The sequence below is a fragment of the Setaria italica genome, chromosome V, assembly GCF_000263155.2.
Source record: "Setaria italica strain Yugu1 chromosome V, Setaria_italica_v2.0, whole genome shotgun sequence".
NCBI lineage: Eukaryota > Viridiplantae > Streptophyta > Magnoliopsida > Poales > Poaceae > Setaria > Setaria italica.
Genome location: NC_028454.1, coordinates 7853532 through 7922565, shown reverse-complemented (window position 1 = coordinate 7922565; position 69034 = coordinate 7853532). Strand labels below are relative to the sequence as shown.

At 45.1% G+C, this 69034-nt stretch overlaps 10 protein-coding genes and 1 pseudogene across 12 annotated transcripts in view; 6 read left to right on the top strand and 5 right to left on the bottom strand.

Annotated features, from left to right (window-relative positions):
* LOC101776097 (16.9 kDa class I heat shock protein 1) overlaps positions 1 to 115 on the top strand; it is a 744-nt gene extending 629 nt beyond the window's left edge. The window contains exon 1 of the mRNA XM_004967968.2: positions 1 to 115. This exon is cut by the window's left edge and continues 629 nt beyond it. The gene's annotated coding sequence lies outside the window, so the exon portion shown is untranslated.
* A 9764-nt stretch (positions 116 to 9879) lies between these two features.
* Positions 9880 to 10611, top strand: LOC101776503 (16.9 kDa class I heat shock protein 3). Its single transcript, XM_004967969.2, has one exon. The coding sequence runs from the start codon at positions 9968 to 9970 to the stop codon at positions 10418 to 10420; it is 453 nt and encodes a 150-aa protein (XP_004968026.1). The 5' UTR covers positions 9880 to 9967; the 3' UTR covers positions 10421 to 10611.
* Positions 10612 to 12737: 2126 nt separating this feature from the next.
* Positions 12738 to 13538, top strand: LOC101776908 (16.9 kDa class I heat shock protein 3). Its single transcript, XM_004967970.2, has one exon. The coding sequence runs from the start codon at positions 12864 to 12866 to the stop codon at positions 13311 to 13313; it is 450 nt and encodes a 149-aa protein (XP_004968027.1). The 5' UTR covers positions 12738 to 12863; the 3' UTR covers positions 13314 to 13538.
* A 1004-nt stretch (positions 13539 to 14542) lies between these two features.
* LOC101777313 (17.9 kDa heat shock protein 2) lies at positions 14543 to 15418 on the bottom strand. The gene has a single exon (XM_004967971.3). The coding sequence runs from the start codon at positions 15298 to 15300 to the stop codon at positions 14809 to 14811; it is 492 nt and encodes a 163-aa protein (XP_004968028.1). The 5' UTR covers positions 15301 to 15418; the 3' UTR covers positions 14543 to 14808.
* Positions 15419 to 21273: 5855 nt separating this feature from the next.
* LOC101775978 (rust resistance kinase Lr10) lies at positions 21274 to 24279 on the bottom strand. The gene is made up of 3 exons (XM_004971579.3): positions 23535 to 24279; positions 23089 to 23133; positions 21274 to 22872 (listed from the first exon to the last, which is right to left on the bottom strand). The coding sequence occupies exons 1-3, from the start codon at positions 24172 to 24174 to the stop codon at positions 21737 to 21739; spliced, it is 1821 nt and encodes a 606-aa protein (XP_004971636.1). The 5' UTR covers positions 24175 to 24279; the 3' UTR covers positions 21274 to 21736.
* A 336-nt stretch (positions 24280 to 24615) lies between these two features.
* On the bottom strand, positions 24616 to 25460 carry LOC101777729 (16.6 kDa heat shock protein). Its single transcript, XM_004967972.2, has one exon. It carries the CDS (start codon positions 25286 to 25288, stop codon positions 24842 to 24844), a length of 447 nt encoding a protein of 148 aa, XP_004968029.1. The 5' UTR covers positions 25289 to 25460; the 3' UTR covers positions 24616 to 24841.
* Positions 25461 to 25600: 140 nt separating this feature from the next.
* LOC101778141 (probable calcium-binding protein CML16) lies at positions 25601 to 27090 on the top strand. Its single transcript, XM_004967973.4, has 2 exons — positions 25601 to 25689; positions 26096 to 27090. Exons 1-2 carry the CDS (start codon positions 25601 to 25603, stop codon positions 26883 to 26885), a joined length of 879 nt encoding a protein of 292 aa, XP_004968030.2. The 3' UTR covers positions 26886 to 27090.
* Positions 27091 to 33545: 6455 nt separating this feature from the next.
* LOC101778541 (anti-sigma-I factor RsgI6) lies at positions 33546 to 36090 on the top strand. Its single transcript, XM_004967974.2, has 4 exons — positions 33546 to 33674; positions 33783 to 34346; positions 34583 to 35511; positions 35640 to 36090. The coding sequence occupies exons 1-4, from the start codon at positions 33660 to 33662 to the stop codon at positions 35824 to 35826; spliced, it is 1695 nt and encodes a 564-aa protein (XP_004968031.1). The 5' UTR covers positions 33546 to 33659; the 3' UTR covers positions 35827 to 36090.
* A 6749-nt stretch (positions 36091 to 42839) lies between these two features.
* On the bottom strand, positions 42840 to 44206 carry LOC101778952 (annotated as a pseudogene).
* Positions 44207 to 49300: 5094 nt separating this feature from the next.
* LOC101779359 (anti-sigma-I factor RsgI6) lies at positions 49301 to 52109 on the top strand. Of its 2 annotated transcripts, XM_004967976.3 has the most exons (3): positions 49301 to 49431; positions 50038 to 50640; positions 50722 to 52109. In XM_004967976.3, the coding sequence occupies exons 1-3, from the start codon at positions 49414 to 49416 to the stop codon at positions 51847 to 51849; spliced, it is 1749 nt and encodes a 582-aa protein (XP_004968033.1). In that variant the 5' UTR covers positions 49301 to 49413; the 3' UTR covers positions 51850 to 52109. The 2 variants fall into 2 exon arrangements, with proteins under 2 accessions (XP_004968033.1, XP_004968032.1); XM_004967975.2 differs by lacking the exon at positions 49301 to 49431 and having other exon boundaries at positions 49791 to 50640.
* A 9878-nt stretch (positions 52110 to 61987) lies between these two features.
* LOC101780010 (calmodulin-binding protein 60 B) lies at positions 61988 to 64553 on the bottom strand. Of its 2 annotated transcripts, none has more exons than XM_004967977.2 (6): positions 64308 to 64553; positions 64135 to 64210; positions 63320 to 64021; positions 63036 to 63230; positions 62810 to 62930; positions 61988 to 62715 (listed from the first exon to the last, which is right to left on the bottom strand). In XM_004967977.2, exons 1-6 carry the CDS (start codon positions 64391 to 64393, stop codon positions 62555 to 62557), a joined length of 1341 nt encoding a protein of 446 aa, XP_004968034.1. In that variant the 5' UTR covers positions 64394 to 64553; the 3' UTR covers positions 61988 to 62554. The 2 variants fall into 2 exon arrangements, with proteins under 2 accessions (XP_004968034.1, XP_004968035.1); XM_004967978.2 differs by having other exon boundaries at positions 62810 to 62927.
* Positions 64554 to 69034: the final 4481 nt, after the last annotated feature.

Here is a 69034-nt window from a genome sequence, read left to right as displayed (position 1 = left end):
TGTTTGCTCTGTTCATGAGCTTGTGTTGTGGACGATGTGTACTTCCCTTGCCGTGTATCAGTCTTGTGTTTCCTTGAGGAAGAAATAAAAGCTGCTTTCATATGGCTTTGTTACAGTGGTACTTTCAGCTATCTTTCCTTATGATTTTTGCCGGATATGAGAAAAAAAATTAGGTCCCTTTGGTAGGGACTCCGACTTAAAATGAGGAGGAGTTGGGCTCCGACGAGGAGTCGGAGGAGCTATTGTTTTCTTCTGGCTGTGGCTATATAAAACTGCTCTCCGGCTCCAAGGGTGGACCTTTTTGATCAAACTGCATGAGAAGTCGCTCTAGCAAAGGGAGGGATCTTAAAATGAGTTTTAAGTAAACTAAACTTCTTTAAATGAGTTTCATTTTAATGTAACTCATTTTAGTGAGTTTCTTAAAATGAGTTTCGTTAAGTATTTTAAGTAAACTAAACTTTGTCATGAGTTTTAAGTAAACTAAACTTCTTAAAATGAGTTTCGTTAAGTATTTTAAGTAAACTAAACTTGTTATGGTTTGCTTCTAATTTTTACCAATTAAAATGAGGGCAAGCCAAAAGTTAAGAATTTTAGGTATTCACTTGGTGTCAAAATATATTTTCTTAAATTTGCTTCCAGTTTTTACCAATTAAAATGAGGGCGAGCTAAAACTAAGTTAAGAAATTTAGGCATTCACTTGATTTAGTATCAAAATATTAGTATCAAAATATAATAAATTTTTAGTACTATGGATTTGGTTACAAATATTGGCATACCAAATTCTTGGCAATGAACCAACTGACAGCCAGACTTTTTGGCATAATTTTGTTGGTCTCAAATAAATTGATACTGACAAGTAATGGATACACTTAAGCAATGGATACACTCAAGAAAGAACACACTACTTTTCCATTCAAAAAGTGATCCCCTTTACAGTAGGGGAGGGGAGACTATTGACGCTCTTTTAGTGCTATTTAAGTCTACGTTTAATACTCCTAATTAGTATCTAAACATTGATGTGACACTTGCTTAAAAATAAGCAAATGGAACCAAACCAGGCCTAAACTAACTCGCCACTTGACACTTGAAATAACCCATTATTGTATACGTGTTGTATTTTGGAGGACATTATATTTTCGTAGGAAATTGAATTAAATTGGAGCATAATTGGATAAGGCTCAGGACAAGCGACAACATAGAGAAAGACGAAGGCTAGAGGCTCCAAAAAGATCATGGGACAATCGGCCTAGGGTCACATGGAGCCCATTCATGCTCATCTTCGGCGAGGACTCCTCCAAGAATACTTAGGGGTTAAGTTTCACAAGATATGGTAAGTTCACTTCAGGATCAAAGATGGAAGCAAGCACGACTTTGGAAAAGATATCAAGATCCATTCTTATCCCGAGGCTATCGACGTGGAAGTCCCATATGCAAGTAAAAATAAGTTTCCATGACATCATAGAAGACTTGGTGATGAAGTTGGGTGTGAGACGACGAAAGGACTGGACCCCCTAGGCTGATCGGCCTAGGTGTTTCCTCACCGCCTCGCCTTCCAATTTAAGCTATGGCACCTCTGAATATAAATACCTTAAAAATTCATCGAGCCCTGGGATCCATCAACGAAAACTTGATGAAACCAAGGGCAGAGGGAGCTAAGGGCTGCTGCAAGTCTTCGAAGTTGTCTAGGAGATGTCTTAGACCGATCCTAGCTACCATGGCCTCCCTGCGGGGTTTGTGCCATGGTGGAGTTCAGGAGCTAGTTGTGATCATCAATGGTATGTACTCGGAGGTGATGATCTAAATACATCTATTATATGAGCAATGTTCTTCATATCATCTGATCTGTTAGTGACTCAATGCCTCCTTTTATGCTCTTCTATCTATCACGAATATGCTTATTCCTTAGTCTAATTCATGATTAGACTACATAGCATGCTTTATGTAATCATGGAGATTAGATCTAATATGTTGATCCTTCTTGATACTAGACATGTTCACCTGTATTCGTGCCCTTAAACTGCCTGTGTTGATAGAGAGGATCGTGATATGATCTGGCTTGTGTAAGGTGGGGATTTTTAGGAGATTAACTGGAGGTAGTAGTTTAAAGATTGCTTTGGATGATATGTATGTTGTGCTCGCTTATTAGCTAGAACTACAACTAGAAGATGATAGGTTCTTGCTATCCTTGGTGGTGTTATATCATATATATCTGTGGATGCAATCTACATTTATTCATGATTCATCTTTACATCAAGATTACCCTCCATATGCAATCTATGCTTCATGTTAGGATTAGATCCGTTGAGCTAGATAGAAAACTCTAGTTCGTCGATGATCCACGGATTGATAAACTTTGGATGGAATACTCTAAGGGAAAAGCTACGATGATCCGTTCGCTTGTGGTTTACAAATTGGCGCGCTAATTGCCATCAACAGAGGCTCCCCTTTTATGGTAGGAGCTAGCCTATCTTACATTTCAAAAATACCCTTACTCAACTACTATATTTTAGGAATATACCATACATAAAAGTCATTGGTATACACGTGTTCAAATTGGATTTCTCCACATAATCACGTTTCTCTCGTCACCACCATCTACCATTGGTCCTTCACTCACGATCCTTCCGCCACGTGATGATCCGGAACGCCAAGACCTCCAGCAAGTTTAAGCATATGAGGATACGCCATTCCTTTATTTTGACAAGCTAATCCTTATAATCAACCTCGAAGGATTTCCTGTTGTTTCCTTTCCTACAAAATGGACAAATGGAACTGTACCAACGTTTGGTAATGAAATCCAAAGCTTCGAGGGTTAGTACACTAGAAACCTTCCAATACCGATGACACATATAATCTTCCAAACCTTCATATCATCGGGAACATGCGAGGGTGATTGACTTCCACACTTCTGCAGATCGCCTCAAACATGCGATGCTTACATTTATTTCCCACGATCGACGTTTCGAGGGTAAAGATTAATTTGGCCATACCCAACAAACTTGAATTTAGTTGGACAAATATTGTAAACCAACCAATCAGGCTCTTAGATCATTCAAAACAAAGTCTAAAATCTCATTTTGGTAACAAAATAAAAAAATTCCTACTCCAATAGTGACCCAATACCGTTGCCAATTTTTTCGCATGCCCCCAAAAATTCGCTTCCTATCTCCTAGTCGTCCGACCGACGTGCCATTTTTCTAGTTTGGCTTGTGTCTCCTACTTCCTCCACCACATCCTCCCTCATCCCTCCTCAGGGGCAACGTTGTATGTCATGCACACCTGCCACCTGCCAGCCACTCCACGTTTCCGCCCTCCCATTCTTCCTGACATCGAGCCTGCCCCCTCCGCAGGTGATGCCGGGGCATGACCCGATGGGTGACGACGGCGGGTGGTCGGAAGACTAGCTCGGCATCCGTCTCAACCTCTTCCACTGCAGCCCCATCCAGATGGCGCAACTGCAGACTTCCCACACTGCGAGCTCATTGTAGCCCTCCGCAAGGCCCCAATCTGAATGCTCTGTAAGACACCAATCCAAATCAATCTTGGATGGAGATTCTTCCATGGTGTTCAATTGAGTTTGGATTTCTTCATAGCCTCTGAATCGTGGTGGTGTTAGTTCAGTACGTATGCTTGCTTTGTCTATTGTTACGTGGCAAAATATTGAATGCTTGAGGTTGTTAATTGCTCTTTTTTGATTAATTTCACCCAGGGCAGTGGAGTGTTTGTCTTGATCATCTGCAATTTCAATTGCCAGAATCAGTACTGCACCAATGGTGCTGAATATGAAATTGATCTCCCCGTGTAAAAAAAATATATTTGTTTGGCCGATTGTTGGGAGATCTTAGAATAATATCTCACCTGAATGCTCTACTGATAAAATTTCATTTGACTTGCTTGCTAGGCTCTTGTCCATTGTCCTATTTATTTCTTGCTAGTGGTGATTGAGAGAGAGAGGGGATGCGGCAAGAGAAAGAAAACACACACAGAAGGAGAAACATTAGGTACTTTTCAGTGACATAAAGAGTTGGGTCTGACTGATTAATGATGTGGCATCATTGGAATTTTTTTGGATTTAATCTTTTAGGAACGGGAGGGGTTCTTTCTTAATTCCAATATTTTTAGCAAGGTTACGAAATCAGATTTTTTTAGCCTCTATTTTTTTGGAACTCTTGGTGATGCTCTTAGAGCCCCTCCTACTGTTGCCGGAAGTATGGAGACCCTACTAAGCCGCTTTTATAAATTTACATACATTGAAGCTTGAACGGGGACTAGAGATGAAAGATGAAGAGAACAAGAGTACAAGACCCTCCTGATGTTTTTTCTTTTTCCCTAGATCCACTATTGCGTCTACGAGATAGTTGATTTTCTTAGCTCGTTGTTGCTTTCCTAAAAACAATTAAACCTTATTTTAGCTTGTTGCAACAGCAAATACTTCAAAACACGATTATTAGTTCAAACTTTTCAACGGTCAATAGATTCATAATTTCATAACAACATTGGTTCTTTCCATATGGATAACAGATCAATACAACCACTGATAAATGAATAAAATTTTAATCTTTAATTATATTTAGTAACAAGAAAACTATAGCTCATTCAAATACTATATTTATGAATGATTTTTTAACCCTTGTCATCAGCTTCTTTCTAACATTTTATTTTCTGCTTTACTAGCCTGTTTCAACACTCATGGACTGTTTCAACACTCATGGACTGATCCAGGTGGCCAACCTATTTACTAGACATTTATGCCTTACAAAAGTTTTGCCATTGTAAGAATGAGCATGAAAACACTACAAATCCCTATTCTATCCTCACGCGATTAATGCGGATGGAAAAAACTAGTCCGATCTAAATGAGTGCGACAATGCCACTCTAGCATTTCTACTAATCACTAATATGCAATATGCACAAATTTACATGTAAATACTCAGCGATACAACTTCTTGACACCTGTTTGGTACTTTAAAATGAGTTTACTTAGTTAATTTCTATTTTTCAACACTATTTGTCTCTAAGGACAACCCGTATTTCTTCCAACCATTGTAAAACTTGTTATTTATATTAACTAAATTACTGTTGTACAAGCACATGACTTTATTATATGTTATGAATCCTAGGCAATACCCAAAAAATGAGAAAAAACTTTGAAATCTTTAAATGGAAACTTCTAAAACAAAGTGTGTCTATGAGAGTGTTGCCAATTCATTTTTTTATTCTCCTCTTGAGAGTAACAAGTTATTTCTTAGACCAATAATCTTTTAATTGGAATATATGGACAAACATCTCCCTCTATGGTGGTGTTGGTAAGATTGGTGCATGCATGACTTCTTTAATGAATTATTTGTGTATGCCTTTGCATCATAAAAAAAATCCTTTGTGAAATACGATTTCCTTATATGAAGATAATTTTTTTTCCGATTCTGGTCTCCATACAATCACAATCTTAGCCCAAACATACAAAGAGACAGCTAACAAATAGCCAAATACCACTAAATAGCAAACATTCTTGCGACTTAAGCAAGCATGAATAATAAATATCCACTATGCCTTGAAAAAATATATATGACCATTGACTCCAAGATTTATTATGCCTATTTTATCATGGTTTGTGCTTCCTGCAGCCAAGATGAGTGTCTAATGTGTCACCCCCTCCCCCTGATAAACCACCTGGGAAATGTCTTTTGTGAAGTATTTGTATTAATGTGACTTAGCTTGTTATAAATCTCGATATATTGGGAGGTTTACATGCAATTTCTAGATTCAAACATAACCCAAGAGTTAGTTTTTAATTCCAGTTTCGTGCAACCCATGTGTACGTACCAAGCTAGTGTTAAAAAGCATCCAGTAGGCCATATCATTTTCGAGTGTTTCTTCCGATGTATCCAGACAAAAGTGGGCCATTGTTTTTTAGGATAATTCTAGGTGTTACCAACCTACCGCACAAAAAATGCAACACCAAAATTGTGTGACAATGTTACTAATAACCTATCTATTCCTATTTTGGTTGGAATTTATTACATACTATTAGGGGTGCTACCGTGCATTGGTATAGTACCATAACAATTTGGAGAGCATCTCTGGTACTAATCACGGTAGAACCGTCAAAGTGAATGAAAAAATCAAACAAAAAAATGTATGGATAGAGAATGTGATCTGGTATGTGCAAGAAAAATCTAAGTACGAAGAAAAACTTATGCAAGGAGGAATGAAAAAGAGAAATCAATTCATATGTTTCGGTTCAAGCTCCAATCTGAATTTTTACATGTGCATAGTTGATACAAACTTTATCCATCTACATTTTTGTTGAAATTTCTGTGTATGTTTTTTTTATGAAACAGGAGGTGTTGCCCCCTACTGGTTATATATTAAATTATAAAGGATGGGTAATACAAAAATGAATTTATGTGCATGTTTAGATTTGCTACAGTGAAGTCATTTTTTACAAATATCAACCAAAAACTTTTTTTTGCAGGTTCTATTTAGGAACGTATTGGCTTCGTCACTCGACGCACTTTGCAGCATGGTGAAAATCAAAAGGTGCTAGTATTCCATGTGTGCCGAACGTTGGAGTCATCAGCAATGCATTTCTTCGGTTCCCATGAATAGCTTTTTTGTTTGTGGATTGATTTGTAAGCTTCTATTAATGTCGTTAAACACTTGGTCGAGGTCATGTAGCATTTAGCTACACGCATAATACTTGTAAAATTACATCTTTCGGAGGTGGTTGAAGCTGAAATTTTCTTTTCATTATCTAAAAAAACACGTGAGTTGATATGGGGCAATTTTTTTTTCAAGTTGAGGACATCATCCCTTCACCTATTAATTCATGTGAGAATACAACATTTTTCTTGAAAAAAAAAGAGAGAACTTTGTGGAAGGGAGAAATGTTCTGCAAAACTCCATGAACATGTAGAAGAGAATACGCTATCTCTGCCGGGAGCTCATAACATTCGTTCCTAGGGAGAAAGAAGGTGTGCTTTTGGACCATAGTTCCCTTAGAGCAACTCCAAAAATCCCCTAAAAAATTCTTTCCCAAAACTATCTATTAGGGGCTCTACTAATTCCCCCCCCCCAAAATCATGTAACCCCACAGCAGATCCTCAATAATAAACTCCCCAATACTTTAAAACTGACCATGTCATCACGCTAGACCCCTCTGGCAAGTCACGTTGTAACTTATCTGTCCATCTCCTCTCCCCATTCTCCATCCTACGGCTCACAAAAATTCAAAGCATCTGACTCACAAGTCCCACGCACGCATACATGCAAGTGAGCCGTCGTCTTCCTCAATTTTCCCTTGCTTCTCTCTGCTTTGCTTAGGAAACCAGAGCAACAGCCGAATTCGTCACCGGCGGTCTAGATGGGCAACAAGAACTAAGTAAAATTGATTGTCCGAGGCCTATCCATCTCTTATGCGTTCTCATTTTTGTTGAAGATGGCTTAATTTCCTGTTGGTTGCTGCTCCTCTGCTTACCTTCCCGAGCCGTTGATCGGAGAAATTGCTGCTGTCCAAGCTATTGGAGCCGGTCTGCTTTGGTGGGTTGCTTCAGCCAGGCTGCAGCACTGGCCCGCCTGCGCTCGCCTACCTGGGTTGCAGCATCCTAGTGCTGGACCTAGTACTGCTGGCAAACGCAGCGGGACGACGACGTGGCAGAATAACGATGCGGCCGGACGGCGCTGCAGGACAACGATGCAATGGCGCGGCGGCCGGCGTGGTGGCGTGGCCGGACGGCTTGGTAGTGGTGAGGAAGGGGCAGCCGTTGTTGTAGGGTCCTGCAGCAGGGAAGGCTAGGCTAGCGGTGGCCTGTCGACATCGGCAACAGAGCACCATGGGAAGGGAGAAAGAGAGAAGGAAGAGGATGCACAAGGCTAGGAATCGGTCGCACGCGGGATGCTAGACCGATTCCGGCCAGCGGCCACCATCCCGCTAGTTCCCGGCAAGCAGCCCCGGCGATGGATGTCCCAGCGGCGGCGGCAGTGTGGAGCGAAGCAGACAGGGAAAGAAAAGAACGGGAAAGTCTGCGATCGGGGAGGAGAGAACTCACGCAAATATGCGGGATGATGGGATCTCGATTCCGCTCCGCCAATATTTGCAGCAGGTTTGGAGGAGCTGTTGGAGAGCTCTTTTCCAATCTTTTCCCCTAATTAGGGTAATTTAAAGGAGCTTCAGCTCCAGTGCTGCGTCGAATTGATCTGAATTGGTGGGCCCGTTAAAGTCAACGTTCTGCACGGTTCGACGGCCACTGCGTCGAATTCAATCGGTGGGACCCACGTCGTACTTAAAAAAAAAGCAGTTTTCCTCCTCCGTTCTCCTTCTTCCTCGTTCCCCTTTCTCTCTTTTTGCAAGCAGATGAGTCCTGCTACCGCCGGATTCGGCAGCCCCAATCCCGGCTGAACACGAATGCGAGCTCCTCTCGTGCCCCTCTACCGATTCTTCAGCCTCAGAACAGAATTTCTTGGTTGCTGCAGCTCCCATGGATTAGGGGCATTTGACAGATGAAGAAGAAACCTCCGATTCAGATGCTGGGGAGGTCAATCCAGTTGGGAAATTTCTAATTCGATTGATGGCGAGCTCTATTCGCCGGCCGAGCTTCTGTCCCTATGTGCTAGTTGGATTGATTTGTGAGATCGATTGATTTCTTCGGTCCCTCACCCGCGGCCGGCGCCTGTCCGCACGGCACCTCCATGGCCACGCGGATGAGCGCAAGGAGCGCCGTCAAGGGACTTCTACGCCTGCATGAACTTCATTCAGGCAGCATCGGCCTCGACTCCGTCAGGCGGCATCAGTCTCGACTCCGGGCAGGATCACCCTTACGACCCGGTCCCCAACTCTTTAATCGCTTGAGTTCGACTAGGGTCATGTTTAGTTACCCCAAATTCCCAATTTTGGCACTATGCAAAAAGAAGATTCCCCATCACATCAAACTTGTGGTACATGCATGGAGTACTAAATGTGGACGAAATCAAAAACTAATTGTACAGTTTTGTTGTACTTTGCGAGATGAATCTTTTAAGTCTAATTAGTCAATGTTTGGACAATAATTCATAAATACAAACGAAATGCTACAGTTGCGCATTTATGACAAAATCCCAACTTTAGCACTTCCAAATTGGGAACTAAACAAGACATTTGGAGGTCGATTTCCAGTCTGACACCGAAACGCCGTTGTTGACTATGTGCACGATTCGCTCTCCTCGTCTCATAAATCGATTTTGAGATACCCCTTGTTTACTTCACCCCCAACTCCCAACTTTGACACCATGCAAAAAGAAGATTCCCCATCACATCAAACTTGCGGTACATGCATGGAGTACTAAATGTAGACGAAATTAAAAACTAATTGCACAGTTTTGTTGTACTTTGTGAGACGAATCTTTTGAGCCTAATTAGTCAATATTTAAATAATAATTCACAAATACAAACGAAACGCTACAGTGTTAACAGTAATTTGGCACCTCCCAATTTTGCCAACTAAACAAGGCCATACACTGGAGCCGGCCTTATTACAACTTTACATGCCACACTGCTGAGCAGAATGGATTTGTCATTGGCTCATTGCCGTCAACAAGATCAAATCAAGCTGATCTGGCTCGCAGTTTTCTAAAAGCAAGTAATCCAACAAGGAACTGAACCGAAGCAAGTGGGAGATGGAATTAGGGACGAGCTAAAAAGAGAGCATAAACGGGAGTCGTCTAGAAGAAAATAGAAAAGCAGAGAAAGAAGGAAGGATAATAATGCTGAGAAGTTCGTTTTTAAAAAAAAGATAATAATGCTGAGAAGCAGGAGGAAGGTGAAGAGAATTCCAGATGGTTCACGAGATACGTTCCCTCACCAACCTATAAGTACCCTGCCTCGGCTCCAACCCCCAACCATCGAGAAGAGCTGAAGAGCACACAGACAGAGCAACGCGTGCAAACGACTTGATCCATCCACGCGCGCTCACAAACCCAACCGACAACAACGATGTCGCTCGTGAGGCGCAGCAACGTGTTCGACCCCTTCGCCGACTTCTGGGACCCCTTCGACGTCTTCCGCTCCCTGGTCCCGTCCGTCGCGTCGTCGGACCGTGACACCGCCGCCTTCGCCAACGCGCGCGTCGACTGGAAGGAGACCCCCGAGGCGCACGTCTTCAAGGCCGACCTCCCCGGCGTCAAGAAGGAGGAGGTCAAGGTCGAGGTGGAGGACGGCAATATCCTGGTGATCAGCGGCGAGCGCAGCAAGGAGAAGGAGGACAAGAACGACAAGTGGCACCGCGTCGAGCGCAGCAGCGGCAAGTTCCTCCGCCGCTTCCGCCTGCCGGAGGACGCCAAGACGGACCAGGTGAAGGCCGGCATGGAGAACGGCGTGCTCACGGTCACCGTGCCCAAGGCAGAGGTGAAGAAGCCTGAGGTGAAGGCCATCGAGATCTCCGGGTAGGCAACCATGCATGGACATGGGACGACGATGATGCTCCGGTTCTGGTCGTGATTGGTTGATGTGTGTGACATGCATGGTCTACTGCGTATTTCTCTTGGTTGTGTCTGTGTAATCGTCTGCAATCCATGTTCTCCCTGTGCGTCTTGAGCATATATAAAAGTGAATAAAGTATCGTCTGCATCATTTAAAAGAGAACGAGTGCCGACTGTTAAGTTTTTCACAAGTGTTTTCCTGCTCTGTTTCAGTGCAGGGGATAATGCAGTATGAATTGTATGGGTCGCTCGTTTGGGAAGCTAACGGAGTGCAGTTCGAAGTTGCAAGGCATGCAGATCAGCAAGCTCCCCGAAAATGAAGACGGCGGTAATGTAATACTGCAAAAATTGAGCCAGAAACAAGATGGCCCAGCTATATTCAAACCTCTTTGAGGATGAACAGTTTCCTTAATAAGAAGGGTTGTACTCTGAACGTGACAACCTGAAACTGCAACCGGAAAAATGTGCCGATCCAGATTACAAATGTCATATAGTTCAGAATTCTGACTTAGTAGCTATTCCCTTCGAATGTTTCAGAAAAATAAAATGTCTACTCCTCACAGTAAACAACATGTGATCACATATGATTTTTACAATTAACCAAAATCAAGGTTTTTTAGAAAATAAATTAAAAGGAATGGATATGTGTTTTAGTTCCTCCCTAAATTGTGGACCACTTCATCCTGCTTAAAGAAAGAACATATTTGCTAGACCTATGGTTAATGGTCTGTTTGGATTCACCATAAACCGTAAACCAGGAGAGGAAGTTGTCGTAAATGTAAGACAATACTAATTTTTGTCACGAAGCTGTTGGAGGTAAACTACAACAAAAAAAATTGTTAGGTGGTCATTTAAATTCTTTTCTTTAATTTACATAGTAGAAATTAGTGTACACTAATAAGTGTCCTTAGCATAATGGGGGCCAGAGCCCCCTCAGCTCCCTTCATCCACCCCTTAGCATACCGATGCCAAAGTAGTGGAACCCTCTAACCTAAAGTGTAGGAATCATGTGTCATGGACCTCGATTTGGGGGTAAAGTCTCTCAGGCCTTGTTAATAAGTCTCCTTTTTTCCAACTTTATCACTGTGCAAAAAGAAGATTTCCCATCACATCAAACTTGCGGTACATGCATGGAGTACTAAATGTAGACAAAATCGAAAACTAATTGCACAGTTTTGTTATACTTTGTGAGGTGAATCTTTTGAGCCTAATTAGTCAATGTTTGGACAATAATTCATAAATACAAACGAAATGCTACAGTTGCGCATTTATGGCAAAATGCAAATTTTGCCACTCCCAATTTAGAAATTAAACGAGGCCTTAGTTGTTACTATAGTAGATGCAAAAAACTTGTGATCTTGACGTACGATACGTTCAAAATCTCTTTAAAATGAAGCAAATTTCAATTGATAAATAGTTATCGTAGGATCAGACTTGATTGTTTTTTCTTCTCTCTATGAAAATATTTATCTCGTTCCCATAGCAATAGAGCTAGTAGAGGGACTAATAGGGGCAATGGCCCCCCTCGACCTCCACGTACACTTTTATAAACACATTTTTTCATACCATCAACAAAATAACAAAATACATGATCTCATCGACATTTGTTGTTTCGTTGTTTAGGAATGACCAACACATTCTTCTAGAATATAGAGGCGGTATCTGAAATAAATGTAAGAATATTATGAAATACTTTTTCAAGATAGACCTACATGTATAATTTTTTTAGTTCCCACAAGGCTAACGTTGAGAAATTTTTGACATTTGGAACCGTACAAAGTTGTCCTGTAACTGTATTTTTCACTATCCTTTACTCCTTTTTTTTTAAAAAAAATCTGTCTGACTTGGCAAGGTTGCTGAGGAACTGTCAATTCAATGTAGCCCTGCAACAGTTTTCCTTAAAATCCATCCGTGAAAAGAACATCACTGGAATGCTCTAGTAGCACTGTAGTACCATGCAAAAGAGGGCTGCACACCGACACAGCGCTCGATCGGCTTCCGCAATCATTCACGATTATTCTCCTTGCCAACCAAATCCATCAAGCTTTGGTCTAGAAACCGACAAAGTGGACTGCGGATGGGAAATAAAGATGAAGCAGAATGGAGAAGAGCACCAGACTGCTCTAGAGCAGCGTGTTCCTTTCTGGAGCAGACCGGAACAACGAAAAGAAAAACTAAATTATTGATGACCTAAAACAAAATAGTAATCAACTACCAGAAAAAACAAGGGAACTCCGGAGGCTTCTCGAGCCGCTCTTGGCGAACCTATAAATACTCTGCCTCCCTCCCCTGGCCACCACACCACAGATCAAAGCTTACTACAGCAGAACAGCGAGCTCTAGCTGCGAACAAAACACTTCAGCAAATCCACCCGTAGTCTCCGAGCTCATAAACCCAACCAACCGACGAAAATGTCGCTGGTTAGGCGCAGCAACGTGTTCGACCCCTTCGCCGACTTCTGGGACCCCTTCGACGTCTTCCGCTCCGTAGTGCCCGCGGCATCACCTGACCGCGACGCCGCCGCCTTCGCCGCCGCGCGCATCGACTGGAAGGAGACGCCGGAGGCGCACGTCTTCAAGGCCGACCTCCCCGGCGTCAAGAAGGAGGAGGTCAAGGTCGAGGTGGAGGACGGCAACGTCCTGGTGATCAGCGGCGAGCGCAGCAAGGAGAAGGAGGACAAGAACGACAAGTGGCACCGCGTCGAGCGCAGCAGCGGCAAGTTCCTCCGCCGCTTCCGCCTGCCGGAGAACGCCAAGACGGACCAGGTGAAGGCCGGGCTGGAGAACGGCGTGCTCACGGTCACCGTGCCCAAAGCCGAGGTGAAGAAGCCTGAGGTGAAGGCCATTGAAATCTCTGGCTGAGGAAAGCTCGTCAAGGTCGCGATTGCTGCTGTGTCGTGCTCGGGTCAAAGTTTGGTCGTCGTGTTTCTGAATCTTTTGTGATGATGTCGTACCCCTCGGTCATGGTGTGGTCAATGTTGTGTTTGCCGGGTCGACCCAGGCGCGCTATGGGTTATGTGTGTGTGTGTCTGTGCAGTTGTTTGGTGTCATGGTGAATAAATGAAAATATAAAAAGTTTTTCTTATATGTTTGATTGATGACTTCCATTTACGTATTTTGCTCTCTTTTTTTTCTCAATCCTCTTTGCCAAAAAAATCCGTCGCGTCGAGGGCAATTTCAGTGCAATGTTTCTTGGGACAAAATTCAGCCCAATATAGACCAACGCATAAGCCCACACAAAAAAGCAGGCATGCCACATTAAAGCCTGTTTCGGCCCATACAAGGCCATCCCCACGAAGGCCCAACTTTTCCAACCCATTGAATGTCTCCCATGCGATCGCGTTAGTAGGTGGCGACTGACTGACTAGGCACCATGCCGAACAATTCGCCCCCCCCCCCCCAAAAAAAGAGCACCATGTCCATGCTGAATAGCTTGTATCGTAGGCTGAGTCAGGGAGCCAGTGCTCAGTGCTCAAATGGCCTACCTGCTGCTGTTGCTGCGAGCACCCGCCGGTCCAGTTCCTCACTGGCTCTGTCCTTGTCGTCACCCTGTTTCTTCTGCAACCCAGTTATCGGGTTGCAGATCGATGCCACAATCCCCCAACTCTTTTCCAGTGCTGCGCCGTGCTGTCTCGCAACTTGCGATAGCTCAAGCTCGCTGCTAGCTGTTGCGATTTGGGCTCCGACAAGGCAACCGCGCACAACGCAAATATCCCCATCCGCGTGCTGGTGGTGCCGTACGAGCTGGTTGGTGTGATGGCGCGCATTATCTCTTACCCTTTCGTCAACAGCGAAAGTGCCGGAAGTCGAAAGCAGAAATGATGGCCGTACAGGAACAACTAGCCTCTCTCACACACACACCCGATATTTGCTTCCATCACTTTCGTCTGCGAAGGTTTTGCAGTTGGCAGCGTCGACATTCGATCGAGCACTTCATCTGTATCTTAATGATGATTTCGTTGAGGAAATATGGTGAAATTCTCCAGTTGGGCTAAAGTCAAACTGGCTGGTTGCAGTAATTTGTCGCAGCTTAATTACCACACGAAGAAATTAGTAGGGCGCAATAGCTAGAATAAAGAAAGGAGAAGATATTAGTAGAGACAGAATTCCTTGCAGCTTATATGTTGCTCTTCATTTACCGAGCACTGAAGAAGGATGAAATTACTACATGGTGGTGCAGCCGTGCAGGCACTTTCTTTTTCCTTGTTACATGCGTGCAGGCAGCCCCGTCACACTCACACACACCGAAAAGTATGCAAGACCAAACCAGAGGAGGAAGCTTCAGACGGTACGACGTGGCGCGCTACTCTTCATTCAGCAACAGAGCGGCGCCGTGATCGAGCCCGTCGGCGTCGGATCAGCAGGGCCCGGCCTCGATGGCCATCGCCGGCGCCTCGGCCGCCTTCTCGGCGTCGGCGTCGGCAGCGGCGGCGATGGCCCCGACCTTGGGCACGGTGACCGTGAGCACGCCGGCGTCCATCGCGGCCCTGACGCCGTCCACGGCGGCGTCCCCGGGCAGGTGGAACCTGCCGAGGAACGTGGCGGAGCTGCGCTCGATGTGGTGCCACCCGTCGGTGCGCTCCTCCCGGCGGAGGCTGCGCTCCCCGGTGATGACGAGCACGTTGCCCTCGTCCACCTCCACCCGCACCTCCTCCTTCTTCACACCGGGCGGCAGCGCCGCGCTGAACACGTACGCGCCCGCCGTGTCCCGGCTCTCGATGTAGGTGTTGGCGAACGCCGAGGTGTCGCTCGCCTGCCACGCATCGGCGGCCACCGCCGTGCCGAAGATGCTGAAGGGGTTCCTCCACGAGTCCAGGGCCAGCGTGTCCAGGAGCCTCACTAGCGACATCCTCGATCGCAGGCTCTTGGTTGGCAGCCTCAAGCCAATGTTATGTTGCTAGAGCTAGTAGCTTTATCAAGTGTACGTGTATGCTTGGAGAGGTGCTGCTCGGCTAATGGCCCGGCACGGCTATTTATGCTTGGCGTCCGGCGTCGTCACCGTCGAGTGTCCTGCTGTACTATAGTGGTTTGAACGGTAGAACGGGTCATTTTGGTAAATTTGCAGCTGAACTGACTGATTCCTGATCTGGAGAGCTCCATGGAAGGAGGAGAAAAAAGAAAGGAAAAAGATGCTGCCGGCGGCCGGTTACCTGCCCGCCTGACCGGCGTCCCATCCGATCGGCGGTCGACGGGCGCGATCCGCCGGCGGCTCGCCATCCGCCGCTTAATGGCACGTTGGCGTCAGCGTGTGAACGATGGCTACGTGGCTCCATACGTGCGGTCGCTGTACGGTTGCCTCTACGCTTTGGGACCCCTACGGGACGGCGACACCGCCAAATTTGTTCACACCTCGTCGTCGAGGTGGCCTGGCCGTACACCAGAGACGTCACGCTGCGGCCTGTGGGTTCCTTAGCGTTGTTGGTGTCCCCGCCGCCGTACCGGCAAGCCGGAAAGTCCAGCGAGAGTGCTGCGGGGTCCTTGTCCGGCAGTTAGGGCTCGACGGACGGGTTCACACTTCACACTCTCCCCAATCTTATCTTAAGCGAAGGGACACGTGCGCCTTTGTTCAAGTTGAAGTAACAGTGACGAATCACGGGCTCTAATCTTTGTTTCCTGGTTGATTATTTATTGTAAGATTATCGAGCTACTATGGATTCTCGGAGAATTAGATCGTTCCTGAAGTTGAAATGACTTTTGGATTCGGAAAACAAAGCTTGTGATATGTATATATGCGCAAAGCTTTTGAGGTGTATGAGTTTATGAATAAGTTTTGCGGGGAGCTAACAAAGTGTCATTCTTAAATATGGATTGCAACATTAAGATTAATGTCAAGAACTACCATTGATGCACAAACATTGCAGGAATACTTGAAAGATGGACAGTTAATTCATATATAAGGAAGATGGTTGGATAGCTAATATCTTTTAGGCAGATAGTCCATCTTTCATGTATTACACATCCTTTGGCCTACCTTTTAAGCTAATAAGTTGAAATGCATTTTTCCACTCCTTCGAATCGTTTGTTTGGCTCTTTTGAAAACCTTTCTAAAAATGCAAGATCAGACAAGCATCCAAGAAAATTTCTCACCGATCAATGTGCATGTGCAACCATTGTGGCAGAAGTTGCTTTTGTATTCCCAACTACAAGCTATCATCTTTGCTTGTGAAACATTTATTATCTACATGGTGATAAGTATCTCAGTAGCATAATTCATAAGCATCCTCATAAGGTTCTAGCTGATTTTGAGAGGTGCCAACAAATCAAACTATTACTTCAACAAAAAGTGATATGAATTAATTATTGAGTCAATACAACCTTGAAGAGAACGCATGGATGGTAAACCTATACGATTTAAAGAAAAAGTGGATTGATGTCTGCCTTGACTCTTTTTTAGATGATATGACATCGACTCAAATGAGTGAATGTACGAATAATGTCTTCAAGAAAAGATTTCATAGAGGGAAGGTTTCCACTAGTCTTCGTGAAAATGATTTGGACAAGATTTTTAAGTCACATCAAAAGAAACTGGTTCTCACATCATGAATTTACCTATACAAGGTGGATGTATTTAAAGTTTGAGAAAGAATTTAATAGAAAACTTTCATTGTCTTCTGAATTGTTACATATTGAGGGGTCAATCCTGACATTCATAGATATGCCTATATACACAATTGTATTCAACAATGCAGATATGACCATTAGGATGTATACATATTTTAAACTGCAACATCATTTTAATACAAATTGCTATTTAATGGCACACGTTTAGTTTACTGTGTAAGATAGACAACATATATGAAAAGAGTATACTGTGCAAGATAGACAACATATATGAAAAGAGAGGATTTTATATTGAGAAACAAGATAGTGAGAAGAAAATTTTAAAAACACATACCGCACATATCTCTCGGAAGGCGACATTCCGTGCGTTGAAGTGTTTGGTGCCAAAAGAACTGGTCATGATTTGGATGTAGCAATAAATAATTTGAACTTGGAAGTAGATAATTCTCTAAGTAAGATGTAAATAAAAATCAAATAAAAGGTTCCTGTAAATTCGAATGGCTGCGTCATGGACATATTAAGTGGTACAATATTATCCAGATTTTCATGGGTGGTAAAAGGTGCAAAGAGTAAACAATCAGGAAACATATTCAAAAGGTAGGAAGGGAAGAAGAAGAAGATAAGTGCTCGGAAGAAAAGTAGTGATCGGACACATCATAACATGTTTTCTCTCATTCTATGCTGCTATAGTTAATTTTATTGTTTAATCTTCTTTTATTTCATATGTCTGGTTACATGAGAAGATCATTATCAATGCAGCAGAGAATAGAGATGACGCTGCTGATCCAAAGCAAACTTCCACTTATTTTACCACGGGCTCGTGCGCCTCTGTCAAAGTCTTGAGAAGTACAGTAGTGTATGACTCACAGGGTGCAATCTTGTTTGTTTTCTCTGATTGATTATTTCTTGTAGAATTATTGAGCTGCTCTAAGATTCTCAGAGATTATCGATCCAAATCTCAGGCTGATTAGGAGGGGTCGGTGAGTCATCAATGTTTTTTGTTAGGCAGAAAGCGATCGAGTGCGCAAGGCTTGACGCTTGTAGTCTTGTGCGCCACGAATCGTCTAGTTTTTTTTTTCAAACCTCTTGCTGTTTACTTGGCTTACTTAAACAAGATCTATTTGCACATGAGACGATCGAATAAAAAACAAAAACGTCGTGAATCACTTGGGGACGTGGCGCTCGTTGGATCTCGGATCGAGGCAATGCTCTTTCTTCTTCGTTCGCGTCGTGCGTCCAAACGGCAAACTCCAAGCTGCTAGCATCAACGTAACTTTCCAACCCCTGTGAGTTTCTAAGCACGTACAGTTCTAACCCTGCTGATGAAGTGTCTCTAGGACTGACCGTAGAAGGCCCTCACGAGTGACGAAGGGTCCATGAAAGCGAGAGGGGACGCAACCGGGCCAAAAAATCAGGTACAGGTAGGTTTCAGAGCCCCCGTTTTTTCCACCGTGCCGGGCCGGCGTGGCTGTCCGATCTCTCGATCCGACGGCACGTACCCCGTGACTCGTGAGGTTGTTTTCGCGGGGCGTCAGCCGATCAAATGTGACACGGGAGTCAGAACAAAGGGCTGCAGATTCTCCGTGCCGGGAGAACGTTTCCCGCCACGCAAAACTCGCCGGGGCACAGCGACGGGTCCATCGTCGTCCGTGACCGTGAGAGCTGCGGCTCATCAGCACCCAACGCTGGTAGCTACAGTAGCTCCCAATTTTCTTCGCTAAATGAATGCGTCAGAGTACTGTTGTGTTCTGGGCCGGACGGGGATCTGTCTTGGGAATCGACTTTAATCGCTTGGCTGTGGCTTGTTTGAAGGATTGCTTGGTGGCCATTAGCCGGGAAGATCGAAGGTGCCATTCTGAATTCAATTTTTTTTTGACAGTACTTGAGTTGGGAACACTCCATCCATGTGAAGTTTCAGGGTTTTTTCCCCGAACCTGATCGAGCTGCAAGTCTGCAAGTCTTAAGTCTATCTCTTAGAAGCCACGTGAAGAGATGCTTGAATTATTACAGGTCACTTGTCAGTCAGTTTCCGTGGTACTAATCGTTGTCTTAGTGATGAAGCAATATTTGAAACGTCCGAATGAGGATTGGTGATTTGAGGGGCAAGACAAGAATTTCGTTGGGACTATGCAAAAGTTTCTTGGTGTTATCTTTGCAGCAATAGATGCTTTTTTGACAAAACTGTAAAAACCACACGTCACTTAGACTTGATATTCCACCATATAGAGAGTTTTGTTGCAAATGGCCATCCCTTTTTTAGCTATGTTATAGAAACCACCCCACCATACGCATGTAAATACTCAGCTTAATTCAGAGTAGTCTTCGCTGACGTGAAGCCACTAGATTAGGAGTCAAGAAGTTTCAGTGCGTCAAATTATTCTAATTTGACACATTTACAATTATAAATGCTACTTATAAAGTGATGAAAACTGTTGGAATGGGCTCAGCTTATATGTGGTGGGATAGTTTTTGCAATAACACTGAGTTCGAAGTATAGATGACCTTTGCAACAAACATATCCCATGAGATATAATTACAGATCAAGGGACGTGATCTTTAGGTGGTAATTTGAAACTGTGATCGCTATGAACACGTCTTTTTGCACAAGTACTGCCCTTGTTAGTTGTTATTGGCGTTGGACCGGCACTGGGTGACTGGCACAGCCTCAGGGCAAGGTCGTCGTTGGCTGCTGGGCCACGGCCATCTCGGCGTGTGCCGCGTGGCTGCTGTGTTGGTGCTACGGTGACCGTCCGTCTGTCCGTCCCCAGACGATGATGAAGGTGGTGGGGCGGTCGCCTTCCCCGCGCGCCCTCGCCTTAGTTTGGAAATCATCTGTTTCTTCCAAGCCTGGCCGCAACCTGGCGCTTTTCTCAGCCTCCTGTTCCTCTTGGCGCCGGACCGTCGGCTTAGCACCCGCACCCGTGCCGCCCCGGCTTAATGACCAAGCATCTGTGCGGCTCAGAGCCTGCGGGATCGAACAAAGGCAAAACTCATGTACTGCCGTTTCACCTGCCGCCCGCGAGGTGTTCGACCTTATGGCGCTGAAGCGGGTGACACCGGGCGCGCCGTAAAATTTTCAGAGTTAAGACGTCGACTCAAGCGCCACGAACGAGTAAATCGCACATCCTAAGCTGTCAGCCGCTTCCGCTTGAACCGAACGGTAGACATGGATGCAGGTGGATTGATTTTGCAGCTGCAAATTTGGGTGTGCTGCCTGTCAGCCTGTGGATCCGGAGCTAACTTCTGGCCTCGTGTTCTCCATGCTTTCTGCAGATTAGGCAGGCGTTGTTGACCACTACTTGCCATGACATGACTGGTTTGCCAATTGTCATGATGAGGTAGCCCAAATTTCATCAGTATGCCTGTTTATAAAACCTGTCTTCTTGGAAGCTTCATTACAGATCCAGGAGCCCATTCATAGTTAAAAAAACGTCATTGAGCTTACTAGCTGTCTGCTATTGATAATGGAGGAACTATCTTCCTTAGTGTCCTGTAAAATATTTGGGATCTTGCAATACAGATATAATCATAACCTACGCCATGCATATTCCTTCCCCTGTAAAACATTAAACAGGGAATGGTTCAAAGTTCTATGAAAGAGAATATTGATTGCGATGCAGTTCTCTTTAAATTGCTGTATATCTAGGTCCATATCGAATGGATAGAAGAATAGTTGCCTTACCATATGCACTTCTATTTTCAGCATTTATCATCTTGAGGTTTTTCTCTTTCTTATGGAGACTTGAAAGCTACTTGTGCTTGATTTTTATCAAACAGACCAATTCTGGATGTCTTATCTTTGACATTTAAGCCACTTCATGCTTTATCATTGTCAGATGACAGTCCATGTAGCAAAATATCTTTATACGTGTTACATGCAGCTCGTTCTGGATGCTGTCACATGGGTGTGATACTGTTTGCAAGATGTTGACTTATTATCTGGAGCTAATACAGAAGTTGTTTGGAAATTGGAATTGAAGCTAACTAGCAGCTGCACTGTGCAAATAGATTTTGTAATGAACACATTGATCTAACCCATGAGCTATTTAACATGCTAATCAGTTTGGGTAGCCACTACTTCTTATTCAAAGGCATACTGCGTCTTGCATCTGTAGTCTCTTTGCTGGTGGGTTGTGCAATCTTCATTTGTTATAAATTCCTTTTTTTATCATATTGCTGACATACTGATCATAACTATTTCTCAGTTCTGTTTTAACTGAATACTAACAGACAACGAATCTCCAGAAAATAGGCATGTAGACACAATTACAAAAAACAATTATTCCTAAGTGAAATGGTTTATCACATCAGTCATGTAATTCTCTTAAAGGTACAATGGTATCGTAACATTGGAGGATAGTGTGATATACATCGATGGAGTTTCAATCTTGTTTCATCCTAAGAGCTGCGTCAAGGTAATCCTTATTGCAATATTTACTTGCGCAAGTTACCTATGATTTTGAAGGTATTTTGGTAGACCTGAACTTAGTGTTGGCTTCCATGCATGGATAAACCAAGTAGGGCTCTGCTTTTGCTTTCTTGAAATTAGTCCACATCTTGCAAAAAGGTCAGTAAGCTGATATTGAAAAGGAAGCCCATAAACGGATATGTGGAGAGAAGAGTAGCAACACAACCTGGGTCACACAGCCCAAACTTGAATTCTCTCATTTGTTATCTACAGGCATCGTGGTACAGTAGTAGTACTAACAAGGATACCTTTTCTGTCATTTGTTGAAATGAGTAAGGAAACTTAAATTCTGAGTATCTTCTCCAGAATCTGTATTAATCGAATGGATTGATGATTCTGGGGGGCAAGATAAGAATTGCATTGGTGGAATTTCTAATTCAGTAACACTCCTTTCTAGCATGTCTATGACCTTGGTGATAGAAGGCCGAGCTTCTGGCATCATTTGTATGCACCACAAACCAATCAAAGCCATCTTTGTTGCAATCTCCTCGGTTGCACTTGTCACATCAAAGGTTTCAAGGGTACCCCCATTAGATAAGTGATCATGAAGCCATTCCGGGAAATAAATTTGGCTAGAATTTTCAGGATTTGTTTGCACATTTCTTCTCCCCCCAACCATCTCCAAAATCACCATTCCAAAGCTGTAGATGTCTGACTTGGTTGATACAACACCAAAACTTCTAGAGAACACTTCTGGAGCAATGAAGCCAATGGTTCCTCGTGCACCTGCCATTGAAACGATACTCTCCTTGATGTTACAGAGTTTGGCCAGACCAAAATCAGCAATTCTCGGATAATAGTTCTCATCTAAAAGGATGTTGTGAGGCTTGACATCGAAATGGATGATGCGCCTATTGCACCCTCTGTGCAAATACTCTAGCCCTCGTGCAATGCCAATTGCTATATCATATAATTTTTCCCACCCTATAGTTGATTTTGGATTTTCAGAATAGATGTATCGCTCCAATGATCCATTAGGCATGTACTCATATATGAGACCTCGCCTTGATCCTTCTATACAAAATCCAAGTAGGCAAACTATGTTAACATGAGAGGCGTTGACAATGCTTACAACCTCATTGACAAATTCCTCTCCATCGCCTCTCGAGTTATGAAGTAGCTTGACAGCAACCAAGCGTCCATCCTTAAGAGCACCTTTGAAAACCATGCCATATCCTCCTTCCCCCAGTTTTTCGCTGAAAGACCTTGTTATCCTTTTCAGGTCAGTGTACCTGTATCTTTTGGGTGTTATCCCATATCTGGATAGTATCAATTCAATATTTTCTTTGGTTTCACGATTCTTCCTCCGGAAAAGGAACAATTTTTTCCAAAGTGGCTTCAGCACAGCAAAAAAGCATGCTAAAAGCATCCCAGAAGTTGCAGATATGAACACTGTAAGTAAACGGAAGGGAAGAAACATTAAACATAGCTTAGAGTTAGAGTAGTAGTACATCAAGATTTAGCATGGCCCATATCAATCAGTAATGTGCTGAATAGCACATCATGGTGTGATGCTTCATTATCGGCTAGTAGTTTTTTTTTTTTGGATTTTGTTTTTCTTGAGCACTACAGTACTTGGATCTCTGCTGCTACGAGTGAAGTTCATACCTGCCATAAGTAACCTAATGCCATACTTCTCACCATGGCCTCCATCTGCAGATAACACATGGGTTGATTTAATCAGTGAGTAGGAAATTTACTGTTGAAATTGCTTGAGGTTATGATTTCATAGACTTTAAGAGAAAATTTGACAAGAATCACTACTTAAGTTGCAGCACAAAGCGAAATGATGAGGGAGAAATGTCCCAGTAATGATAGCTCATAGTGGACCGGGTGCATGTTAAGCAGTGACACCATCAACTACTTTAGCATGACTTGGAAATTTGCACAAGGGTACGTAATCTGAAATATAATAGGAATTTTCGTTTTTAAGATGAAAACTGTAATTTCCACATTTTACTTTTCATGTTATGCGTAACAAGTGTACTGCTTCCTATAATAGTATAATATATGAAGAGAAGTAAGCTCCGTGTGTAGAAAAATAATCATGTTACCTCCAGGGGAAGGTGAAACGCAATCTGAAGGCGACAAAAGGTACTTCCTTATGCTTCCTGATCGCACTGAGAACTGAGGGATCTGCCCGGCCTTACCATCCCCACTGAAGTTTAGGATCCATTCGAACCTCGGAGAGGCATGGCATGAAGCAAGACCGCGCTCGTCCGGTTCTGTGTTTTGGTCAACGTCCTTGTCATCCCCAAAAATGCTGTGGAAAACTGTGAGGTTGTTATGGCCGCAGCTGATCGATGAGAACCACCTCACCAAGTCTGGGTAACTGCTCTGGAAGTTGGCCACAGGCGGCCTGAAGGTGAACATGAAACTGCAGGACAAATTCTTGAGGACGCTGAGCTCCACATCCTGGACTACCACCGTACGGTAATCGTAATGAATCTGATTCAGCAATAGCTTGCTCTCAGTAGCGAGATCCAGCTCTGGACCCAGTTGGCCGCAGCTGACGTTAACCGATTTCCTACAGGCTGGATCGAAATCTGGAGTACCAACGAAGAAAGGAGGTCTGATCTCGATGGGATCGGTGTTGTTACATTTGAGCGTGGACAGGCATGAACTGGAGGAGAAGGTTGGGAGCAGGATGAAGAGGAAGACACCCAGAGAAACCGAGACTGGTGATGTTTTCATTGCTGGGTAACAAACTAACAACAGGCTATGCAACTGCGCCTGCAATATTCTGCAAAGCAAAGGCCAGCGACCTTGAGGCAATGCTACAGCTGCAGGGAAGACGAGAAGACCCGCGAAAGACTTCGAACTGCAGATCACCACACATGTCCACAGTTCCACATATGTATGTCATGGTAGGAGGAATGTGCCGTTTCGTCTGAATTCAAAGTCCCTGTCGTTGACGCGGACCGAGTTACTAGTGAACAAAAAACGACCATTAAAGTTCAAATCACTGGCTCACTGGTCAGTATGCAGTTGATCGAGTCATCGAGACAGTTCACGGTAGTAACTTGACTAACAGGTGACTCGGACTCTCAGAATCAGCATGTACCATACAGTACCTGGCAGGCTCTCTGATCACGAACTGATCGTTCCAGCTTCGGAGTCGGCGAACACAAATCCTGGACGAACTCAGTTTATTCGGCTCCACCAATCATACATACACAACAGCTACAAGAGGACACAGGTGCGCTACACATCACACAGTCCGTGTGATCCGACGCAAGACACAACGCGTAACACAAACGATGGACACGTACACAGAGATGCCACTCGTACATCACATAGTGGTACAGCTTGGCCATTCGGATCATTCCGATCACGTCCACGCAGTGAACGGATCGATCGATCAGCCGGAGATCTCGACGGCCCTGACCTGCGGCTTCTTGGCCTCCTCCTTGGGCACGGTGACGGTGAGCACGCCGTCCTCCATGGACGCGCGCACCTGGTCCAGCCTCGCTCCGCGCGGGAGGCGGAACCGGCGCCGGAACCCGCCGCTGCTGCGCTCGACGAGACGCCACGCCTCGCCCTCCCCGGCCTCCTCCCTGGCGCGCTCGCCGCTGATCACCAGCACGCCGCCGTCCTCCACCTCGACCCTGGCGGCGTCCTTCTTGACCCCCGGGAGGTCGGCCCTGAACACGTGCGCGTCGGGGGTCTCCTTCCAGTCCACGCGCACGTTGGTGAGCACGGGGCACTGCTCCGCCAGCGGCCGCACCACGCCCAGAGGGTCGGCCGACGCCCAGAAGTCCAGCGACAGAGGGTCGAACACGTTGCCGCCGCTCCGCACCAGCGACATCGCTGAATTATCGTAGTTTGAGAGCTGAGATCGAACCTGAACTTTTGATGCTGCAGCTAGTTGCTGTTGCTGCTTCGATTCCTCGCGTCGAGTGGTGGATTCTGGCTCGACGGCCGCTGCATTTTTATAGGAGGAAATGGGTGATCAGTTGGATGCGTCGTGAAGGGTCCAGGGCTCGTGTCTCCTGCTTGTTCTGGATTGCCTGTTAGACGAGTCGCGAAGGCTTTGGCGCAAAACCGAGCGGCAGATTAGCAGCACGAGTGTTCTAGACTCTGGATGGAGCGAGTGGTCTGGGTTGGTGTTGGGTGGGCCATGGATGAAATGATCGGGTGGGCTCTGGGCGACACTGACTGCTCGGCGTCGTGCGTGATGGGCTGGAAAAGTGGATCGGGGCTGAAAAGGTAGATTGGGCTGGGCTGCCATGCCTATCTCGCGATTAGCTTTCATCTACGGGCCTATCCTTGATGGGGTTGTGTTGATAGCCGATGACGTCATCGTGTACAAATTCGCCTTAACAATGCCCCCAAGGTACAGACGTGGCCGGTGATTCACGCCGCCTGCAACACACGCTTCTGCTTTCCACCTTCGAGGAAAGTTCTAACCCGAGCAAGGAAACTTGATCCGTGACACCGAGGTCCGCACCGCCCCCTGCCTCCCCGCCGGCCGTCCACGTGCCTCGTCCGCGGCGCGCTGCCTGGCAGATGCGCCAACGGAGGGAGCAGCCACGAAGACCCGCCTAACAGGTCTCTCTCACGTACGATTCCGCACGGCCCGCGGGTAGCGGGCTTTTTTTATCCGGCGACCGAGAAAAGTCGGTGCCCTGCCGCTGCGTGTCGATAGCGCGTGCGGCCGCAGCAGCGGCCTATTAATAGCTCCGTCCGGCCGGGGAGGCCATTCCAAGCTCCATCTCCATCTTTCACCTCACAAGCTCTCACAAGTCACATCACCTCCTCTTGACACCACCAGTTCACCACTTGATCGATCAAGCTTTTTCGTCTCCGTGGCCATGTCGAACGCTAGCACCGAGAAGCAAGCCCAAGCGACGTCGGCGGCGGCGGCGGCCCAGAGCCAGAGGCCCCCGGCGGTGTCCGCGGAGATGCAGAAGGTGTTCTCCCGCTTCGACGCGGACGGGGACGGCCGGATCTCCCCCTCGGAGCTCGCCGCGGTCAACCGCGCCATCTCCCCGCCGCCGACCTCGTCGCACGGGGGCCGGGAGGTGGCGGCCATGATGGACGAGCTCGACACGGACCGCGACGGCTACGTGGACCTGGGCGAGTTCGCGGCGTTCCACGCGCGCGCCTGCGCCCGCGGGGACGACGGCGAGCTCGAGGCCGAGCTCCGCGCCGCCTTCGACGTCTACGACGTCAACGGGGACGGCCGCATCACCGCCGCCGAGCTCGGCAGGGTGCTCGCGCAGATCGGGGAGGGGTGCAGCGCCGAGGAGTGCGAGCGGATGATCGCCGGCGTCGACGTCGACGGCGACGGATGCGTCGGGTTCGAGGAGTTCAAGAAGATGATGGCGCCCAAAGGCGGCGCCGAACCCGCCGCGGTTCCCCCCGCCGACGCCGCCGGCCCGGACAAGGCCAAGAAGGAGTGACGCGTGTAATCGGTGCTCGAGTGTCTCTAGCATTATTTTCGCACTAGAGGAAACGCTCGATCCTGCGTAAAGTTAATGCGAATAAACAAATCCGCCATGACTATCATGTACAATATACCCCATTCTATATTGTGGCTTACTTGTATGCGTTGATTTTCTGATGGAGACCCGTTTGGTACAAAAGTTTCTCGGAATTTCTAGTGGTTCTCCTTTTTTCAGGTTTCAGCGAGTAGTCGTTTGATTTTGACCGCCGTTACGAAGACGTGCCTATCGTATCGATCAAGTTGATTGAGCGGTTGATAGATTCTGATGTGACATCAAATACCTGTGGCCTGTAAAGAGGGATACGCGATGCCACATTGCCACTCCGAGAGAGGCGAGTCTCGGTGCCCTGCAACCAAAAAGGGTAGTTCCATCCTCACTTGGCACTGACGTTGTATCAGCTTCCTGTTCAGGCGCTAGGCGTAAACGCTAGCAGTATGTGGATAATGATTTCAGTCAAATTCCATGTGCTTCCGCGTCCACAAGTCCACCGCATAAGCATCGGCCGGAGCCAATGGATTTGGATCCTGCGTTGGGTACAAGCTGCATGCTGCTAAGTTCAATCGAATAAATTGTTATCTTGCAGAATTTCGTTCAGTTAGACAAGAGGCCCAAAGTAAGTTCAATTGCTAAGTTCAACTGATTTCTCTGTAATCTGACACTCCATGCCATGACTAGCACAGAATGCCAGATATCGAAAGATACTGAAAGTTCCTCTAAACCTTCTGCTTCCTAGTGGTTTACCCCTCTTTTCTTCAGATTTCAGTGGGGCACTCGTTCGATCTTGACAGCAGCTGTGAAGACGCGCCTACTTCCACTGTAGTGATTCAGTTGATTTGGACAGCAATATCTCTAGGAGCTACGAAGTGGCATGAGAGATTTACTATATGCGAGGCCACTCCGGGAACGCGATTCCCTCGGCGGCCTGCAACCACCAGAGGGCGGCCCCGGCCCTGTTCCATCCTTCACTGCACCTTCGCTTTTCCGATGAAAGCTAGGATTTGTCCTGCGTGATAGATTCATAGGATCACTAGATGCACAACTAGCGGGTTAACAACTTAAATTTTAGATTAAAACATTGTCATAGATAGAAAATGGAGAGAGCGCGAGAGGGAGAGAGAATCAGAGGGTCAACCATCGATCTTGGAGCTGGAGCTTGCCATGGCGGTGAAGGTGACGGTTGCTTGATGGCTACGACGTTGATGGCGTGGCGAGAGTGGTGTAGCAGGAGACGGTGGAGCTTCCCGCCGCTAACAACGCCTAGATTAGATCGGCGACATTGACAACTAATTCATTTTTCGTGTCACCTTAGTTCCGCTTCTTGCTCTAAGCAGAAAGACTTATCTGAAGTCGCAGCTGGTTTTTACCAAGAAATACATATGAATAAATAGACTTTATCATTTAGCGCAATGCAGAAGGCACTACCATCTTTGATGAGCACTGTGGTTCGGGTCATAGCTATGACGTTACTATACGTCATTTTGCTGGTCAGGTGCGAGGTAGAGCATGCCTTTGAATTAGTAGTTGCGTCGGTGCAGATACCAGACCTTCGATCAAGGACCGGGGTGAGCAGAATTGGAAGGAGAAGCAGCTCAACGCACGAGAGTAGACTTCCAAGAAAGTAAGCGAGTGCACTAGATTAGATAGTAGCAAATAGCGAACCGAACCTTTTACTCCATCAGTCTTCCCGCCCTTATACAGCTAGTGTAGAACGATCGACATTTGGTTACTGCCTTGCCTTGAAAAGGCACCACTGAAAGACCACCCAACATCGGGTTCGGGTAGTCCTGGTTAAAGAGTACAACTGGGAAGGATTAAACCATTAGGCCACTCTACAAGTTAGGAGAGAAATGCACCAGAATAGGACGCGCAACAACGGAACAACAAGAGTAAGACCGCTCCAAACTAAATCACAGTAGAAGTTATGGCAACTCAAGTTGGACCAAAACAGCAAGCGGAAGGTCTCCGAAAGTCCTACATTAGCACCAAGCCATCCCCCAAGGGAGGGTATTACGGAGTGTGGGAAAATCTAGTTGCTAACGCTCCCGGTTGTGGGTTCTTCACAATTAGCAGGACTTCTATTCTAGTACAGAGATCACCACTTGTTATGCCAGGGTATCCTTTTTCGAGTTGGTTACTGAGATCTTCTTGTTGAGCAATGTTTTCCCGGCAATCTCTTCTTATTAGGATGGCCTCTAACAGGTTGGGAGAGTACTCAAAATCTTGCTCATACACCTCACAAGATTGAACATCTGCAAAAGTTGTCTCGAAGTTCTGACTCTCGAGAGAAAGTCTTGCGTTTGGCGGGAGGACTCCTTCTTTTTGCAACTAAAACCTATCCGCTTCGTTGATAAATTCAATACCTACTTCGGTATGATACATACGGCCTCGGCAAAGCAGAGAAGGGATAGGGATGCGATTCCTACTAGTACTAATGATTCAAACCTAGCCTCTTAGACTGTTCCTATCACCTGCCCGGGATAGCTAGTACGGTTGTAGTATTCCGATCCCTAGCTGTCCATATGCAGTAGTTCCTTGGCAAAGGTCAATTCCATTGATTTCTTTGCTTTCATCAACCCGGAAGGAGGTAAAGGGGAACCCCTTGACCGAGTGAAGGTGAGCCCGGATGCAGAGATGGATGATGTACTAGAGAAGCTAACTAGAAGAGGGAGGGATTGTGAAGTAGTAGACCAGTGGTGTTTTAGTTCAATGCGGCGGATTCCGCCTCCAATCTATGTTTTGAGGGTGGTGCCCTATCTAATCATTTATTTCAATATCCCAGCTAAGATAGATCGATTGGAGATATCCTACTTCCTTACACAACAACAATAGCAATCTTTCTCTTCAAATAAATTTCAATATCACAACTACGAGGTTTAATTTTTAAATAAATTTTTAATATAAATCTCTTACAATTCGTAGCCCGTGCGGGAGCACGGGTTGATGGACTAGTTTGATAAATGCCAACCAAAAATTTTCTTGCAGGCATTGTTCAGGGGTACATACTAGCTCCGATTCTGAGCTAAGTTGTAGCAAAGTGAGGCTAACTAGGAGCTCCTAGTTCTAGTGTGTCACACTCTGGAGATGGCGGCTCTACATTTCTTCATATCGCATGGATGGTCATTTAATTTACGAATTGGCTATTGAGTTGGCTGTTATTCCCCTTGAACTTTATTTGTATGTGTAGAGCAGTAAGCTATTGCATGTAATAAGTGTGGACCGCTTCCTCCTCTATTAGGGTGGTTGAAATCGGAATATTCTTCCATTGTCTAAAAAATTCTTATATGTGGCCTAGTGCGGAATACACTACATCAATCTGAATTTTCCAAAGAAACCTGCTAATGGAGGAAGGCTTCCTAGGGATAAGAGACATATGGGTAAAGAGATAGCCAAAAAAAATACAGTCAGCACCACCTAGGAGACAGACGGACCCTCCTGTTGCAAGAAAAGAAAAATGTTGACCTCCGATCCTATCCCATTGTGAAGGCTGTTATAGCCTAGGGTTGATTTGGACCTTACCATTTCTATGCGTGACACATTGGTAATTTACCATGGTTATAGGCCAAAGTACAATGTAATTGTTGGTGATGAAATCACATTGTGTTTGGATACTTCCTCTACAATGTGAAAGGATATTATCATTATAGTGGCACTACAGTAGCATATATCATACATGATGAATACGTACTATTCCAATCCAAATTATGTGGGAGAGGGCAAACGCCCCCAGCCCCCACACAAATAAAACAACGATGCAATATCTATGATTCTAGTGAACATACGATGCCCGCTCTTCGTACAACATGACTCCATATGTTTTGATCCACTTGAATAGTGAGTTTCCATGCAACTTAACAAAAGATGAACGATATAGGGACCAACTGACGTGACATCTCTCTCCTACCCTAGTACGGGTTAAACCATATAATTATGTAAGGTCGACGCTAATACATCCAATATTTTAGTATACATAACTCATATATGAAGTATGAATTGGGGTCGTTCCTTTCTTTTTGAAAAAGATATGATAACAAATAAAACAGGGCACTTGTATATGAAGTATGAATTGGGGTCGTTCCTTTCTTTTTGAAAAAGATATGATAACAAATAAAACAGGGCACTTGTACGAGGTAGGAGACTAGTGAAGATAAGTATACTTGCATGGATCTCGTTACAACGTTGCGGGGCCATGTTGTAAAGTAATGTATACTAAAGTATTCTAGTCATGACTTTAAAATATATGGCAACATGATTTATACGTGTCGTCATCTCTTTCTTAGAACTTTTGAAAACAAAGTTCAGATGTTTAGATAAAGAGAAGAATTCTTACTTGACACCTAAAGATAATTCAATTATTTTCTTGGCCCTTAATTTTTTTCCAACCTTATTTGACACAAGTCTAACTTACATTCCATATTTGATATGTCCGTCACTTCTCTTTGTTAAGTCATAGGAAATGACATCCAAATCACCTCTAAAAATCTTTATTTTTTAGCAATAAAACAAACGAAGATGAACCCTTTTTATTAATAATATGCATGTACCTTATAGTTTTAAAATTAAAATTTAACAAATTAGGATACTTTTGAAAATCATGCAATTTTGTGGCACATACTTTCCAAAAAAATATGAAAAAATTAACTAATATTCCTCACTTGGGATCTAGTAATTTATAAAACTATTGTCCATTATAAGTTATAAATAGCTATTGAAGTTTGTTCAAAAATTTCTCAAATTTCATTTTCTTCATAACTATCTGTGTAACCTATGCTAGGAAATAACTTTATAAATTATTGCATCCAACGTGAGGAATACTAGTTATTTACCCTAATTTTAAAATTATTTTGGTGCCATAAAAATTTAAATAAATTTCAAAATTATTTGGTGAATTTTAATTTTAAATTGCAAAGGTACAAGTTTGTTTTTAAAGAAAAATGGATTCACTTCCATTTGTTTTATCATTAGAACTGTTTTAGAGATGATTTGGAGGTCATTTCGCCCGACTTAACTTACGAAAGTGATGAAAATATGGAAAAAGTAATGAAAGTTAGAACTCAATGCTACACAGGGGAGAGAAAAATTCTCGAAGTTGAGAAATAAATTGAGCTTTTTTTTTGTGTCAAATAAGGATTTTTCTCTCCGATGAATGGACGGATAGGCGGATAGCCTCTGCATCACGTGCCCATTTTAATCTTGGGTCATGACTCATGATGATGAATTTGAGAGTTTAATTTCTGTGTCCAAATTCAGTACATATACCAGCCCGATAACAGCCTAGGTGAGGAGAGGGAGGCCCAAATCGCTCCATCATGCCGAAAGGTGGTGAGCCCATATCTATTTTCCTTTCTTTTTCAAATCCATGCGACTAATTCATTACATTTTTAAATTTGACGTGATGTTCGGTTTGTCATGGGCCATACGCGGCAATTCACATGCGTAGCTTTAGAGGGCCGTTTCGCTGCCTTTCCTCTCCGTGAGGGCACCACGTTCCACACTGAACAAACGTGACCGATCCCAATCCCAAGGCGGAGGAGCACACGCTCTGCATGCACGCTGAACCCGGCTTCTTCTCTGTTCCTCGTAATTTTTTTACTCCCTTTGCTTCCTTGGGCCACCAAGAATGATCCGAATTTGCATGCATGCGCAGGCCGCCATTGGGCACTTAAGATTCGAGAAGGATCCATGTCCACACACCAGAGGTAGCTTAGCTGCTACTGGCTCTCTCTGTGTTTGTGGTTCTCCTAGATTTGCATGCGTTTTAAACAGCACGATATGTCAACCGACCTCGCCGCTTTTAGCCGATGTTCGTGCCTTGAAGCTTTGTATTTCGACTCCCTACGCCTAAGACCATGTCCTCCATTTTCCTCGTTGTCGTGGGGCGGCTGCAAGTTGGACACGTCTCACTCTGACGGATCTTGTGCCACGAACAGGTCCAACGTTGGTGCTACTGCTAGCTGTGCATGCCGTTGCAGCTGCTACCACATTTCTTGGTAAACTGTACAACATGACACGATAGCATGTTTACAGCGGCATTGGATAATTCATTGATCGGTTAACGTCAGACCAGTACTCTCGAGTCCAGAGATGACGAGTGCTGACAAATCTGGAGATGGATCCGTCGAGACCATCAGAATCTCCGGACTTAACAAGCCAAACCAATCGCTTTTATTTGTCTCTTCCCGAAGCCAAGAAAAGCACGGACCCTTGCCTTGGCAGACGCTTGCAGTGTTGGTAATGGTGCTTACTCCACTTAGGGGGAAAAAAAAAAACGATCCTTACTACAAAGAGCAGCATCCAATTAATCGGAACGGCCACACCCCCGGGTGTTGTACGTCTACTCCACCGCCGGCCCAGCCCGCCGCTGACAGGCCGGCCACGCCGCCGCCGGGCTCCACTCGCCAGCCGCAAGCGCACCCGGAGCCCCGGCGAGACGGGGGCATCTTGCGCATTCTTTACTGTTACTCAAAAGCAGGAGCACACTGAGAGAGAGACATGCCTGTCTGTGGTGGTTGCTTCGAGTTCGCACGACGTCTTGGCGTTCGGTGCGCTTTACAACCATTTCGTGGTGATCCTGACGAGCGACCCATCGGGCCTTTATATAAGGTGAGCCGCCGTGGTCCTTGGCCATCGCAACCCAATCGACAGCGAACAAGTTTTCCCACCAAACTAGCCCTTATTAGCGATCACCTTCTTGGCTTCTTTCCTTCAATCCTTCCTCTGATCCAGTGTGCCATGGCCTGCACTCAGGTACGTACAATGTTCAGTAAATCAGTAGCAGTAGCAGTATATGTCATACAGTTCTGTATTCAGTGTGCCAATGCAATTGCCTCACTCACATTTGCATTGTACGAGCAGGAGGTGGTGTTCGACGTGAACCTGATCGAGAACAGCGCCCTGGAGGACGGGCTGGCCGGCTGGGCGCCGGTGGGCTCGTGCACGGCGCTGTCGGTGCACGAGGAGGAGCCGGCCAAGGTGCCGACGGAGACGATCAACGACGTGGCGGAGGACTACAGGCCCAGCGGCCGGTACATCCTTGCGTCGGGCCGCGCCGACGAGACGGACGGCCTGCGCCAGGCGATCAAGGGCGCGCTGAAGCCCCGGGTCACGTACCGCGTCTCCGGGTGGATCAGCCTCGGGGGCGGCGCCGCCACCACCGCGGAGGAGGGGGCCGGCGGCCACGCGGTGTGCGTCAACCTCCGGCTAGACGACGAGTGCGTGGTGAAGGGCGGCGCGGTGTGCGCCGAGGTTGGAAGGTGGACGGAGATCAAGGGCGCGTTCCGGCTCAAGAAGAGCCCGTGCGCCGCCGCCGTGTACGTGCAGGGCGCGCCCGCCGGCGTCGACGTCAAGGTCATGGACCTCCAGGTCTACGCCACCGACCGCAGGGCGCGGTTCAGGAAGCTCAGGAGGAAGACTGACAAGGTGAGTGAGTGAGCGAGCGATCATGGAACTTTACGTCTGTTTGGTGGGTGACCTCGTCGATAGGCACTAGTCACTTAACTCGCCGCGAAAAGGACATTCGCATGCTCGCTGCCGCCACACCAAACAGGATTTTTTCAAAAAGTCTACCCGTTCACTAATGAGCATATTGATCGGTCGATCGAGATGGATGGATGGCGATTTGCAGCACACGTGACGTGAGCTTCTGCGTGCTGCAGGTGCGCAAGCGCGACGTCGTCCTCAACTTCGGCAGCGCGGCGTCGGGCATCTCCGGCGCGTCCGTCCGGGTGTTTCAGATGGACAGCAGCTTCCCGTTCGGGGCGTGCATCAACCCCAGCGTCATCCAGAACCCGGCCTTCGTGGACTTCTTCACCAAGCACTTCGACTGGGCCGTGTTCGAGAACGAGCTCAAGTGGTACCACACGGAGGCGCAGCAGGGGCAGCTCAACTACGCCGACTCCGATGCGCTCCTCGACTTCTGCGACCAGCACGGCAAGCCGGTGCGGGGCCACTGCATCTTCTGGGCCGTCGAGAACACCGTCCAGCAGTGGGTCAAGAACCTCGACGATGACCAGCTCAAGTCCGCCGTCCAGGAACGCCTCCAGAGCCTCCTCACCCGCTACGCCGGCCGGTTCCCTCACTACGACGTGAACAACGAGATGCTCCACGGGAGCTACTACCGGAGCCGGCTCGGCGACGACATCGACGCCTTCATGTTCCGGGAGACGGCGCGGCTGGACCCGGGGGCCACGCTGTTCGTCAACGACTACAACGTGGAGGGCGGGAGCGACCCCAACGCGACGCCGGAGAAGTACATCGAGCAGATCGCGGCGCTGCAGCAGAAGGGCGCGGCCGTGGGCGGGATCGGCCTGCAGGGGCACGTCACGAACCCCGTCGGGGAGGTGATCTGCGACGCGCTCGACAAGCTCTCCGCCGCCACCGACCTCCCCGTCTGGCTCACCGAGCTGGACGTGTGCGAGTCCGACGTCGACCTCCGCGCCGAGGACCTCGAGGTCGTGCTCCGGGAGGCGTACGCGCACCCGGCCGTCGAGGGCGTCGTGTTCTGGGGGTTCATGCAGGGACACATGTGGCGCCAGGACGCCTGCCTCGTCAACTCCGACGGCACCGTCAACGACGCCGGCGAAAGGCCAGTCGCAAATCAAACTAACCGACTCTCCATTACCGATTCTCGAACCCCAAATCGCAGCACAAAGAATCGAATTTGGCCTACTGATTATCGGTGGCTGACGTGCACTTTGTGTTCTGCACCTGCAGGTTCGTGGATCTCCGGAGGGAGTGGACGTCGCACGCGCGCGGGCACATCGACAGCGCCGGCCACTTCAAGTTCAGGGGGTACCACGGCTCGTACGTCGTGCAGCTCGCCACGGCGACGGGGAAGGTGCACAAGACCTTCTCCGTGGAGAAAGGGGACACCCCTCTCGTGCTGGACATGAACCTTTGACGATCACCGCTGCCACTCCCTAGTTATCATATACTGCCTTGAAACAAAGGTCCTAGTTAATTATACCGATGCATACACACTACATATACATTGATTTGATCCTACGGAGTGCGAAAGATATGTACCGCAAACAGAAAGCACTCCGTAATTTTACATTTCTATGATTACTGGGTATTGTAAGAGAAACTTAAGGTATTGTACTCCTTAAGAATTATTGGTGGTGATGAATAAAGTCAACGAGCTATTCCTCGTTTTGTAGTAAAACTGTACTGGTGGGTGTTCTCTATATATCACTGCTCCTGCGTAGTGATTATTTTTTCTAATAGGATTAGATCCTGTTTGTTTCAGACTATAATCCCTTTAGATTATATAAGTTGGATTATAGGTATGAGTAATATGGTAAAAGATTACTCAAGATCATGAATAATGTGAAATAAGCTACCTATGTGTAGTGTATTTCAGATTATTTTTATCCCAGATGGTCTTTGACCCTACTACCCATCTTACCATTACTAATTGGAGGCTCCTTTTGAAGTCTCCAGGTGAAACCACCTAGAATTTCTAGGTGGACACTTTAGAAAAGGAGAGAAATCCTAGAAATTCTCAAAAAAAAACAAAACATCCGACCATCAATTGATAGATTCAAATCATCATAGCGATAGGATCTATTATGTTTTCTAAAAAAATACCGCCTATGCCATTATGAAAATAGCCTAAAGTAACCCCCTAAATCTATATATAAATTATCCACCTTTGCCATTGTATAAAATAAACTAAAGTAACCCCTAATATTCATCAAAATTACTCACTTATGCCATTATAAACAATATTTAAAATAAACCCCTAATTTGCAATCGAATTGCCCACCACTATTACTTAAAAACTTAAAGTAACCCGTTAAATTTGAATCTATATTACCCACACATGCCATTATTAAAAATAATATGATAACCCTACGTTTGAATCAAATAACCTTAATTAAAATATACAACAATATATGATTCTAAATCATCTATAAGGTCTATACGCATGATGTGTGTCACCATTTATAAAGATATAGAGGAAGTGATGAGAATATAGATTTCTATGTTAAAATTGTATGACAAACTTAGGGTTCATTAAACAAATTCAAGCGCATACCTGCGATGCAAAGTAAAAAGTTAAATATTATAAATGTGAATGAAAATATTATAGAATAATTACTAACTAAAATCTATCACAATTGGATAAAGATAATAAGTATATATCTATATAAGTATTGCGTTCGAATATTTAACAAACGAGAGGTACCTTATGGTAATATTTTTTAGCAATGTCGTCTTATTTTTTTCCATTGGAGACTCCGAATTAGTTACCACGAGACAAGCTAGAAAAAGAGACAAATTCTCATAAAAATAAAAAACATCAAACACCAATCATGTAAACTCTAATAATCATAGCTATTAATCTATTATATTTTCTAAAAAGTTACCCACTACTATCATTGTGAAAATATTCAAAAATGAGCTCTAAACCTATATCTAAATTACCGAGCTTAGCTATTACAAAAAATAACCTAAAGTAACCCCATAATCTTCATCCAATTTACTAATGCATATTATTATAAAGCATAAATTAAAATGTCATTCTAAAATTTTATCTATATTACCTACGTATGTTGTTATTAAAAATAACCTAAATTAAACACCTAAATATTAATCTAATTATCTTCATGTGCATCATACAAAAATGTTAAAAAGTAAACTAATATATGATTCTAAATTACCTATTTATGTCATTGTTAATATAAAAATACTAAGTTAAAGTATATACACATGGTGAGTGTCACCATTTAGACCATTTATACATGTATGTGAGGAATCGATAAAAAATATTGATTTGTATGCTAAACATAATATATGGAGGATTGGAGGTATGATAAAAAATGGAAAAGGTATGAATATGGATGAAAAAGTGCATAGAGTAATTATTAATTAAAAATCAATCACAACTGGACAAAGATAGGTACGTATCTAAATAAGTATTATGTTGATGTATTGAAAAAATAAGAGAGTAGTAGGTAATCAATTTTGATTATTAGTTAGGAGTTTAATTTCTAAATAATTTTTAAATACAATAGATTCTAAAAATATTAGCCCGTGCAGGAGCACGGGTTGATGGACTAGTAAACCATAATCCAGCTTATATAATCTAGGAGGGAAATAAAAATGCCCTTAATCAGTCCCAATTTGCTCAACTCTATTGACTCACATTATTAACACACATTCTTTTTTTGTCATATATGGCTAGCCTTTGAACTTTACCTAGATAAAAAATTAATTAGAAAATGTTATGAAGTAACCGATGGAAAATATGCTCATGTCATTGTCATTCCAATAGGAGTAACGACAACCTTTAGGACACCATCAAGCCAATAAGAAATGTAAGCAAACGTTTTTTCCTTGAGAACATGCAAGATCGTGTGACGTCTTTATATGGTGAAATAAGGACAATTAGCATATTCATTTCTCTGATTTTCAGTACTACTAAATATTTTTTATTTCCCGAGCATGATTAATCGGTCCTAACTTACTCTAAATTTTAGCACGGACATCACAGCAGAAGAGCATAGAGGATTGTTTACAGAGAATATCAAGCTTCCTATTAGAATTTCTCCGGATAATGTATAGTAGAGCACAAATATGATGGGTTGATAGATATGAATAATAATATATAAGTTTTGCTCAGTTGATAGCATAATTGTACAAATAAATAAAAGAAATCACAAATTTAAGAGAACTGTAGTCATTTTAGCACATAACAATTATACAAGCATGCTCAAACGAACATAATTCCAATATTAAGAACACAAGGGAATACACCAGATCAGTTCCTAAACTTGGAAAAAGAATCACACTACAATAATCAAAAGATGTTTTTATAATTGTTTCATATTGCATTATTAGTTGCCTAACAGCTGCTAAGAAACATTCAGATTTCTGATTGGAAAAAATAATGACATTATTTAACCGCACTCAAAGGTAGGGCATTTCCCATTAATATAGGAACTTTTGTACCAGAAACAATATTATCTCCAATTATATCTCATCTGGGATGTTAAATATATCTCTTCTCCCCATCCCTATAGTTAGAATGAAACTGTCCATTTCTAGGTGGTGTCCATGACAAATAATATCACTTAGATCCTATCTACAAAGGGGTCATCTCTAGAGAAGCCATCATCCATCCAAGCCTTAAGAGCAAGTCACACCCACGTGCAAAAGGAATCTAAGCACATCTTGAAGCTATGTGCTTGAGTAGCAAAGCTAAGAATACTCACCCATTTCAAAATAAAGTCTAAAAGGATTGTTTAGATTTCAGTACACACCAAATCCAAAATGAAATCTAAAGGGATTGTTTAGAGTTCAATTAGTCCACCAGTTACTAGAGGCACTGCTATAGTACATAAGTAAAGCATAGATCACTGCAATTAGCTACAATATCTGCCAAAAAAGTGTCGTGGTCAATTTACCACTTTTAGACAGACAATACATAAACAAGAATGGAGCAGCAGGTCAGATAACATGATAGGCATCAGGGAAGAAATTACAGCATTCAGTTTACTAGTACTGTTTGAGATATGGGATGATAACTAACCTAACCCAGAAATAAAATGAAAATAAAATGCTAATCGCACGCCACAGAAGGATCCGTGATAAAGTGCGCGCCGCGCGCCTGGAATGGAGTTTGCAGCCAAGCAAAAGATTTGTGATTGGTAGAGCACAATAATTCAATAAAGATCACACCCACACACAACTACAACCTAACACATGTCAGTTCCTTCATAGTTTTTTCCACAAACACAAGAGCACACCACCAACCAATAACTAGACAGCTCTGCAACACAAAAGAATAATAACCCTATGATCTGCATCAGCAAGTGGCGACGACTCAGGGGAAAATTGATTCCCAAATCAAACTCTAGTATACTACAATCCCTGAATCAAATCTTACCAGGTTACAAGGTTACAAGTCAAATCATACGCTTCCACAAAATGAACAAAAAAGCTCAAAATCAAACACAAATTGAGCTAAATGTGACACAAATCAAACAGTAATCCAAATGCAGTTACACAGCAACAACAGAAAAGTACAGCAGCAACCAGCAAGGCTCAGCGTGGCAATCTGCCTCACACCGCAGGGTGTGTGCTGGGAGAAGCCAAACCCCTACGCTGCTGGGGCTGGTCGCTGACAACGAGATATGAATCGGGCGGTACGAGGATGATGAAGTGGTCACGCTGGTCCATGCGGCAGCGCTGGCGATGGGGATCAGCCGAGCGGGGTGCGTGAGGGTAGCGGCGGCAACAACCCATCGAAGTGATGCCAAAATGAAGCCTGACCATCATGCTAAAACAAAAGCCGAACCCTGATAATGTTGAAACAGGTGGACAAATAATCAGAAGCGGACCCGAATTAACAACTAACAAAGAATCAATGGCAGACGTCCATCTGATCCGATGGCTCACAACACAAACACAAAATCTCAGTCACCTGATAAGGAGCAAATCCGCTATAATGTACTAGTAATGACATGACTAAAACTTGCGGGAAGCATTGATTTGCTTGGATGGGAACAAATGCAAACTATCAGGAGAAAAGACACATGAGATTCAACATCTAAAGACAATCCAAATGCATGCCTCCTCATGTTTACTACCTTTGTGATCTGGGTAAGATTCCTCTCATCATTGCTTGATAGTCTCTAATGCAATCACACTATATTTTCACTCTAATCATGTCTTGTCTTCTTTCCGGTCCATTATCCACTAGCAACATCATCAATTGTCTGCTTCCACTAATGACCGGGCAAGTTTGAGCCGAGGATCGTAGTGCAGTAAGCATGGAGTTTCAGAAAACATGAGATGTGAGCAATCTATCAGTTCCGTGGGAATGAAATACGGTATATTCACCCCTTTCGTACTTATACTTTTGATGGCGGTCTCTCGGCCCATAAGTGGAATGATGTAGTATTAGTTATATTAGTAGTAGGTATCTGTTCAGTCATGTTTGGTAGCTCTTATGGATAATGAGTGTTTTAATGACAAGAAGTTTATTGTTTCTTTAGTTGATCTCTTTAGTTTGTGTCCTACAATATAGGAGTAGCAAAACACTATATTATTCATGTTATGAATTATGATTTTTCTACAAAATTAATCATAAATATAAAATCAAAACTCTTAGATTTTCTATTATCTTAGTATATCTATCATAAGTATAGAAGCTTAGTGAAGGTCAACGTGGCTAAATGCTTCCTCTTGCAATTTTGTGAGTATTTAGAGAGGATGGATTTTCGCAAGTGCTTATGCATGAAAAATGTTCTTTACTTTTTTAATTGTGCCCATTTGTTGTTTGCCCCTGCTTGATTTGTATGCAAGTTCTGTCACAGTCTACCTTTACACACTATGCTTCCATAGCTCGTCATGCTTGTAGTAACCCTTGACTTTCTTGAGGCGATGCAGCCTATTATAGACATATATTGCCGCCAAGTATGCTCCAAAACATGAAGGTGCCCATTCCACACAACTAATGTAAGATATTTATCATGAATCTTGCATTCCAACGGACAATTCTTTTTTTTTTGCTTAATATGTTCCTAGCTCTGGTGTTCAAAAGAGTCTTTGCAAAATAAAACTGCAAAGGTCATGGATTTGGCAAGTTGGGAAGTACCATTGCAAAAAGGGAATAAGAGAATAGCACGGGTAGTTTGCGTTATTGGGTACGTTCACCATCATGTTTTTTGTCAAATGCAACCAGACTATTTGATTTAGGACGAGATAATTTTCCTAATTGCCTAACAAATTGACAATTGTTATTTTTGAAAATGTTTAAGTTCCTGCTGGTCTCTCCCAGTTGTGAAGCCAAAGAACAAGTACATTGCTACACCTCAACGGTCTTATAGGTTGTCTCATGTAGTGTTACATAGAAATTTTCTTGATGTGGAGGGGGGAGAAAGAGATCATTATTTCATGAAATAACCGTCTCATAAGCCAAATTTTAGGACTACAAGATAACTACTACATCATTGTACTTGTTGTGATTGTCATGCAACTCGTAATATTTCTTTTTTTCCTATGAACAAATAGAATTACTACGAGACAACTTAAAAAGACAACCCATTCATTGTATGTATTGTTTAATAAGTCATCTCAAGATTAGCTGCCAATGCATGAGACTGACTATTAGATAATTACAATATACTTGCGCCAACCGTATTTATTTGTGAGTCTGCTAGATTTTATCAGGCTAGGCCCATTTAATAATTAAACTCATAAATTTCAAAGGTCAAGTAAGCTGCAAAGTGATGTGATGTATTAGTGTTGACACTCGTCATTGACACACTTTTAGTGCTATTTAACTAGTGTTTTTATGCTTAATCTTATACTAACCCGCCACTTGGTACTTGAAATAACCCCATTATTGTATATGTGTTGTATTTTGGAGAATATTGTATTTTGGCAGGAAATACGATATAATCAAGGGGTTTTGCATAAAGAGCTTAATGGATATCTGGACATGGGTCGTTGAGGGAAGTCAGCATGAGGAAGGAGAGGACCAGGAGGGCCAAAAAGGACCCAGGCCGATCGGCCTGGCCCATTCTTGAGCCCGGCTGGCCTCCCGTTTCTTCAGCATGAAGTCTACGATGATGTTTAGAGTTTTTTTCATCGATATTGACCCAGAGCCACCGCCTGTTGAAGACTATAAATATTCCCTCCTGGACTTCAAGGGGGAAGAGTGTTGACGGCTCTTAAGTACCAAATCTAGACCATCAACTTCTTCATAAACACATAAAAGACGAACATCAATAGTAGTAGTAGGAGTTATTACTAACGAGTTTTACAAGTGTTAGTGAATATTTGTATGCAGGTCCATTAGGAGAGACAACACACCTCAAAGAGCAAGGAAACACACTCTCAACCAATCGGGAGCAAGCACACGGATTGGAGGGCCCACATTAGGGGTTAAAACCGCCTAAACTTACCACCAATCACCCTGCACCCACTTGGGGACCCACTTGGCGGGACAGGACTAAAGGCGGCATGAGGGGAGCCAACCAGGGGTCAGCTGAACCATCTCCGCCGTCTCGTAGTAGTCGATCGCGGACCGAACCAGCGGACCGAACCAGCTCGTCATCCATCCGGTCGATGGCGCCGCCGATGCGGCCGGCGACGGATGCCGGCGCCTCCGACGCGATATCCCCCGCCGCGGCGGCGACGCCTACCCTGACCAACGCGTTGCCGAAGTAGCGTTTCGGGAGGGGCGGCTTCACCCGGCGCCGGATGTTGACCGGGAAGGTGAGGCGCGCCACGGAATACGGCAGAAGGCGCCGTGCGATGCACGTGCACTGCCAGACGAGGGCGCTCACGGCGCAGAAAGTGCTCGCGCCGCCGCAAAGGCGCTTTAGGGAGGCGACTTGGTCCTTGGAGATGGCGAAGACTTCGCCGGCGATAGGTCCCGGCGGGTCGGAGAAGGCAAGCTTGGGGTAGAACGTTGAGAGAGCGTCGGGGTGGATGGTGGGCGGGGACCGCGCGGGGAGGAGGGTGCGGTCGTGGCAGGGGAGCTCCACGGCAGCGCTGTCGCCGTTCCTGGAGAAGGCCGACCAAGTCTGGAAGAAGTGGAACGCGCTCATGGCGTCGATGGAGACGTGGTGGAGGGCCATCCCTAGCGCCACCCCTCCGCACTTGAAGAACGTCACCTGCAAGCATGCATCGACACAACACAGACATCATGTGCAAATGTAAACTGACATACGAGGAAGCATGGAAGCACTAATATTGGAGAAGTTGTGGACCTGTACGCCCATTACAACAGACGATGGCTCAATGCGTGGAACAAGCTGCCTCCTTAGCTCCGGCGACGGCTTGACGTCTTTGATCTCGTCAACGGTGACGTCAGAGCGAGCGACAACGAAGAGTGCACCCTCACCGTTGCAGTCGATCTGTATCCTACCGCTGCTGTCGACGCCGAGGCGGCCAGCGAGCGGGTAGAAGGCCACCAAGGCCTTGGCCATTGCCGCTTTGAGCCGGGCGGCGTCGAAGAAATCGGACGCGGACGCGGCATTGTTTGAGTGGAACAGGTAGAATGTTGGTGTGTGGCCTCTGTTGGCCATCGGGAGGTCCAGGGAAGACATCCAGAGCCCCTTCCTCGGTGTCGGCTCGCTCGGTGCTACAAATGATGACTCGACCACTTTCACCTCAAAATCCATTGATTTTTTAATTTCTTCTCAGCCAGCTACCTACAGCCTGATCAGTAATGACGAACATCTACTGTTAACAACTGAACCTTAAGTTTTTGTTAAAAAAAGAACCCACGAGTAAATTGCACCTCCATACATTAATTTGTATGATTGTATCACTTTGGTACAATAAGTAACAAAACATACAAACATATGCATGAACTTATGAAATTTGTGCATATACAGTTACATGTACACTACATAGATGTATTTTTCCATCATAATAGGTGATGTGGACAGTTTTATGCATATAACCCCTTATCTTTCTCTCCCCTTTTTCATCTAAGTTCTAACCATCTCTTTTTTTTTTGACATAAGTGAATTTATTAGTGAAAAGATTAAAAAAAAAAGAATGACGATGGGTGACCATATCGGTGAAGAACGATCTGCTGTACTGAATATGAAACAAAACACAATACCCATCGATCATTAGAACAGACAAAAAAAAGTAAATGTAACCAATACTAGTTTTGATCTTATTGCAAAGTGAGAGACGGAGAGGAATCATTGGACAAATCTAATAACATGCAAAGGGATAGCTACAAGCATGTTATTGAAAAAAAAAGAGCAGAATCGATAGTAATATTAGGACAAAGACAAACCGATCTGTGCACATCGTTAAAATCTAAGATCAGAATGTGGGATAAAGATAAGAAGTTATATACATAAAACCGTCCACGTTACCTGTCACGGTAGCAAAATACATCCACATAGAGCTTGGCGCCATTGATGCGTATATGGTTAGAACTAATAAATTTGACAAAGATAAGGGACAAGTTATATGCAGATATTTGATAAGTTTATGCTTCTGTTTGTACGTTTTGCTACTTATTGAATTAAATGATACGATCATACAAGTTGTTTTTTCTGAAAGTGGAGGCTTTGACATATGGACTGCATTATAAGCTTTCAGCTTAAGACAAAGGATTTGCCGGCGAGGAAAGACCACGGCCTCCACTTAGGTGCTTCCGCTCGCGCCTCCAGGTCTGGAACGAGAAAGAGATCAATCAGAGACGCTCACCTTTCGCGGCGGCGCCAACCGAGGCGGCACGCTCGGACGCCGGAGACGAGGAAGAACGATTGGGGTTTGCTCGGCGAAAGTAGTGGGTGCCTGGTGCAGTCGCGAGGAAGGAAGGGAGATGAGCCTGCGCTTATAAAAGGGGAGCGCTAGCGTTTCGTTTCGAGGGGGGCTCGCTGCGGCGCTGCACGGACGCCGGGGCCTGCCAGCGCGTGACCCCGCGGTGCGGCTTGCCTTGTCGCGACGCAGAGCATCCGAGGCACGAGGCGGTTACGCCTGGGCCTGGCTGTCGACTCGCCGTCGCACGGCCTTGGCGCGGGCGCGACACGCTGATCGACGGCGCGGGCGGGCGCGGCGCCGCTGTTGCCCTGACTGGCAACGGAACGGAGGCGCGGGCTATAATTCGCTCGCTCGCGCATGCGGTTACTTCTGTGGCGGCGCGGTCGGACAGCGCGGACGGAGAACGGCGCTGCCCGCCGGCGCCAGCGGCGTAGCGGTGACGGAGAACAGGAGCTGCACCGTACACAGACGTGCCCTGTCTGGCTGTCTCCATTATTGCCCTCCAGCTCCAGATGCGATCTGGTTCTGGTCTGATCCCATTCCATTTCGGGGGATGTTTGAGCGACTCAGACCTCACAGAACAGGCAATCAGGTAGTGCATTGGGAAGGGTACGGTACAGGCCCTCCTGTCCTGGCCGTGTACTCCTCGAGCAGCTACGCCACAAGAATCATTCATTGCTGGACGGGAGGATACCTGCCTGCTTCCACACTCTCTCGCTTGGGTTGGATCGGACGTTCTTGGACTCGGAATTCTGGTTGTGGACTTTGGTTAGTCCGAGCGGGGAGCGAGCGTAACATGAAGCTTGCTGCAACTCCCAACTTATTAGTGCTCAATGACGATGTCCTCTCTTGCACTCGCTAGTCGCTCCATTCAATCCATGGAGCCCGGCGGACGGCGTCAATGTTCGAAATATACGGTGTGTTTAGTTGCATGCATGCATGCATGGATGATCCTGGATGGGGTGGTTTAACCAATTTGCTTGTACCATATAGTTCACTCTAATTAGTAGAATAATGTATTAAGTGGGATAGCCTCATTCTGGATGAGTTGGTCCAATTCACCCAACCAAACAAAAGGATCATTATTATTTTGAATCATTTCATACATGAATCAAATGATACAACCAACCAAACACACCCATATTGTCTGCGTTTTCTCCTCATGGGCCTGGATGGTACTTCTTAGGACATGGTTGTGCCACCAGTTTCTCATATTTTTGTGAGGCATTATGAGGTTCAAGAGAATTTATCACTGACCAAGCTGCTAGCCTGCTACTGCATGCCAAATCTACTACTAAAATACCACTTGATAATCAAATCTGAAGCGTTTTGCATCTTTGCTGATGACAGAGCTGAAGAAGTAACGCTTAATCATTGCTAAAATTAAATAAATTGAAGATAACAACATATATTAGCGCCTGAACGCTCAAAGTTGAACCTGTATACATCATACAACACATTCAGCAAGTTTGAAAAATTTTGGGGGGCTTTGATAATCAAAACAATAAGGGAAAATACGTTACATGACCTGAATTTTTTATCACTTCAAACTACCAAGCCATCCACGCCCGTGACAGCCGGAGGAAGGCTTAGTCATTTCTAGATTTGAATAATTTGAACACTGCAAACATGTCTTAGTGCCCAAATGCTCAAAAAGAATGGCACGAAACCACATGGCGTCATGTATATTGGCCGGCCACGTAATCCCCCAGTGTGGCAAGGCACAGCACCAAATGATATATGGCTCCACACTGTCTATCAATGGCGGCAAAAAAGCGTGATGCTGTATCTGGGGTCCATTACTCCATTTCTAATATTCTTACCCCGGGAGGTCTAAATGTAAAACGGGGTTAAAATACAAAAAGAAAGTTATAGCTTCATCACGTGTGGAAATTAAAAGAAAGAAGGAAGGCAGGTCGGTGTGCTCCATCTTTGGTCGTGAGTCGTAACACCCTGTTAAACGAGATTACAATCTGGGCTCATATAGATTGACAAATAATGTTGATTACCCTCCTTTTTCACAAATTAACATGGCAATTTCTAGACCTAGAGAGTGAAGGAGATGACTTCATTAACTTTGCTTATTATATAATTGTATGTATGCGTGCATTTTATTTATTTTTTTGCAAAACATAGGGAAATTAAACTACTATTTTTTTAAAAAAAATTGAATTTGACTATTATTTGTTAGCTGTATTTTACATGAACTATTCATTTGAGTATTTTTCTTCCCAATTCATATGGATATCAAACTACTAACTTTTCTATATTTTATTTGAATTTGGCATTTACTGATTATGTTTTACAATGGACTCTTTGTTTTGGCATTTTGCTTCCAAATTCATATGAAAATAAAAATAGTATTTTTTTTCAATTTATTTATTTATTAATTGTATGATATATAATTGTTAGACCATCATGAAATCTAATAGTGTAGATTCATTTCTTTTTTCGATTAATGTTGTAATTTCTAATCCCTCTTGACGAATATTGTAACTTTGAACACTTTCATATCATAGATAATAGATAGATATATCAAAATGCAAGAAAAGATAATGTTGAGATACTTGTATATGTTCGTGTGACAGTGAACTTTTTCCATATTTTTCAAAACGTTTAACACATAATTTTTTTCCATGGACGTGCCTAAACATATACTTGTATATGTTCATGGAGTACCTTATGAAGAGTAGAGGAAGGGCAAGAGACCAATACAAGACCGGCAGAAAGGCTATTAAGGTAAACAAAGCTGAACCGAGCTTGGAAAGCATTCAATAAAACGATACATTTTTTGTGTGACAAATTCACCTCTCTGGCCTTCTAGATGATCGTCCATAGACCATAGGCCTTCTAGGGTCTACTGAAACGCCTTTCGAGGATCTGAAGATATATGGTCGACGGCGCAAGGAAACAATAACGCCGAACTTATTAATTCAATTCAGGCGTGCCAGATATGAAAGTCATTGCGATCTGCATATGCAAAAGTTCGTTAAGCATTAACGACCCGCCGCAATGGCTTTCGGATACACAACATGTGGGTGCGCTTGAATGCTTCCGAGGCAAGAACTCCCATGCATTACGACGTTGCTTGGGTCGGCAGCGTGGCTGTGCCGTTCAGAACGAAAATTCCACCGGCCAGCGGCGCACGCGCGCGCTGGTCGATCATCTTTCGCTCCCTCCGATCCGATCCATGGATGCGTGCGTACGTCGTGATCGCTCGACCGAGATGACGAGGGCTCGCTCGACCGATCGAGATCGAGGCTGGAATGAACACGGTGGAGAGGGGTTTGCAGCCACGCCGCTTTCGGGCGCGCTGGCACGCAAATGACGCGAGCTGCGTCGCCTCACAGCACACATCTTTTCGTAGCTTGACGCGACGCCATGACCGGCCAGCCCCGTGCTATGCACAGCTGCTCCGTCCGTCCACGCGACAGGGCTCGCACCTGATATCTTCATTCTTCCTTGACCGTGCAAGTAACGGGGCGGCTGGAACGACCTGCAAGTCGTCGTAGCAGTAGACGAGCTAGATCTCTCGTTAAAGCTCATGTAAACGGGCCCATCGGCGTATCTGATTGGCAAGCCAAGGTCGCGATCCTATTGGCGTTCCCATGCAACTGGCCCACCGGCGAGCGAAGGGGTTGAGCAACTTTTACTCCTCCCAAAGCCAAGGAAAGGATCGGAACTCGGCGATGGCTTTTGGACGTCGTCGTCGCCGGCGATCATTACCGCAACAGATTAACAACGCAGAATAATGAGCCGGCGAGCGAGCTAGCGGTCTCTCTGAGACGTGGGCCGCCAGCCGGTCCCGGCCCCGCACGTCGGCGGCACGACCCGGAGATCCGGCGTGACCGCGTACGCGTTGCCCAAACGTGACTGTTATACAAAAGATAGGCGAAAGATACGAGTTAGGTAGCTAAGCTAGGCCTGGCCATGGATCGGAGCTTCCAGGGTTTCTACCACGCCGGCCTGGGTTTCGGCACGCGACTCGAACTTTTTATTTGTGCCGCGGTGAACGCGATTGCCGAACGAACTTGCAATCTTGGATTGCCTGGTCGGCTCGTCTCCTTATAAATTGCGGCACCCTTGCATGCCACAGATACCCACCACTACTTGCAGTCTTTGCATCCGAGACACAACCATAAACAACACCCGAGCTCTTCGATCCATCAGCGCGATCCAGTGTCCGCGTCCTCTTCTCCAGCCTCCTCCTTTTCCATCTCGAGGTTGATAACCTGACATGGCGGCGTTCGCTGAGGTATGCGCAGTGTGCTAGATGCATGGGAGCTAATAGTGTGGGGTCTCTGTTCTAGTACATGTTAGTGCCATCTTATCTGTATTATTTTCAGCCGACATGCCTGCAGCCATAGTGAAATGCACATCCTTTATTTGTTCATCATCCCATTATATATGTTTCTTTCTCGGCTGTGCGTGCCAGACAACCTGAACTGAAAACATGACATAAGTTGGTGCGCAATCTTGGGTTCTGTCACGTATATAATCCGGAGTAGCTTGCTCACCAGTCACCAACCCCGTGAAATCATGTTTCTTTGCAAACTACAACAACTTGATTTGAGTTTTGTGGCCAAAGATGTGCTCGATGCACCCATGTTCAAGGCACTTGTCACTGGCTCCAAACATTCCTTCCTTTAAAGCCAAGCATCCAGAGTAACAGATGTCTTACGTGCATCTCCCGAGCTGTGCTGTCCGCCGCCCCTCCAACTGCTGTGATGGCGTCCTCGAAAGCAAATCCATCGTCGTTCTCGTTCGCTCGCGAGCGATCTCCTCCGACACACACTGAGCTCGCGACATGTATCTCTGCCCCATTGCCTGAACACATATGCTTGTTTCTTGTCGCGCGCAGGAGGAGATGACGACGTACCTTGGCATGAACCTCGTCGAGGACCGCTGCGACGCGGAGGACAGCCTCGCTAGCTGGGCTCCGTCCGGTTCGTGCACGCTCTCCGCGCACGCCGAGGACCCGGCTCCGGACTCGCTTCCTCCGGCGCTGGCAGCCACAGCAGACGCCGACGACTCCGACGAGGAGGCCGTCCGGTGCGCGCGCAAGCCCAGCGGCCGGTACGTCCTCGCGGCGCACCGCAAGGACGAGAAGGACGGGCTGTGCCGGGCGATCTCGCGCTTGCCGAAGCCATGGGTCACGTACCGGGTGGCCGGGTGGGTCGGCGTGGATGCCGCCGGCTCCGGGGAGGGGGGCTCGCATGCCGTGCACGTCGAGGTCCGCGTGGACGGCCACCGTCCGGTCGGTGGAGGCATTGTCGTCGTCGAGCCGGGGAAGTGGGGCGAAATCAAGGGCTCGTTCCGGGTGGACGACGACGAGCCGCCGCGCTGCGCCAAGGTCTACGTGCACGGGCCGCCGGCCGGGGTGGATATCAAGGTCATGGACCTGCAGGTGTGCGCCGTGAACAAGATCCCAAGGCTCAGGCACCTCAGGAAGAAGGCCGACAGGGTATGTCTATGTCAGTATGTGTGCTAGCTGCATTCGTAATCGACGGCTGTGATATCGAACTGTAACGAACCTTAATTGTAGGTGCGCAAGCGTGATGTGATCCTCAAGGTCAGCGACCGGGCGGAGGACGGCGTGTCTAGCGTCGCCGGAGCGCACATCCGGGTGATCCAGGTCCAGAACAGCTTCCCGATCGGGTCCTGCATCACCAAGGCGGGCATCCAGAACCCCGAGTACGTGGACTTCTTCACCAAGCACTTCGACTGGGCCGTGCTGGAGAACGAGCTCAAGTGGTACTACACGGAGGCCGTCCAGGGCCAGGTGAGCTACGCCGACGCCGACGAGCTCATCAACTTCTGCGACCAGCATGGCAAGCCGGTGCGCGGGCACTGCATCTTCTGGGCGGTGGAGAACGCGGTCCAGCCGTGGGTCCGCGCCCTCAACGGCGACCAGCTCCGCGCCGCCGTGGAGGCCCGGCTGCGCGGCCTGGTGTCGCGCTACGCCGGGCGGTTCCCGCACTACGAGGTGAACAACGAGATGCTCCACGGCGCCTTCTTCCGTCAGCGGCTCGGCGACGACGTCGACGCGCACATGTTCCGGGAGACGGCGGCGATCGATCCGGCGCCGGCGCTGTTCGTGAACGACTACAACGTGGAGAGCGCCAACGACCCCAACGCGACGCCGGAGAAGTACGTGGCGCTGGTCACGGACCTGCAGCGGCGGGGCGCGCCGGTGGGCGGGATCGGGATCCAGGGCCACGTCACGCACCCCGTCGGGGACATCATCTGCGACGCGCTGGACAAGCTCGCCGTCACGGGCTTGCCCGTCTGGGTGACGGAGCTGGACGTGTCAGCCGCCGACGAGGCCGTGCGCGCCGACGACCTGGAGATCGTGCTCAGGGAGGCGTACGCGCACCCGGCCGTCGAGGGCGTCATGCTGTGGGGGTTCATGCAGGGACACATGTGGAGGTCCCACGGCCAGCTCGTCAACGCCGACGGCATGCTCACCGAGGCCGGCAGCCGCTTCGCGGGGCTCCGGCGGGAGTGGACGTCGCACGCGAAGGGGAAGGTGGACGCCAACGGCAACTTCAAGTTCAGGGGGTTCCACGGCACGTACGAGGTGTTGCTCACGACCGCAGCCGGGGAGGTGAAGAAGCAGAGGTTTGACGTCAAGAAGGGGGACGCGCCGCTCGTGCTCGACATGAATTTCTAGATTCGCATTCGCACACGCCGTGCACACATTGGTCACGGTGATTAAGATTTACGACAAGGATTATTAGTACCATCTACTTACTATTCGTACATACAAAATTGCAAAGTGTGGTAAATTGGGATTGGAATGGTGCATGTAGATATTACTGTGGTCAAGAAATCATGTATCTTTAGTAATGGAAAGTGTGTAGAAGATTGGTATTGTACTCGGTATTTATTGAAGATAGACTGCAGTAAATAAACGAAAAATTTGTTTACACGTTACTAGTTGGGTTGAGTTGGGTTGGGTCGCGTAATGTGTTATGGGTTTTTACTGGATTTCTCAGAAACTTCTCTCGGGTTTATGTGCCTCAAAGGGACTGTATAACAAGCTAAGAACGGTCCACTACAATCAGTTAAAGGGTTGGTCTGGCCCATATGAGAGCAACAAAGCAAGGCAAAGCCCAGAGTGAAAACAGAGCCCGTGAAACAGAGTTCCCTGGTAGGTACTCTGCTATCAGACTCTCTGTTTAGGCTGTGCGAAACAGAGTACCTGTCGTTGGCTCATGAAGGTCTAATTTCGATAAAATTTATGAAAAATATATTAATATCTATAATGCTAAATAAATGCACAATAATATATATATATTCATGATTTGTCTAATAAAATTAGTTTGACCTTATAGATGTTTGTGTTTTTTATATAAATTTGGTTGATAAATTTAAATTAGGATAAAGTTAAATAACTTATGGTTTGAAACAGATGGAGCAGTACAACATTACCATAGTAGGAGTAGCTAAAAATTTAAGGGATCATTGGAGTATCACTTCATTCTTTCATAAGCAGAAAACCTGTCAAAATCGTACGTGGTCACCCAATCGCTGTGTGGTCGGTCTAGTGACGTGCACACTAGTAATACCAGATTACCAGGCTACGTTATGCACCGGACAGTCAGACTTAAAAACAGGTATTTGGTCATCAGGTCTTGCATTGCATGCACGGGTAATCAAAGTCTAGCTACTGTTTTCTTTGCAAAGCAAGCTTGACAGCGTCTTTTCTTCTGAGGTCAGGAACTTCTAAAATTCCCGTCACATCGAATGTTTACATACTAATTAGAAGTACTAGTCCATCAACCCGTGCTCCCGCACGAGCTAATATTTTTAGAAGCTATTGTATTTGAAAATTATTTAGAAATTAAACTCTTAGCTAATAATCAAAATTGTTTACCTACTACTCTCTTATTTTTCCAATTCTTCAACATAATACTTATATAGGTATGTACCTATCTTTGTCCAGTTGTGATTGATTTTTAAATAATAATTACTCTATGCACTTTTTCATCCATATTCATACTTTTTTCCATTTTGTATCACACCTCCAATCCTCCATACATTATTTTTAGCATACAAATCAATATTTTTCATCAATTCCACACATGTATGTATAAATGGTCTAAATGATGGCACTCATCATGTGCATATACTTTAACTTAGTATTTTTATATTAACAATGACAAAAGCAGGTAATTAGAATCATATATTATATTAGTTTACTTTTTGATATTTCTGTATGACGCACATGAAGATAATTAGATTAATATTTATGTGTTTACTTTAGGTTATTTTTAATAACGACATACGTGGGGAGTATAGATAGAATTTTAGAATGACATTTTAAGTTATGCTTTATAATGATGTGTATTAGTAAATTGGATGAAAATTATGAGGTTTTATAATAGTTGAGCTTGGTAATTTAGATATAGGTTTAGAGCTCATTTTTGAATATTTTAACAATGACAGTGGTGGGGTAACTTTTTAGAAAATATAATAGATCAATGGCTATGATTATTAGAGTTTACAGGATTGGTGTTTGATGTTTTTAATTTTTATGAGAATTTCTCTATTTTTTCTATCTTGTCTCGTGGGAACTAATGCGGAGTTTTAGACCGGCAACCCGCCTAGGGGTACCCTAGGTGGTCTTTTATGCGGTAAGGGTCGTCGAGAATCAAGGAATCAATGGTGACGCAAGGAACACGATTTAGATAGATTCGGACCGCTAGATCGCATAATACCCTACGTCCTGTGTGTTGGTTTGTATTGATGTATGTTCTGATCTTGAGAGATGTGTTTGAGGGGGGTCCCTGCCCGGCCTTATATACCCGGGAGGGCAGGGTTACAAGTCTGAGTCCTAGTCGGGTACTATTACAGAGTTCTACTCGGTATTGGCCCGAGTAGTTTTCCATAAACATACAAGACTAGTCCGAGAAGGATACGCCTATCCTTGTTCTGATCTTGTCCGAACGTCCCTTAGTGGGCCGTCTAAGGCCTACTCGTGGGCCTGGGAGCATGCCCAACAGTCTCCAGTGGAAAAAAAATAAGACTAGATTGCTACAAAATCGTTACTATAAGCTACCTCTCATTTGTTAAATATTCGAATACAATACTTATGTAGATATATACTTAATATCTTCATCCAATTGTGATAGATTTAAGTTAGTAATTACTCTATAATATTTTCATCCACATTTATAATCTTTAACTTTTGTGCGCTTGAATTTATTTAATGAACCCTAGGTTTGACATTCAATTTAGCATAGAAATCTATATTCCCGTCACTTTATATCTTTAATTATAAATGGTGACACACATCATGCGTATAGACCTTAATTATTATATTATATACCAATAGTGCAAGATATAAACAATTTAGAATCATATATTGTTGTATATTATGTAGGGTTACCTCATATTATTTTTTATAATAGCATGTGTGGGTAATATAGATGCAAATTTAAGATATTACTTTAAGTTTTTTTAAGTAATAGTGGTAGACAATTCAGTTGCAAATTAGGAGGTTATTTTAAATATTTTTTATAATGGCATAAGTGCGTAATTTTGATTAAGATTAGGGTTACTTTAGTTTATTTTATATAATGGCAGAGGTGGGTAATTTATATATAGATTTAGGGGGTTAGTTTAGGCTATTTTCATAATGGCACGTGTGGGTAATTTTTTAGAAAACATAATAGATCTAATGGCTATGATGATTTGAATCTATAGATTGATGGTCGAATGTTTTGCTTTTTTATGACAATTTCTAGGATTTCTCTTTTTTATAGAGTGTCCACCTAGGAATCCTAAGTGGCCTCACCTGGAGGCTTCAAAAGGAGCCTCCAATTAGTAATAGTAAGATTAAACATAGACTAATTACAAAAATAATTGCACAGATGGAGGCTAATTTGCGAGACGAATCTATTAAGCCTAATTAGTTCATAATTTGACAATGTAGTGCTACAGTAAACATGTGCTAATGATGAATTAATTAGGCTTAATAGATTCGTCTCGGGAATTAGCCTCCATCTATGTAATTAGTTTTAGAATTAGCTCATGTTTGATCCTTCTAATTAGCCTTCGAATATTCGATGTGACATGAATTTTAGTCCAGATTAAAGGTATCCAAACACCCCTAAAACGAATGCTTTTGACAGTTCCATGTCCAGAAATGACTCAGCACGCTCAGTAATTAACGAGTAATGACTGTCCGGTGAGGCGTGATGAAACTAACTGCTGAGGACTGTTGAAAAGAGAGACTTATCAGACAGGGAAGCGGATATGCCTGCCTGCATGTATCAGTGGACAAATCAAACGAGATGCTGCAAAATTCAACGCGGTTTTGTGCCGCGCAACGACGGCGACGTCTCTCTCTACTCCTTGTGGTCGGATGGTACCGACGGTATATTCCCGAGCCGGGTGAATTTACGAGTCGACCAAAGCACCTCATCGTGTCCCCGTCTGCTCTGCTCACACTGAAACAAACAAACTTTGGCACAGCGTGCTAACTGGCCACCAAAACTGGATCTTCTTTTGGTTTTGTTTTCGATTGCTCGATCCTCTACTCGGTTTGATCGTGCTAAAGAACACGGCCTTGGACGCATCAGGATTCAGAGAACCCCGGGGTCTCAAGTCTACACGCGGAGAGGGGCTGACGAGCGCACGAAGATTTGTCGTGACAGGGACATGAGCAGAACCATGTCGAATATGATTGGCAATTGGTACGCCCGTCCACGCCCTATTTAGTTCCCAATTTAGGAGTGGTAAAATTGACATTTTACTATAAATGCGCAACTGTAGCGTTTCGTTTGTATTTGTGAATTATTATCCAAATATTGACTAATTAGGTTCAAAAGATTCGTCTCGCAAAGTACAACAAAACTGTGCAATTAGTTTTTAATTTCGTCTACATTTAGTACTCCATACATGTACCGCAAGTTTGATATAATGGGGAATCTTCTTTTTGCATAGTATCAAAGTTGGGAGTTTGGAGGGAACATGAACGTTCGTCTCCACACGACTTCACCTGCCTCGAGTCACGCCGCCAGAAGCTAGCTGCCGCGCGCGGTTAAAATTCGTGGTGAAAAATAGAAACGCAGCTGCGTCGTCCGCCGGTTCCATGCTCTCCCGGTGGTACTTCGTGTGATGGCTCCATCTATCGGCTCTCTTGGATTCGGCCGGCCTCGATGGTTCAAGATTTCCACGATTGCTCCCGTCTTTAATCACTTGTGCCCGACAAGTCCCAAGTGGACGACCGACCAATGCAAAAAGGTTAGCTAGCGAGCCGTGGACTCCAATCCGTACGTGCATCTGATTATTCGAGTCGTCTCCGAATAACGAAACGCATCAACCGGCTGCGTGACAGCGTGAGTGCGTCACGCGACCAGATGGCCAGGCACATGCCTAATTGCAAACCGTGACTTGAACTAGGAAAAGTCCGGGCCGCGCGCGCCGGGCAACTGAGACTGGGATGATGTAATTGATGACCGCAATGTCTTAGCTCCTGCCGCGCAACAAGTCCAGAAATAGTTTTCCAGCGAGTCCGATCCTTGGATCGGTTTCTCGTTTCATCTGATCAGTCCGTGGTAATTGCCAAGAAAATTTTGACTATTTTTAAGAAAATAATAAACGGTTAAAAAGTTTCTCATACATCTTTTCATCGCAATTAGTATTTCTTTATGTATGGGAGATTTTTGTCAACTGAACAACTTCAGAATTAGATGATCGCCGTACGTCGCAGATTGTTGATCAAACACAAGAAGCATGTTTTTTTTAAAAAAAACATAAAAGCATAGTTTAATCTTGTCCACGTAGACCATACGCAGCAGCCGCCCCTGCTTGCTTGGTTGCTTGCCCAGCACGCCCTGCTGCTCAGCTAGCCCGGGTGTTGTCTCTCAGTATGCACATCTGTCTCTGTCAATCCGACGCCTGATGATGCCAATCTCTCGCCTCTCTCGCTGTCCCTGATCCTTTTCCGGTGAGGACAACATGAATATCTCGCCTCTCTCGCTGTCAGTTGCCTCGTGAACGTACAGGTGTGCCGGTGTGCTTGCTCGGTGCATGCTGCCGCGACGCATTTGGAACGGTCCTGCCTGACAAATGCCGATGGTAATGTACTGCTTCTTTGTACCTTCCCAGGGCCCGGCGACCTGGGCACCTGACCGGGCTCCAGTGAACGCCTGAACGGAAGTGCACTGCGTCGTGATCTTGTCGAAGGCATTTAGCAAGGGCAGAGAACACACCTTATCTGCAGATTGCAGCATCTGCCCAGGCTCAGCAAAAGCTTTGAGTCCGCTATCGCATTATATACAGGGGGTGTTTGGATCCCCGGGCTAAATTTTAGATCCTGTTACATCGAATGTTTAGATATTAATTAGGAGTATTAAACATAGACTATTTACAAAAACTCATTACACAAATGGAGGCTAAACGACGAGACGAATCTATTAAGCCTAATTAGTTCATGATTTGACAATATGCTTCTACAGTAACCATTTGTTAATGATGAATTAATTAAGCTTAATAGATTCATTTCGCTGTTTAGACTCCATCTGTGTAATTAGTTTTATAATTAACTCATATTTAGTTCTCCTAATTAACCTCCAAATATTCAATGTGACATAGACTAAACTTTAGATCAGGATCCAAACACTGCATAGTACGCCGATTGATGATACTTTGGTTGGCAACAGGCCAACGGCATCTTGTGCGCTCGTGCTTGGGGGTTGGGCGAACGGCACACAGTAATTTGGAAGGCATAACTAGAGTTTGCGTACAAATGACCAAGGATGATCCGGAGAAATGGCGGTATGTTTGTCTGTTTATTCTTTTTGTATGGCGCCATGTTTGTCTGTGTATTCTTGTAAAGGACATCCTCTGGAACAGTGAAAGGTACAAGAGATGGCCAAGGAGCTAGTAGTACCCTAGAAACTTGAGGAGATTGATTTGGTAGCGGTTGTTCAACTGATAGTCGGAGTGTACGTGCGATATAGCCTGTACATCTTGAACAAATCGGAGTGCATATGCTAATCGGAGAGCAGGTTAATCAAACAATTGGATTGGAGTGCGGTGGGACGGTGGCTCTGGCTGCTTACTGTTGTAAACTTTAGCATCTATCACATCGGATGTTTGTATACTAATTAGGAGTATTAAATATAGTCTAATTACAAAACTAATTGCATAGATGGAGTCTAATTTGCAAGACGAATCTATCTTACTATTATTAATTGGAGGCTCCTTTTGAAGCTTCCAGGTGAAGCCACCTAGGATTCCTACGTGGACACTCGAGAAATCCTAGAAATTCTCACAAAAAAGCAAAACATCCGACCATCAATCGATATATTTAAATCATCATGGCTATTGGATCTATTATGTTTTCTAAAAAATTACCCACCTATGTCATTATGAAAATAGCCTAAAGTAACCCCTAAATCTATATATAAATTACCCACCTCTGCCATTATATAAAATAAACTAAAGTAACCCTCTAATCTTTATCAAAATTTACCCACTTATGCCATTATTAACAATATTTAAAATAACCCCCTAATTTGCAATTGAATTGCCTACCACTATTACTTAAAAAACTTAAAATAACCCCTTAAATTTGCATCTATATTAACCACACCTGTCATTATTAAAAATAACATGAGGTAACTCTACATTTGAATCAAATAACCTTAATTAAAAATATACAGCAATATATGATTCTAAATCATCTATATCTTTCACTATTGGTATACGATATAATAATTAAGGTCTATGCGCATGATATGTATCACCATTTATAAGGATATAAAATGATGAGAATATAGATTTCTATGCTAAAATTGTATCTCAAACATAAGGTTCATTAAACAAATTCAAGCACATACCTGCGATGCAAAGTGAAAACTTAAAGATTATAAATGTGGATGAAAATATTATAGAGTAATTACTAACTAAAATCTATCACAATTGGATGAAGATATTAAGTATATACCTACATAAGCATTGTGTGTTCGAATATTTAACAACGAGAGCTAGCTTATGGTAATAGTTTTTTAGCAATGTAGTCTCTTTTTTTCCATTGCAGGCTCCACATTAGTTCCCACAAGACAAGTCAGAAAAAAGAGACAAATTCTCATAAAAATTAAAAACATCAAACACCAATCTTGTAAACTATAATAATCATAGCCATTGATCTATTATATTTTCTAAAAAGTTACCCACATGATAGTGAAAATATTCAAAAATGAGCTCTAAACCTATATTTCAATTACCGAGCTCAGCTATTATAAAAAATAATCTAAAGTAACCCCATAACCTTCATCCAATTTACTAATACACATCATTATAAAGCATAACTTAAAATGTCATTCTAAAATTTTATCTATGTTATCCACGTATGTCATTATTAAAAATAACCTAAAGTAAACACCTAAATCTTAATATAATTATCTTCATGTGCATCATACAGAAATATCAAAAAATAAACTAATATATGATTTTAAATTATCTATTTATGTCATTGTTAATATAAAAATACTAAGTTAAAGTATATACACATGACGAGTAAGATCATTTATATATGTATGTGAGGAATTGATGAAAAGTATTGATTTGTATGCTAAACATAATGTATGGAGGATTGGAGGTGTGATACAGGATTGGAGGTGTGATACAAAATGGAAAAAATATGAATATGGATGAAAAAGTGCATTGAGTAATTATTAATTAAAAATCAATCACAACTAAGCAAAGATAGGTACATATCTATATAAGTATTATGTTGAAGTATTGAAAAATAAGAGAGTAGTAGGTAAACAATTTTAATTATTAGTTAGGAGTTTAATTTCTAAATAATTTTTAAATACAATAGCTTCTAAAAATATTAGCCCGTGCGGGAGCACGGGTTGATGGACTAGTGCAACAAATTTGATGAAATTAAGGAGGGTGATGAGTTTAGAACCTATATGTGACAAAGCGGGGCAGGTTTAAGAACCACCAATGTATTTTACTTTCATGAGGTTATACAAGATCAAAACCTAGGTTCAAAGTGTCTTGGTTTAAAGTCTGTCTGATTGTGAGTTTTAGTTAAAGTTCTAGTTAAGCCTAATTAGTCCATGATTTGACAATATGGTGCTACAGTAACCATTTGCTAATGTTGGATTAATTAACCTTAATAGATTCGTCTTGCGAATTAGACACCATCTGTGCAATTAGTTTTGTAATTAGCTCATGTTTAGTCCTCCTAATTAGCATCCGAATATCCGATGTGACCCTACTACTAAAGTTTAGCACCTCGTATCCAAACACCCCCTGATACTGCCAGGCCACTAGACTGTGGTCGGAGGACGCTTGGGGCAGCGGCTTGGATTGGGGGTGCAGTAGGGGTGGTAAAATTATTTTAGAATTAATATTATTTAGAGTTTTGTTGGATTGTGAAGGAGGTATAAGAGTCATAATCCATTACAACCTCTAGATGCACGGCGACGGTCGGGAGGTGGGTTGTGTAAAGGTTTGTGGAGCGGCTTAACCCCTTAGCACGCCAACTAGTTTCAACGTATGGATGCTCATGAGATTACAATGACATGAGTCCACGTAGGACTCTACCTAGAGTACAAGGCCAATACATGACCGGTTACGACATAGTCCTAACGTGTTACACATATATAGAATCCTATGCTAGCACATATTGTATGCTATGTAGACAACAGGCAGGCTCATGGATTGGCTCCATTGCACCCTTATGAAGTGTCTGCATTGCTTAGGTGCTAATTTTTTATAAAAAAAATTATATGGTAGGTTGGGAGCACTAAAACACCTAAATTTTTCTTAATTTTTTAGGTTGCGCGTGTTGTCAATTTTGAACTGTAATAGCTGAGAAATTAGGTGGACATGGGTGCATATGCCCCTAAGATATCCATTGGGGAGATATGAAGTGCTACACAAGAGTTTAGATATCCATTGGGGAGATATGAAGTGCCCCTAATTTTTTAGGTTGCGTCGACAGTTTAGATCGGTAGATATTTGGATCGTGGGGTATCCCGTGTTGGACGAAGAGCAAGCATAGTAGAACGCAAAACACAAGAGTTTATAGTGATTCGCCTCCAGGATCAGGCAATATCCCTCATCTTGCTGGGATTCATATTATCTCGGCGAGTTCTGTAGGATGCTAGGTTTCAATGTAGTTTTGGGGTTGCAAAAGAGGGCACCTAATCCGCATGTGACTTATGACTTGCCTTACAAGCCCGACTCTAGCAATTGCTAGGAGTCCTTCTAATCGGAGTCGGTGCTCGGTAATCCTCGTAGTCGAGCTACATGGTATTATGGTGTCATCAAGATGATAAGTTCAAAAGAAAATATACTTGCATTGCGTGGTACAAGTCTTTTTTAGTAGGAATAGAAGTTTGAGTTGTTGGGTGCTTCCAGCCTTGAAGGAGACATGGCTGATAGCTGAATGTTTTTGTAGTAAGAGTTTTTCTAAATACACCACACACAACTAATTTTTTTCCCCTAGTGATCTTTCACGCGCAAACTTTCACTTATCTAATACCTAGAGACTTTGACTTCTCCGACGCGTTATCCACCTGCATACTCTTCTCCATTGGTTCCTCCAAAGGGTACGAGTATAGGGAGATGGGAGATAGGTGAAACAAGAGGACAATAGAGTACTAAAAGCTTTTTTCTGGAGTTTTCCGCTGAAAACCCCACAGCAGCACTGCAGCTGCAGGTCAAGCGTTTGTCTCACCTTTCAGGCATCATACATCTACCATTTCCTGATGTCCATGGCACCACAATGCAAAATATTGCAAGACCGGGAGTCCGGGACATCCCAAAGACTTGTGTTTATGTACAAAAGGGCAGCTTCCTTCCTTTATTAATCACGACCTTGATGTTTACAGGACACAAAAACTTCAGAAAATTTTAAAGAAAAAAAAGTAGAACTGTCTGTTTACAACAAGTTCTACAGCCCTTGCAGGCATGCCACACTCGTTCGCCTGCCCAGAACCGCTGCCCTGCCATTTTACATTTACATGCAGCTCTTTTGGAGCAAAACATCGCAGAGCCGAGGCGCTACTAGGACCAGGCTGAACGAAAAACTGAGAAAATACATTACAACAAAGGATACGAATTAAACCAAAGAATTTTTGCACTTGCACGCCTCTTCTCGCTGCTCGCGGCGGACGCTCGGCCTGCGCATGCTCAGCGACGCAGTGGAAGGGCCGCTCAAGTTTCACCTACCCTTAAACCCTGCCGTTACTTGACAACACACAGACCGACCACACACTTTCGTGGACAGACAGACACCACGTAGCTGTATTTGGTTAATGTACATCCTATAGCTGGAAGCCTTGGAACCTTGCGTTGCAAGTGATCTTCACTTGAGTTGGGGGCATTTCCCAGTGCAATTCTTAACCTGTCATATGGAACACTTGGCCAGGCCACTGGTAGCCGAAGTTGTTGGGTTGGGGGATGGGAGGAACCACGTCGTCGACCGGGAACTCGATCTCCGGGGCGTTTGGGTACCAGAGCTGTGCCTCCCCAGGCGCCGGCAGCGCGACATGTGCTGCATCTGCAGGTTGCCCGAGCACATGATGTTAGAACAGAGGAATCACACGACCAAACTCCAGACGGTTCAGAAACAGATTATCTGTTCAGGGACTTACTCTGCAGCAGCGGAACGTTGTTGGCGGCGTGGCCATGGCCAGGAAGCATGAAGGCTTCGGCCTCCTGCAGGCTGTGGCGATTCTCGTACGCCTCCAGCATCAGCTGCTGCACGATCACCTGCTGAAATCGGGAGAGCTAGATGTCAGAGAAAAGAAAAAATCTTGGAAGCTCTGGCGTTCGGTTCTGAGTTCTGACGACGGGTAGCTGGCAGATGAAGGGACTCACCGCTTGGCCCCTCAGCTGCTGCAGCGGCCACTCCACGCCGCCGATCTCGACCCTCACGAGCTTGAAGACGGAGTCCACGTAGATGGTGCCGTGCGGCGTGCCGTACACGTACACCTTATCGTCGCGGTCGACGCAGGTCTTGGCGTGGTTCGTCGTCACCTCCCACATGCGGTCGGTCATGCCCTCGCCCAGAATCTGAATCCACAGAACAGAGCATCCCATCAGAACCAGAACGGCGGCGAGAGCTTTGCGGGTCATCGCCTGAAGAAAAAATGGAAGCTTACCGCGCGCAGCTCGTCGGGCTTCACCATGAGCATCCTGACGAACTCCTGGACGGAGACGACGTTGTTTTGCCGGAGCTTCCGGTGGAACGCGCCTTCCTTCCCGATCTTCTCGAGCCTCCAGACGTCGTCAACGAGGTGGGGAGGGTAGTGCTTCCGGTAGAGCTCGCCGCGGTGGTCCCTAACGACGAAGGCATCCGTCATGGCCTCCTGGATCCTGGAGCCGTCGTAGCTCCCCGGCGCGACGCGGACGCCGATGCGGAACTTGCGGCAGCGCACCCAGGACGAGTTGTCCGTGAACTGGAGCTCGGACACCGTGGCGCGCCCGTCGCGCATGGTGAGGGCGACCTCGCCGGTGAGGAGCGGGCGCTTGCCCTCGCGCTCCTTCATGACGCCCTTCTGGAACTCCTCGGGGGACCAGTCCTCGCGGCCGTCGGGGGGGAAGTCGCCGACGAGCGGGACCAGCTCGACGCGCAGCGCCGGCGGGGGCGCCGCCGGGGAGGCGCCGGTGTCCGCGTCCACGAGGACGATGTCCAGTGGGTTCCCGGCTTCGTCCTCGATCTTGCTGCCCGTGAAGATCGGGAGGTTCGGCGGGGTCCGGAAAGCCAGCTTCCACGCCGGCCGCTCGGCCGGCGGCGTCGCCGGAGGCGAACGCTCGATGTAGCGCGGGCTCTGCATCAGCCCCGCCTGGAGCTCCTCCTGCACCTGAACGGATCACACGAAACAGAGCAGTCAGAACAAGAGCGGCGAGCTCGATCACCGAGGAAATGGCTTGGGGGAAGGGGGGGGGGGGGTGCGGAATCGGAGCTGTCGCTCACCACGCGGCGGAGGAGGGGCTCGATGCACCTGAACAGGTGCTGCATGTGCTTCTGCATCATGGCCTCCCGGATCACCCTGGAATTCAACGCGGAGGTGTCAGTCAGGCTCTAGAACGGTAGAACCGAATGGCCCTTAGCAGAACAGAGGAACAGGGGACAGCTCGGGCGCGTACGTCGAGAAGGACGGAAGGCGGCGCATCCGTTTGTCGTCGGGCTGGTCGCCGTCGTGCCCGTACTCATCGTGGAGCCGCTTCGCCATTGCTGCTATCCTCCCAGGGATCGTCGCTCACCTTCTCGCGAGCAGGAAGGTTTTGAAGCTATGGTGTTCCGAGAGAGGGGAGATGAGGTGCAGTGATCGACTGGGCTGCTCGAGGAGGAGGAGGAGGAGGAGAGGATCTGTGTGGGTTTGCCGGTTCGGGGTGGTTTGGGCAGGTTGCACGGTAGCGCCGGCCAATCCTTATATAGGCAGCCGCAATGCGGGCCGGGCTCGGAGCTCGCACAGTGCGGGACGGGGGGGTGAGGAAGGTGGGAGGAAGGTGCCGGGAAGGTGGCTGGAATGGCGATTACTTCAGCTCAGAGTAGCCGTAGCCGTATGACGTCATCTCCCGATGTCATGGACCCAGGGAGGCGGCCCGTCAACCCGACCTTCTCCGACGCCAATCAGCTCGCCGGCGCCGGAATATATGCGGATCAGACATCAGAGGTCGGTCCGGCCGTCCGTTGGTTCATCACAAAGTGCCCGCCACGGCTACAGAGAACTGAACTTTTGTCGACGTGGTGGTGGTGTACGTGCTTTCTCTTGATGAACCCATCTAGTAGCAAAATAAATTTGAATTTACTCGCAAAAATATTTTTTTTGTTTTACTGCTGGATTTGTTTATTTTCTGATCCTTCCTGGGTAGGTTAATGCGTGTTACATCTAGATCAGAAAATACTTGGTGTTTGGGACAAGATACAGTCAACTTTCTAAATTTCGATCTGACTAACAGCTTTGATGTCGTTCTGTTTTCAAACGTAAAAAAAATCATATATCTGAAAAAATTATAAACTCGTAGTAGATTTTTTTATCAATATGTTCTTTTTAGAACAAATAGGCAAAGCCATTTCTCGATGACTACGGAAAATTACAGACGTCAAGGATTTCTTGCATCAGGGTGTAGTTTTCCTCAATTATGTAATCTCATGTAGTGGCAAAATAACACCCATCAGCACTCCCCCTGAGGCCCTGACCATGCGTAGCCTTTTCTGAAACTGAATTTTTAGGCCTTGGATGCGAGGACTGTCCCTTGAAAAACAGGCGCCACACAAGCAGCAGCCTAGCCTGTTGCTTTCTTTCGATAATTTTTTTTTTCTCACAACAGACATTTGGACTATCTTCCGGGTAAATGCTACGAGAACGTCTATTTCATCAAGGCCTGAATCAGAGAGATATGGCTAGATTCTATCCAATAGTTAATTAGGCTCGAAAATTCTGATACACTTCCATAAATAATGTAGTTGAGTGAGGAGGCTGCGAGCTGAAGAACTAAAGTTTTGTGGCAGCAGCCCCGCCGACTGACTAGGCTCAGCTACTAAAAGGAACAACAATAATAAGACTGGGAAATTGTCAAGAAGGTGTCCTTGCTTGAAAACTTTTGAATTGTGACGCCAAATTTCGGCCAAAACAACGGATCAGATGCTGGACAAGTAGGAGAAGTGCTATTTCTGGGAAACTAACCGGTTTCAATCAGAGAAGAGCGTAATTTTCTGCCTTTACGATTTTGATTTTATTAAACTCTACAAAAACACTCACTTGAGCTGGAAATGTGAGCTGAAGCTTAAATAATTGAATATTTTTCTAATAATTGATGGTTCAGCTGAGGCAAAGACCGGTATGTTTTTTCATTATATCTACTAAAATAAACTAATTATTCTGCATTGGCCTGAATATAGTAGATATGGCCAGATTTTCTTTGCGGTCTCAACTCTTAAGCAGCAGGCTTTCTTCACTAACCAGAGTCCAGGAACTTCATAAAAACACTCACTTGGCCTGGAAATGTAAGCTGAAGCTTAAATAAACATCTGGTAATATGCAGCCCAAGCCATCTTTATAAAACGTTTTGTTACAAAATTAAAGTCGATCTCAAAGTACATGAATGTAGAAAAAGTGAGATGGTCAAGAAGGTCTCTTTGCATGAAATCCATATAATTGCGAGGCCAGATTTGAGCCAAAAGCAACTGGTAACATGCTGCCCAAGGAGAACTATCATTTCCAGGAACCTAACCGTTTTCAATCAGAGCATCCTGTCCTGCTACCGATTAACTAAACTAACTGATGGCCCTTTCAAGAGACCAAGATGCTCTAACTAACACACTGACACAGCTTAACTAAGGTCCACTCTAAAAACACACCTGCCCAATGCTAAAAACTGCCCAAAACAATGATTTGATTCCTTTCTCTAAAAACAGAATGAAATATGTATTGTGACTGATGTATCCTATCCGCATTACTAATTTTGCTCTGTATCGTTGGGTCAACTACCTAACAACAATATACGTGTTGAAAATGCTTCGATTTCAAGTGTCTCCGAATCTAAAATCATCTTGTAAGCATCTTGCTCTAAAATTAAGATGCTAGTGGAGCACCAAAAGACGTGTTTTAACCGCCATCTCGCGTGATCCTTGGTCCAGATCTCCCCTTCAAATGTCTTTTTGTAATGCAAGATGCAATTAGCCCAACTCCTCTCCTCCAAATAATATATCTCTCTCTTTCAAAATGTTTTCCTTTTCTTTTTTCTTTTTAAAAAAAGCAAGAACACTTCAGTCTACTAGCTCCACACAGTTCGAAGCTATGACTAGACCTAGAGCCATGACCATGTAAGAAGACTGGCAATATGATCACATAAACTAAAGTTGTCGAGATAAACTAAACTAGAGCGGAGCAGTTGATTTGCCAAAACACAAGCCATCCCTCCCTCTCCTCCCAAATAAAAATAGTTGAACACTTGGCGGTAACGCGGTTCCTTGACACGACGGATCCGGCGCCTATTGGCGCCAAGGAGGATATAGTAATGGGAGAACGCGTTACACGTAGGCCGGGGAACGGAGAAGACCTTGACCTGCCAATGCTCTCAAGTCTTGCGATGAGATGGTTTCCGAGGACAGCAACGCCATGAAATCTGAGAGGCCCACTGTGTGGCCCGGCATGTGACCATCACTGGTCTCCTCTTCAGGCAAGGGCCATAGTGGTTTGTTGGTGATCAAAACTGAATCATGGACTGCTTTGAGAAGGCACCAGAAATAAGCTAGTGTCCCTGCACTTGAGGAGCAGAAGATCAGGGCTCCATGGAGCTTCGGTCAGAAAGCGCGTTCAAGACCTGTATAACCTATGTCTCGGGTCAAGATGAATTGTACAAATGGTGCAGCAAGCTAGAGAAAAAAATATAGGCAGCAATTTTTCTTTTGAACGCAAAAGTATAGACAGCAGTGGCTTATGGGTGTGCCTGGATTTATATTTAACAAATGCAGTGGACAAATCTGAAGTACTATCTGACTGCGATTTGGATTTCCTAGGGACAAATCGTTGTCGCCGTTGGGGGGTAGTTGGAGCTCATGCTCGTGCCTGTCGCCATCTTGCACAGAATCTCCATGTCAGTCTTACGACGCGTGTAGACTTCGACGCGCATCAATCAATTCATGGCGTTGCTCATCGATCGCGCCTGCCGATTCTATTTCGGCGCACTGTTACGATCCAAAATAACGGAAGAACCGGCCGATTCCTCACACGGAGAATTATTCACAGGCTGATTGACACGGATTGTTAAGTTTCTCCAACGAAAGGGGAAATTGTGTGAGCGAGAGAAAAATTAAAAGCCTACTATAGAGTGCATTCAGTTTATCATGCAAGTGCAACGGGTAAAATTTGGAGATGAAGATCAAGCAAAGGATCAGTAATTCAGTAAGTATGAGCACTTCAGTCTTCTTGAGATCCATCACAAAAACCAAAAGTCCAAAAGAACAAAAAAGGTCTTGTTCAACGAGCATTAACAATTAGCTAGAACAGAAAGTTGGTAGGAGTAAACAATTGAGCCTAGCGCTGATCAAGTTTGTTGTAGTCCTTGGTCTCTAGCTAGTGCCTAGTGGTGTTGAGTGACCTTTAGTGTTTGCCAAGGACCATACATGCTCATTGAATATTGTTAGTGCTGGGACTAACGAACTCCCTGACAGCTGAACTTCTCTTTTTAAAATGTACTGAGACAATCAAATCCAGGCAGCTCAATTTTCAGTGACAAATGCGAAGTGCAAAAGCACAAAGCAGTACTACTAAGTTACAGGGTGGACTGTCAAAATATTCTGAACTTTTGATATTGTTCGTGTGCTATGTGGTGTAGGGACAGAACTAGATGCGCCTCATATATTCGGTCCTGTTGGTTCACACGAGACTTAGGTGCAGATTTTCTGAACTACCAACTTAAATTCTTTGCAGTCTTTTAATTGAGAAATTCGTTACCAACTTTTCAATAAAAAGGATGCAACTCGATCGATCCATCCGTTGCGCTATTCAGCATGAGCTTAGCAGCCAGTGTTGAGCAGTAAAAAACCAAACGCCCGCATGATTTACTCTGCAATTCCACCTGGTGGCTGGTGCTGGCGATAGGAGAATATTAATTACCGAGAAGCTTCTCACGCTCGAGCACGAACAGTGTTCATGACAGAGACCCAGTTGTCATTTCACAAGCTCGTCGCCATTTTCTACGAATTGCCACTCATCGCCACCTCAGACCCATGCAAGAACCAACACGTACAGGCCAGGCCATCCCAGTGTTCCCTTCCACGCCGATCGAATTGTCCTTTCTCCAAACTCCAATAGCATGAACACAAACAAGGTGCCACTGGCAACGATGACAATGTTTAGTTTCTT

Coding starts and splice junctions, on each gene's coding strand:
- LOC101776503 (XM_004967969.2), top strand. CDS start 9,968: ATGTCGCTCGTGAGGCGCAGCAACGTGTTCGACCCCTTCGCCGACTTC.
- LOC101776908 (XM_004967970.2), top strand. CDS start 12,864: ATGTCGCTGGTTAGGCGCAGCAACGTGTTCGACCCCTTCGCCGACTTC.
- LOC101777313 (XM_004967971.3), bottom strand. CDS start 15,300: ATGTCGCTAGTGAGGCTCCTGGACACGCTGGCCCTGGACTCGTGGAGG.
- LOC101775978 (XM_004971579.3), bottom strand. CDS start 24,174: ATGAAAACATCACCAGTCTCGGTTTCTCTGGGTGTCTTCCTCTTCATC. Junction 23,134..23,534: donor CGTTTCACCTTCCCCTGGAG/GTAACATGATTA, acceptor TGTTATCTGCAG/ATGGAGGCCATGGTGAGAAG. Junction 22,873..23,088: donor CATTAGGTTACTTATGGCAG/GTATGAACTTCA, acceptor GTTTACTTACAG/TGTTCATATCTGCAACTTCT.
- LOC101777729 (XM_004967972.2), bottom strand. CDS start 25,288: ATGTCGCTGGTGCGGAGCGGCGGCAACGTGTTCGACCCTCTGTCGCTG.
- LOC101778141 (XM_004967973.4), top strand. CDS start 25,601: ATGGATGAAATGATCGGGTGGGCTCTGGGCGACACTGACTGCTCGGCG. Junction 25,690..26,095: donor AGTGGATCGGGGCTGAAAAG/GTAGATTGGGCT, acceptor CCGGCGACCGAG/AAAAGTCGGTGCCCTGCCGC.
- LOC101778541 (XM_004967974.2), top strand. Junction 34,347..34,582: donor TCAGGAGGAAGACTGACAAG/GTGAGTGAGTGA, acceptor TGCGTGCTGCAG/GTGCGCAAGCGCGACGTCGT. Junction 35,512..35,639: donor GTCAACGACGCCGGCGAAAG/GCCAGTCGCAAA, acceptor CTGCACCTGCAG/GTTCGTGGATCTCCGGAGGG.
- LOC101779359 (XM_004967975.2), top strand. CDS start 50,014: ATGCTTGTTTCTTGTCGCGCGCAGGAGGAGATGACGACGTACCTTGGC. Junction 50,641..50,721: donor TCAGGAAGAAGGCCGACAGG/GTATGTCTATGT, acceptor CCTTAATTGTAG/GTGCGCAAGCGTGATGTGAT.
- LOC101780010 (XM_004967977.2), bottom strand. CDS start 64,393: ATGGCGAAGCGGCTCCACGATGAGTACGGGCACGACGGCGACCAGCCC. Junction 64,022..64,134: donor AGCCCCTCCTCCGCCGCGTG/GTGAGCGACAGC, acceptor TGATCCGTTCAG/GTGCAGGAGGAGCTCCAGGC. Junction 62,931..63,035: donor AGCAGCTGAGGGGCCAAGCG/GTGAGTCCCTTC, acceptor TCCCGATTTCAG/CAGGTGATCGTGCAGCAGCT.